The sequence below is a fragment of the Somniosus microcephalus genome, unplaced genomic scaffold (genome assembly GCF_052327205.1).
Source record: "Somniosus microcephalus isolate GS21.2 unplaced genomic scaffold, FLI_Smic_1.0 unresolved_chr6, whole genome shotgun sequence".
In the NCBI taxonomy this organism is placed as follows: domain Eukaryota; kingdom Metazoa; phylum Chordata; class Chondrichthyes; order Squaliformes; family Somniosidae; genus Somniosus; species Somniosus microcephalus.
This window is the reverse complement of record NW_028225184.1, coordinates 12147822-12219272: the sequence shown is the minus strand read 5'-3', so window position 1 is coordinate 12219272 and position 71451 is coordinate 12147822. Positions and strand designations below refer to the sequence as shown.

The 71451-nt window shown below is 50.9% G+C and overlaps 1 protein-coding gene across 1 annotated transcript; it reads left to right on the top strand.

Annotated features, from left to right (window-relative positions):
- The first annotated feature begins 31098 nt into the window (after positions 1-31098).
- Positions 31099-70733, top strand: igsf8 (immunoglobulin superfamily, member 8). The gene is made up of 6 exons (XM_085978190.1): positions 31099-31281; positions 52691-53065; positions 56103-56531; positions 66053-66448; positions 67677-67818; positions 67942-70733. Exons 1-5 carry the CDS (start codon positions 31227-31229, stop codon positions 67790-67792), a joined length of 1371 nt encoding a protein of 456 aa, XP_085834316.1. The 5' UTR covers positions 31099-31226; the 3' UTR covers positions 67793-67818; positions 67942-70733.
- The last annotated feature ends 718 nt before the right edge of the window (positions 70734-71451 follow it).

Sequence of the window (71451 nt, the reverse complement as noted above, 5' to 3'; positions counted from 1 at the left end):
CAGTACTCATGGAACACCGCAATGCCGGAGGGGCAGCACTGAGGGAGCGCTGCACGGTCGGAGGGGCAGTACTGAGGGAGTGATGCAATGTCGGAGGGTCAGGACTGAGGGAGCGCCACACTGTCGGAGAGGCAGTATTGAGGGAGCGCTGCGCTGTCGGAGAGGCAGTACTGAGGGAGTGCCGCACTGTCGGAGGGGCAGTACTGAGGGAGCGCTGCACTGTCGGAGGGGCAGTACTGAGGGAGTGCTGCACTGTCGGAGGGGCAGTACTGAGGGAGCGCCACACTGTCGGAGGGGCAGTACTGAGGGAGCGCCGCACTGTCGGAAGGGCAGTACTGAGGGAGCACCGCACTGTCGGAGGGGCAGTACTGAGGGAGTGCCACACTGTCGGAGGGGCAGTACTGAGGGAGCGCCGCACTGTCGGAGGGGCAGGACAGAGGGAACGCCGCACTGTTGGAGGGGCAGTACTGAGGGAGCGCCGCACTGTTGGAGGGACAGTACTGAGTGAGCGCTGCACTGACGGAGGGGCAGGACAGAGGGAGCGCCACACTGTCAGAGGAGCAGTACCGAGGGAGCGGTGCACTGTCGGAGGGGCAGTACTGAGGGAGCGCCGCACTGTCGGAGGGGCAGTACTGAGGGAGTGCTGCACTGTCACAGGAGCAGTACTGAGGGAGTGCTGCACTGTCGTAGGGGCAGTACTGAGTGAGCACCGCACTGTCGGAGGGGCATTAATGAGGGAGCGCTGCACTGTCGGAGGGGCAGTACTGAGGGAGCGCTGCACTGTCAGAGGGGCAGTACTGAGGGAGTGCTGCACTGTCGTAGGGGCAGTACTGAGGAAGCACCGCACTGTCGGAGGGGCAGTACTCAGGGAGCGCTGCACTGTCAGAGGGGCAGTACTGAAGGAGCGCCGCACTGTCGGAGGGGCAGTACTAAGGGAGCGCCGCACTGTCGGAGGGGCAGTACTGAGGGAGCGCTGCACTGTCAGAGGGGCAGTACTGAGGGAGCGCTGCACTGTCGTAGGGGCAGTACTGAGGAAGCACCGCACTGTCGGAGGGGCAGTACTCAGGGAGCGCTGCACTGTCAGAGGGGCAGTACTGAAGGAGCGCCGCACTGTCGGAGGGGCAGTACTAAGGGAGCGCCGCACTGTCGGAGGGGCAGTACTGAGGGAGCGCTGCACTGTCAGAGGGGCAGTACTGAGGGAGCGCTGCACTGTCGGAGGAGCAGTACTGAGGGAGTGCTGCACTGTCGGAGGGGCAGTACTCAGGGAGCGCTGCACTGTTGGAGGGGCAGTACTGAGGGACCGCCCCACTGTCGGAGGGGCAGTACTAAGCGAGAGCCGCACTGTCGGAGGGGCAGTACTAAGGGAGCTCCGCACTGTCGGAGGGGCAGCACTGAGGGAGCGCTGCACTGTCAGAGGGGCAGTACTGAGGGACCGCCGCACTGTCGGAGGGGCACTACTGAGGGAGCGCTGCACTCTGAGACGGGCAGTACTGAGGGAGCGCCACACTGTTGGTGGAGCAGTACTGAGGGAGCACCGCACTATCGGCCGGGCAGTACTGAGGGAGCGTTGCACTTTCAGGAGGGGCAGTACTGAAGGAGCGCTGCACTGTCGGAGGGGCAGTACTGAGGGAGCGCCGCACTGTCCGAGGGGCAGTACCGAGGGAGCGCCGCACTGTCGGAGGGGCAGTGCTGAGGGAGCGCTGCACTGTCGGAAGGGCAGTACTGAGGGAGCGCCGCACTGTCACAGGAGCAGTACTGAGGAAGTGCTGCACTGTCGTGGGGGCAGTACTGAGTGAGCACCGCACTGTCGGAGGGGCATTACTGAGGGAGCGCTGCACTGTCGGAGGGGCAGTACTGAGGGAGCGCTGCACTGTCAGAGGGGCAGTACTGAGGGAGCGCTACACTGTCGTAGGGGCAGTACTGAGGGAGCACTGCACTGTCAGAGGAGCAGTACTGAGGGAGTGCTGCACTGTCGTAGGGGCAGTACTGAGTGAGCACCGCACTGTCGGAGGGGCAGTGCTCAGGGAGCGCTGCAGTGTCGGAGGGGCAGTACTGAGGGAGCGCCGCACTGTCGGAGGGGCAGTACTAAGGGAGCGCCGCACTGTCGGAGGGGCAGTACTGAGGGAGCGCTGCACTGTCATAGAGGCGGTACTGAGGGAGCGCTGCACTGTCGGAGGAGCAGTACTGAGGGAGTGCTGCACTGTCGGAGGGGCAGTACTCAGGGAGCGCTGCACTGTTGGAGGGGCAGTACTGAGGGACCGCCCCACTGTCGGAGGGGCAGTACTAAGCGAGAGCCGCACTGTCGGAGGGGCAGTACTGAGGGAGCGCTGCACTGTCAGAGGGGCAGTACTGAGGGACCGCCGCACTGTCGGAGGGGCACTACTGAGGGAGCGCCGCACTCTGAGACGGGCAGTACTGAGGGAGCGCCACACTGTTGGAGGAGCAGTACTGAGGGAGCACCGCACTATCGGAGGGGCAGTACTGAGGGAGCGTTGCACTTTCAGGAGGGGCAGTACTGAAGGAGCGCTGCACTGTCGGAGGGGCAGTGCTGAGGGAGCGCCGCACTGTCGGATGGGCAGTACTGAGGGAGCGCAGCACTGTCGGATGGGCAGTAAACATAGAAACATAGAAGACAGGAGCAGAAGTAGGCCATTCGGCCCCTCGAGCCTGCTCCGCCATTCAATGAGATCATGGCTGATCATCCAAATTCAGTACCCTGTCCCTGCTTTCTCCCCATATCCCTTGATCACTTTAGCCTTAAGAAATATATCCAACTCCTTCTTGAATATATTTAATGAATTGGCCTCCACTGCCTTCTGTGGTAGAGAATTCCACAGGTTCACCACTCTCTGGGTGAAGAAATTCCTCCTCATCTCTGTCCTAAATGGCTTACCCCTTATCCTTAGACTGTGACCCCTGGTTCTGGACTCCCCGCCATCGGGAACATCCTTCCTGCATCTAGTCTGTCTAGTCCTGTTAGAATTTTATAAGTTTCGATGAGATCCCCTCATTCTTCTAAACTCCAGCGAGTACAAGCCCAATTGACCCAATCTCTCCTCATACGTCATTCCTGCCATCCCATGTATCAGCCTGGTGAATCTTCGCTGCACTCCTTCCATGGCAAGAACATCCTTCCTCAGATAAGGCGACCAAAACTGCACACAATACTCAAGGTGTGGTCTCACCAAGGACCTGTACAACTCAGAATCACAGAATCACAGAATCACAGAAACCCCACAGTGCAGATAGAGGCCATTTCGGCCCATCGAGCCTGCACCGACACATATCCCACCCGATCCCCGTAACCCCTACACCAACACATATCCCACCCTATCCCTGTAACCCCACGTATTTAATCCCCCTAACACTAAGGGTCAATTTATCATAGCCAATCAACCTAACCCGCACATCTTTGGACTGCAGCAAGACATCCTTGTTCCTGTACTCAAACCCTCTCGCTACGAATGCCAACATACCATTTGGCTTCTTAACCGCCTGCTGCACCTGCATGCTTACCTTCAGCGACTGGTGCACAAGGACACCCAGGTCTCTGCACTTCCCCTTCTCCCAATCTATTGTCGTTCAGATAATAATCTGCCTTCCTGTTTTTGCCACCGAAGTGGATAACCTCGCAATTATCCACGTTATATTGCTTCTGCCATGCTTCTGCCCAATCACCCAACCTGTCCAAATCATACTGGAGTTTCTCGGCATCCCCCTCACAGCACACACGCCCACCCAGCTTTGTGTCGTCTGTAAATTTGGAGATATTCCATCTAGTTCCCTCGTCCAGATCATTAATATATATTGTGAATAGCTGGGGCCCAAGGACCGATCCCTGCGGTACCCCACTAGTCACTGCCTGCCACTCGGAAAAAGAGCCATTTATTCCAACTCTTTGCTTTCAGTCTGCCAACCAGTTCTCTATCCAAGTCAATACCTTGCCCCCAATCCCATGTGCCTTAATTTTACACGGTAATCTGTTATGCGGGACCTTATCGAAAGCCTTTTGAAAATCCAAATACACCACATCCACTGGTTCTCCCTTATCTATTTTACCAGTTACATCCTCAAAAAATTCCAGTAGATTAGTCAAGCACGATTTACCTTTTGTAAATCCATGTTGACTTTGTCCGATCTGGTCACTTTTTTCCAAGTGCTCTGCTATTACATCCTTTATAATGGACTCTAGCCTTTTCCCCACTACCGATGTCAGGCTTACCGGTCTATAATTCCCCGTTTTTTCTCTACCACCTTTTTTGAACAGTGGGGTAACATTAGCTACCCGCCAATCCATGGGTACTGTTCCCGAGTTTATCGAATTTTGGAAGATGACCAGCAATGCATCTACTATTTCTAGGGCCACTTCCTTAAGTACCCTAGGATGTAGATTATCAGGCCCTGGGGATTTATCGGCCCTCAATCCCATCAATTTCCCTAACACCATTTCCCTACAAATACTGATTTCTATCAGTTCCTCCCTTTCATCAGACCCTATGTTCCCCGACATCTCTGGGAGGTTATTTGTGTCCTCCTTTGTGAAGACAGAACCAAAGTATGTATTTAATTGGTCTGCCATTTCTTTGTTCCCCATTATAAATTCCCCTGATTCTGACTGCAAGGGACCTACGCTTGACTTCACCAATCTTTTTCTCTTCACATATCTATAAAAGCTTTTACAGTCAGTTTTTATGTTCCCTGCAAGCTTACTCTCATACTCTATTTCCCCCCTCTTAATTAATCCCTTTGTCCTCCTTTGTTGGATCCTAAACTGCTCCCAATCCTCAGGTTTACTGCTTTTTCTGGCCAATTTATATGTCCTCTCCTTGGATCTTATGCTATCCCTAATTTCCCTTGTTAGCCACGGTTGAGTCACCTTTTTTGTTTTATTTTTATGCCAAATTGGGATGAACAAATTCTGTCGTTCATCCATTCGATCTTTGAATGTTTGCCATTGCCTATCCACCGTCAACCCTTTGAGTGACATTCCCCAATCAATCCTACCGAACTCGCGCCTCATACCATCGTAGTCTCCTTTATTTAAATTCAGGACCCTAGTCTCTGAGTCAACTATTTCACTCTCCATCTTAATGAAGAATTCTATCATATTATGATCGCTCCGCCCCAAGGGGCCTCGCACAATAAGATTGCTAATTAATCCTTTCTCATTACATAATACCCAGTCTAAGATGGCCCGATCTCTGGTTGGTTCCTCGACATATCGGTCCAGGAAACCATCCCGTATACACTCCAGGAATTCCTCCTCCACAGTATTGTTACTAATTTGGTTAGCCCAATCTATATGTAGATTAAAGTCACCCATGATGACTGCTGTGCCCTTATTGCACGCTTCTCTAATTTCCCGTTTAATGCCATCCCCGACCTCCGCATTACTGTTTGGAGGTCTATATACCACTCCCACTAACATTTTCTGCCCCTTGGTATTTCTCAGTTCTACCCATACAGATTCCACATCATCAGAGCTAATATCCTTCCTTTCAGTTGTGTTAATCCCCTCTTTAACCAGTAATGCTACCCCACCTCCTTTTCCTTTCTGCCTATCTTTCCTGAATATCGAATACCCCTGGATGTTGAGTTCCCAGCCTTGGCCATCCTTGAGCCATGTTTCCGTAATCCCAATCATATCATATTCGTTTACCTCTATTTGCACAGCTAATTCATCCACCTTATTACAAATGCTCCTCGCATTAAGACACAAAGCCTTCAAGCTTGTCTTTTTAACGCTCTTAGATCTTTTAGAATTATTATTTACAGTGGCCATGTTTGATTTAAACCCTGTTTCCCCGCTCTAAGTACTAAGGGAGTGCCGCACTGTCGGAGGGGCAGTATTGAGGGAGCGCCGCACTGTCGGAGGGGCAGTATTGAGGGAGTGCCGCACTGTCGGAGGGGCAGTACTGAGGGAGCGCCGCACTCTCGGAGGGGCAGTACAGAGGGAGGGCTGCACTATCGGAGGGGCAGTACTGAGGGAGGGCCGCATTTTCGGCGGGGCAGTACTGAGGGAGTGCTGCACTGTCAGAGGTGCAGCACTGAGGGAGCACTGCACTGTCAGGGGAGAAGTAGTGAGGGAGCGCTGTGCTGAGAATTTGAAGGGACAGTGTAGAGTGAGCTTTACTCTGTATCAAACCCCATGCTGTACCTGCCCTGGGAGTGTTTGATGGGACAGTGTAGAGGGAGCTTTACTCTGTATCTAACCCGTGCTGTACCTGCCCTGGGAGTGTTTGATGGGACAGTGTAGAGGGAGCTTTACTCTGTATCTAACCCCGTGCTGTACCTGCCCTGGGAGTGTTTGATGGGACAGTGTAGAGGGAGCTTTACTCTGTATCTAACCCCGTGCTGTACCTGCCCTGGGAGTGTTTGATGGGACAGTGTAGAGGGAGCTTTACTCTGTATCTAACCCCGTGCTGTACCTGCCCTGGGAGTGTTTGATGGGGCAGTGTAGAGGAAGCTCTACTCTGTATCTAACCCTGTGCTGTACCTGCCCTGGGAGTGTGTGATGGGACAGTGTAGAGGGAGCTTTACTCTGTATCTAACCCGTGCTGTACCTGCCCTGGGAGTGTTTGATGGGACAGTGTAGAGGGAGCTTTACTCTGTATCTAACCTGTGCTGTAGCTGCCCTGGGAGTGTTTGATGGGACAGTGTAGAGGGAGATTTACTCTATATCTAACCCGTGCTATACCTGCCCTAGGAGTATTTGATGGGACAGTGTAGAGGGAGCTTTACTCTGTATCTAACCCATGCTGTACCTGCACTGGGAGTTTTTGATGAAACAGTGTAGAGGGAGCTTTACTCTGTATCTAACCCCGTGCTGTACCTGCCCTGGGAGTGTTTGATGGGGCAGTGTAGAGGGAGCTTTACTCTGTATCTAACCCGTGCTGTAGCTGCCCTGGGAGTGTTTGATGGGGCAGTATAGAGGGAGCTTTACTCTGTATCTAACCCATGCTGTACCTGCACTGGGAGTGTTTGATGGGGCAGTGTAGAGGGAGCTTTACTCTGTATCTAACCCGTGCTGTACCTGCCCTGGGAGTGTTTGATGGGACAGTGTAGAGGGAGCTTTACTCTGTATCTAACCCGTGCTGTACCTGCCCTGGGTGTGTTTGATGGGCCTGTGTAGAGGGGGCTTTACTTTGTATCTAACCTGTGCTGTACCTGCCCTGGGAGTGTTTGATGGGACAGTGTAGAGGGAGCTTTACTCTGTGTCTAACCCGTGCTGTACCTGCCCTGGGAGTGTTTGATGGGACAGTGTAGAGGGAGCTTTACTCTGTATCTAACACGTGCTGTACCTGCCCTGGGAGTGTTTGATGGGACAGTGTAGAGGGAGATTTACTCTGTATCTAACCCGTGCTTTACCTGCCCTGGGAGTGTTTGATGGGACAGTGTAGAGGGAGCTTTACTCTGTATCTAACCCGTGATGTACCTGCCCTGGGAGTGTTTGATGGGACAGTGTAGAGGGAGCTTTACTCTGTATCTAACCCCGTGCTGTACCTGCCCTGGGAGTGTTTGATGGGACAGTGTAGAGGGAGCTTTACTCTGTATCTAACCCCGTGCTGTACCTACCCTGGGAGTGTTTGAAGATACAGTGTAGAGGGAGCTTTACTCTGTATCTAACCCTGTGCTGCACCTGCCCTGGGAGTGTTTGAAGATACAGTGTAGAGGGAGCTTTACTCTGTATCTAACCCGTGCTGTACCTGCTCTAGGAGTGTTTGATGGGACAGTGTAGAGGGAGCTTTACTCTGTATCTAACCCCGTGCTGTACCTGCCCTGGGAGTGTTTGATGGGACAGTGTAGAGGGAGCTTTACTCTGTATCTAACCCGTGCTGTACCTGCCCTGGGAGTGTTTGATGGGACAGTGTAGAGGGAGCTTTACTCTGTATCTAACCCCGTGCTGTACCTGCCGTGGGACTGTTTGATGGGACAGTGTAGACGGGAGTGAATCGTTCCCTTTTACCCGCTGTGTGTACTGTACATGTACAGGAGCTGACACTGAGACATCCACGGGCTGTACAGTCCCAGACGGTAGTGAATTGTTCCCTTTTACCCGCTGTGTGTACTGTACATGTACAGGAGCTGACACTGAGACACACACGGCCGTACAGTACCAGACGGGAGTGAATCGTTCCCTTTTACCCACTGTGTGTACTGTACATGTACAGGAGCTGACACTGAGGCACACACGGGCCGTACAATCCCAGACGGGAGTGAATCGTTCCCTTTTACCCGCTGTGTGTACTGTACATGTACAGGAGCTGACACTGAGGCACACACGGGCCATACAGTCCCAGACGGGACTGAATCGTTCCCTTTTACCCGCTGTGTAGAAGTTAGCAATTTTAAGACGTACCGTAATGTTTCAAAGTCTCAGAAAGGTTGAATCCTTCTCATTTTCTCTATCTAACCCCGTGCTGTACCTGCCCTGGGAGTGTTTGATGGGACAGTGTAGAGGGAGCTTTACTCTGTATCTCACCCATGCTGTACCTGCCCTGGGAGTGTTTGATGGGACAGTGTAGAGGGAGCTTTACTCTGTATCTTACCCGTGCTGTACCTGCCCTGGGAGTGTTTGATGGGACAGTGTAGAGGGAGCTTTACTCTGTATCTAACCCCGTGCTGTACCTGCCCTGGGAGTGTTTGATGGGACAGTGTAGAGGGAGCTTTACTCTGTATCTTACCCGTGCTGTACCTGCCCTGGGAGTGTTTGATGGGACAGTGCAGAGGGAGCTTTACTCTGTATCTAACCCGTGCTGTACCTGCCCTGGGAGTGTTTGATGGGACAGTGTAGAGGGAGCTTTACTCTGTATCTAACCCGTGCTGTACCTGCCCTGGGAGTGTTTGATGGGACAGTGTAGAGGGAGCTTTACTTTGTATCTAACCTGTGCTGTACCTGCCCTGGGAGTGTTTTATGGGACAGTGTAGAGGGAGCTTTAGTCTGTGTCTAACCCGTGCTGTACCTGCCCTGGGAGTGTTTGATGGGACAGTGTAGAGGGAGCTTTACTCTGTATCTAAACTGTGCTGTACCTGCCCTGGGAGTGTTTGATGGGACAGTGCAGAGGGAGCTTTACTCTGTATCTAACCTGTGCTGTACCTGCCCTGGGAGTGTTTGATGGGACAGTGTAGATGGAGCTTTACTCTGTATCTAACCCTGTGCTTTACCTGCCCTGGGAGTGTTTGATGGGACAGTGTAGAGGGAGCTTTACTCTGTATCTAACCCATGCTGTACCTGCACTGGGAGTTTTTGATGAAACAGTGTAGAGGGAGCTTTACTCTGTATCTAACCCCGTGCTCTACCTGCCCTGGGAGTGTTTGATGGGACAGTGTAGAGGGAGCTTTACTCTGTATCTAACCTGTGCTGTAGCTGCCCTGGGAGTGTTTGATGGGACAGTGTAGAGGGAGATTTACTCTATATCTAACCCGTGCTATACCTGCCCTAGGAGTATTTGATGGGACAGTGTAGAGGGAGCTTTACTCTGTATCTAACCCATGCTGTACCTGCACTGGGAGTTTTGATGAAACAGTGTAGAGGGAGCTTTACTCTGTATCTAACCCCGTGCTGTACCTGCCCTGGGAGTGTTTGATGGGGCAGTGTAGAGGGAGCTTTACTCTGTATCTAACCCGTGCTGTAGCTGCCCTGGGAGTGTTTGATGGGGCAGTATAGAGGGAGCTTTACTCTGTATCTAACCCATGCTGTACCTGCACTGGGAGTGTTTGATGGGGCAGTGTAGAGGGAGCTTTACTCTGTATCTAACCCGTGCTGTACCTGCCCTGGGAGTGTTTGATGGGACAGTGTAGAGGGAGCTTTACTCTGTATCTAACCCGTGCTGTACCTGCCCTGGGTGTGTTTGATGGGCCTGTGTAGAGGGGGCTTTACTCTGTATCTAACCTGTGCTGTACCTGCCCTGGGAGTGTTTGATGGGACAGTGTAGAGGGAGCTTTACTCTGTGTCTAACCCGTGCTGTACCTGCCCTGGGAGTGTTTGATGGGACAGTGTAGAGGGAGCTTTACTCTGTATCTAACACGTACTGTACCTGCCCTGGGAGTGTTTGATGGGACAGTGTAGAGGGAGATTTACTCTGTATCTAACCCGTGCTGTACCTGCCCTGGGAGTGTTTGATGGACAGTGTAGAGGGAGCTTTACTCTGTATCTAACCCGTGATGTACCTGCCCTGGGAGTGTTTGATGGGACAGTGTAGAGGGAGCTTTACTCTGTATCTAACCCCGTGCTGTACCTGCCCTGGGAGTGTTTGATGGGACAGTGTAGAGGGAGCTTTACTCTGTATCTAACCCCGTGCTGTACCTACCCTGGGAGTGTTTGAAGATACAGTGTAGAGGGAGCTTTACTCTGTATCTAACCCGTGCTGTACCTGCTCTGGGAGTGTTTGATGGGACAGTGTAGAGGGAGCTTTACTCTGTATCTAACCCCGTGCTGTACCTGCCCTGGGAGTGTTTGATGGGACAGTGTAGAGGGAGCTTTACTCTGTATCTAACCCGTGCTGTACCTGCCCTGGGAGTGTTTGATGGGACAGTGTAGAGGGAGCTTTACTCTGTATCTAACCCCGTGCTGTACCTGCCCTGGGAGTGTTTGATGGGACAGTGTAGACGGGAGTGAATCGTTCCCTTTTACCCGCTGTGTGTACTGTACATGTACAGGAGCTGACACTGAGACATCCACGGGCTGTACAGTCCCAGACGGTAGTGAATTGTTCCCTTTTACCCGCTGTGTGTACTGTACATGTACAGGAGCTGACACTGAGACACACACGACCGTACAGTACCAGACGGGAGTGAATCGTTCCCTTTTACCCACTGTGTGTACTGTACATGTACAGGAGCTGACACTGAGGCACACACGGGCCGTACAATCCCAGACGGGAGTGAATCGTTCCCTTTTACCCGCTGTGTGTACTGTACATGTACAGGAGCTGACACTGAGACACACACACGGGCCGTACAGTCCCAGACGGGAGTGAATCGTTCACTTTTACCCGCTGTGTACTGTACATGTACAGGAGCTGACACTGAGGCACACACGGGCCATACAGTCCCAGACGGGACTGAATCGTTCCCTTTTACCCGCTGTGTAGAAGTTAGCAATTTTAAGACGTACCGTAATGTTTCAAAGTCTCAGAAAGGTTGAATCCTTCTCATTTTCTCTATCTAACCCCGTGCTGTACCTGCCCTGGGAGTGTTTGATGGGACAGTGTAGAGGGAGCTTTACTCTGTATCTCACCCATGCTGTACCTGCCCTGGGAGTGTTTGATGGGACAGTGTAGAGGGAGCTTTACTCTGTATCTTACCCGTGCTGTACCTGCCCTGGAGTGTTTGATGGGACAGTGTAGAGGGAGCTTTACTCTGTATCTAACCCGTGCTGTACCTGCCCTGGGAGTGTTTGATGGGACAGTGTAGAGGGAGCTTTACTTTGTATCTAACCTGTGCTGTACCTGCCCTGGGAGTGTTTTATGGGACAGTGTAGAGGGAGCTTTAGTCTGTGTCTAACCCGTGCTGTACCTGCCCTGGGAGTGTTTGATGGGACAGTGTAGAGGGAGCTTTACTCTGTATCTAAACTGTGCTGTACCTGCCCTGGGAGTGTTTGATGGGACAGTGTAGAGGGAGCTTTACTCTGTATCTAACCTGTGCTGTACCTGCCCTGGGAGTGTTTGATGGGACAGTGTAGATGGAGCTTTACTCTGTATCTAACCCTGTGCTTTACCTGCCCTGGGAGTGTTTGATGGGACAGTGTAGAGGGAGCTTTACTCTGTATCTAACCCGTGCTGTACCTGCCCTGGGAGTGTTTGATGGGACAGTGTAGACGGGAGTGAATCGTTCCCTTTTACCCGCTGTGTGTACTGTACATGTACAGGAGCTGACACTGAGACACACACGGGCCGTACAGTACCACCAGACGGGGAGTGAATCGTTCCCTTTTACCCGCTGTGTGTACTGTACATGTACAGGAGCTGACACTGAGACACACACGGGCCGTACAGTACCAGACGGGAGTGAATCGTTCCCTTTTACCCGCTGTGTGTACTGTACATGTACAGGAGCGGACACTGAGACACACACAGGCTGTACAGTACCAGATGGGAGTGAATCGTTCCCTTTTACCCGCTGTGTGTACTGTACATGTACAGGAGCTGACACTGAGGCACACACGGGCTGTACAGTACCAGACTGGAGTGAATCGTTCCCTTTTACCCGCTGTGTGTACTGTACATGTACAGGAGCTGACACTGAGACACACACGGGCCGTACAGTACCAGACGGGAGTGAATCGTTCCCTTTTACCCGCTGTGTGTACTGTACATGTACAGGAGCTGACACTGAGACACACACGGGCTGTACAGTCCCAGACGGGACTGAATCGTTCCCTTTTATCCGCTGTGTGTACTGTACATGTACAGGAGCTGACACTGAGACACACACGGGCCGTACAGTACCAGATGGGAGTGAATCGTTCCCTTTTGCCCGCTGTGTGCGCTGTACATGTACAGGAGCTGACACTGAGGCACACACGGGCTGTACAGTCCCAGATGGGAGTGAATCATTCCCTTTTACCCGCTGTGTGTACTGTACATGTACAGGAGCTGACACTGAGACACAGACGGGCCGTACAGTCCCAGACGGGAGTGAATCGTTCCCTTTTACACGCTGTGTGTACTGTACATGTTCAGGAGCTGACACTGAGACACACACACGGCCGTACAGTCCCAGACGGGAGTGAATCGTTCCCTTTTGCCCGCTGTGTGCACTGTACATGTACAGGAGCTGACACTGAGACACACACATGGGCCGTACAGTCCCAGAGAGGAGTGAATCATTCCCTTTTACCCGCTGTGTGTGCTGTATATGTACAGGAGCTGACACTGAGACACACACGGGCCGTACAGTCCCAGACGGGAGTGAATTGTTCCCTTTTACCCGCTGTGTGTGCTGTACATGTACAGGAGCTGACACTGAGTCACACACGGGCTGTACAGTCCCAGACGGGAGTGAATCGTTCCCTTTTACCCGCTGTGTGTGCTGTACATGTACAGGAGCTGACACTGAGACACACACGGGCCGTACAGTCCCAGACGGGAGTGAATCGTTCCCTTTTACCCGCTGTGTGTACTGTACATGTACAGGAGCTGACACTGAGACACACACGGGCCGTACAGTGCCAGACGGGAGTGAATCGTTCCCTTTTACCCGCTGTGTGTACTGTACATGTACAGGAGCTGACACTGAGACACACACGGGCCGTACAGTCCCAGACGGGAGTGAATCGTTCCCTTTTACACGCTGTGTGTACTGTACATGTTCAGGAGCTGACACTGAGACACACACACGGGCCGTACAGTCCCAGACGGGACTGAATCGTTCCCTTTTACCCGCTGTGTGTACTGTACATGTACAGGAGCTGACACTGAGACACACACGGGCCATACAGTCCCAGACGGGAGTGAATCGTTCCCTTTTACCCGCTGTGTGTACTGTACATGTACAGGAGCTGACACTGAGACACACACGGGCCGTACAGTCCCAGACGGGAGTGAATCGTTCCCTTTTACCCGCTGTGTGTGCTGTACATGTACAGGAGCTGACACTGAGACACACACGGGCCGTACAGTCCCAGACGGGAGTGAATCGTTCCCTTTTACCCGCTGTGTGTACTGTACATGTACAGGAGCTGACACTGAGACACACACGGCCGTACAGTCCCAGATGGGAGTGAATCGTTCCCTTTTACCCGCTGTGTGTACTGTACATGTACAGGAGCTGACACTGAGACACACACGGGCCGTACAGTACCAGACGGGACTGAATCGTTCCCTTTCACCCGCTGTGTGTACTGTACATGTACAGGAGCTGACACTGAGACACACACGGGGCTGTACAGTCCCAGACGGGACTGAATTGTTCCCTTTCACCCGCTGTGTGTGCTGTACATGTACAGGAGCTGACACTGAGACACACACACGGGCTGTACAGTCCCAGACGGGAGTGAATCGTTCCCTTTTACCCGCTGTGTGTACTGTACATGTACAGGAGCTGACACTGAGACACACACACGGGCCGTACAGTCCCAGACGGGAGTGAATCGTTCCCTTTTACCCGCTGTGTGTGCTGTACATGTACAGGAGCTGACACTGAGACACACACGGGCCGTACAGTACCAGACAGGAGTGAATCGTTCCCTTTTACCCGCTGTGTGTACTGTACATGTACAGGAGCTGACACTGAGACACACACGGGCCGTACAGTCCCAGACGGGACTGAATCGTTCCCTTTTACCCGCTGTGTACTGTACATGTACAGGAGCTGACACTGAGACACACACGGGCCGTACAGTCCAGACGGGACTGAATCGTTCCCTTTTACCCGCTGTGTAGAAGTTAGCAATTTTAAGACGTACCGTAATGTTTGAGAGTTTCAGAAAGGTTGAATCCTTCTCATTCTCTCGGTGCCACGACTGACGCTTGTCGACTCTCTCTCTCTCTCTCTCTCTGCTCTCAGTAACTCCTGCTCCGGCTAAATGACAGACCAAATCTCTGCCTGGTCCCAACCAGCCTTCTTGGGCTTCGAAAGTTGTGACAGATTAAAGCTGAATCGAGTAGGAGGTCTCTTGGCAAGTAGTAGAGGGGTGGGGACAGAGAGAGGCATGGCTTTAAAGAGTTGGGCAGTGCCAACTGGGGACTGGAGAGTGAAGGAGATGTGGTAGAGGGCATCAGAGAGACAGAGAGAGAGAGAGATAGAGACAGAGAAAGAGAGAGAGCTAGAGACAGAGAGAGTCAGAGAGAGAGAGAGAGAGAGAGAGACAGAGAGATAGAGACAGAGAGAGTCAGAGAGAGAGAGAGAGAGAGAGAGAGAGAGAGAGAGACAGAGAGATAGAGACAGAGAGAGTCAGAGAGAGAGAGAGAGAGAGAGAGACAGAGAGAGAGAGACAGAGAGCGAGAGAGAGAGAGAGAGAGAGAGAGAGGCAGAGAGAGAGAGAGAGAGAGGAGCGAGATAGAGAGAGAGACAGAGAGAGACAGAGTGACAGAGACAGACAGAGAGCGAGAGAAGGAGAGAGAGAGAGACCGAGTGAGAGAGACAGAGAGAGGGAGACAGAGAGAGACAGAGAGAGAGAGAGATAGAGACAGAGAAAGAGAGAGAGATAGAGACAGAGAGAGTCAGAGAGGAGAGAGAGAGAGAGAGAGAGACAGAGAGATAGAGACAGAGAGAGTCTAGAGAGAGAGAGAGAGAGAGAGACAGAGAGAGAGAGACAGAGAGCGAGAGAGAGAGAGAGAGAGAGAGAGAGACAGAGAGAGAGGCAGAGAGAGAGAGAGAGACAGAGAGAGAGAGAGAGAGACAGAGAGAGAGAGAGAGAGAGAGAGAGACAGAGAGAGAGACAAGAGAGCGAGAGAGAGAGAGAGAGAGAGAGAGAGGCAGAGAGAGAGAGAGAGAGAGAGCGAGATAGAGAGAGAGACAGAGAGAGACAGAGTGACAGAGACAGACAGAGAGCGAGAGAAGGAGAGAGAGAGAGACCGAGTGAGAGAGACAGAGAGAGGGAGAGAGACAGTGAGAGAGAGAGAGAGAGAGAGAGAGGGAGACAGAGAGAGAGAGAGAAAGACAGAGAGAGAGAGAGAAAGACAGAGAGAGAGAGAGACAGAGAGAGGGACAGAGAGAGAGAGACAGAGAGAAAGAGAGACAGAGAGCGAGTGAGAGAGAGAGAGAAAGAGACAGAGAGAGAGACAGATAGAGACCGAGAGAGACAGGGAGAGAGAAACAGAGAGAGAGAGACAGACAGGGAGACAGAAAGAGAGAGGGAGACAGAGAGAGAGAGAGAGGGAGAGAGACAGGGAGAGAGAAAGAGACAGAGAGAGAGAAAAAAACAGAGACAGAAAGAAAGAGACACAGAAAGATGGAGAGAGAGACAGAGAGAGAGAGTGTGACAGAGCCTGATCTCACAAGTAAAATATCAAAATTTAAAGAAAACCCATACGAGATCACCAGAGATGGTGTAAACATGGCCATAGAGGATATAAATATGATCTTCCATGAGGCAGCTGTAAAAGCCGACCTTGTGAAACAGAAGAGGAAGCGTCACAAAAGACAAAATAAAAATAAGAATTGGTTTGACCACGAATGCAAAAATGCCAGAAAAGACCTGAGAAAAATATCAAACCAAAAGCATCGCCAACCAAACAATCCGGACCTACGTACTAGATACAATGAAACCCTCAAAAGATATAAACACACCATTAGGAACAAAACACAAAACTATACCCGCAAAATACTCGAAGAAATTGAAAACTCCACCAATCCAAAACAATTCTGGGAAATGTGGAATAACCTGAGTACAACACAATTGCAAGCATTACCAATCCAAGATGGCGACATCTGGAGAACACATTTTGAAAACCTCTACAAAGACATCCCAATAAACGAAACAAACCCAAGTCAACATCAGGTCACAGAAAAACTCCACACATTAGAAGCAACAATTAAAGACAACCAAAACCCTCTAGACTCCCCAATCACATGGAAAGAACTGGCCACAAAAACAAAATCTCTCCACCTAAAGAAAGCCTGTGGCCCAGACAACATCAAAAATGAAATGCTCAAGTTCAGCAATATGGAGATGCAGGGTGCGATACTCAAACTATTCAACATCATATTACGCTCAGGCTGTTTTCCCGATATCTGGTGCCAAGGACTAATCTCCCCCATATATAAAAGTGGAAACAAATCAGACCTAAATAACTACCGCGGCATCTGTGTCAACAGTTGTCTAGGGAAGTTATTCTGCAGTATTCTAAATAGTAGATTACTTGATTTTCTTAACAAACATAATATCCTCAGAAAAAACCAAATAGGCTTTCTTCCAAAACACCGCACCGCCGACCATATCTATACCCTTCACACCCTCATTGAAAAACATATACACCAAACAAAAAATGGGAAAATATTCGCCTGTTTCATCGACTTCAAGAAAGCCTTTGACTCTATATGGCACGAAGGGCTCTATTATAAACTTCTTCAGTGTGGAATAGGGGGCAAAGTCTATGACCTTATTAAATCAATGTATCTGAAAAACAAATGCGGGGTCAAAATTGGAGACAAACGCACCGATTTCTTCACCCAGAGAAGAGGCGTCCGGCAGGGCTGCAATTTGAGCCCGACCCTGTTCAACATATACATAAATGAATTAGCAGACATGCTGGAGCAAAGCGAGTCACCAGGTCTCCGTCTCCTGGATGGAGAAGTGAAATCCCTGTTCTATGCGGACGACCTGGTTCTGCTGTCTCCCACAGAACAGGGATTACAGCAACAACTAGACCTACTCGACAAATACTGCCAAAATTGGGCTCTAACAGTAAATCTAAAGAAAACCAACATCATGATTTTTCAAAAAAGGCCCAGATGTCAGGAAAACAAATACCAGTTTACCCTCAGTGATACCACTATAGGACACACTATGAGCTACACCTACCTTGGTCTAACTATTACAGCATCAGGGAGCTTCAGCATAGCAGTGAATGCACTAAAAGAAAAAGCCCGAAGAGCCCTATATGCAATAAAAAGAAAATTCTACAACATCCAAATCCCAATCAAAATCTGGCTCAAAATATTTGACAGCATAATCCTGCCCATTGCACTGTACGGTAGTGAAGTATGGGGCCCGCTAAATCACCAAAGCTACACTAAATGGGAAAAACACACAATAGAAGCCCTACATGCAGAATTCTGCTGAAGCATCCTTCGCATCCAAAGAAAAATGCCAACAAATGCATGCAGAGCCGAACTAGGCAGATACCCACTGATAATAAACATCCAAAAACGAGCACTAAACTTCCTAAATCACCTCAAATCTAGCTCCCCAGACACCCTTCATTTCAAAGCCTTTCAGACCCAAGAGCTAAACCCAGAAAAGAGTCCCCTGAGTCAGCTGCTACTGAAAATAAGTACTCAGCCGGACCCTGACCAGCCCCAGACCAACACAGCCGTCCAAACACCAATCCGAGTGAACCAAATCATTAAACAATGCAAAGAAACCTACCTGGAACATTGGAACAAAATAACCGAAAGCCAAAGCAGATTAGAATGTTACCGGGCCCTCAAAAGAGAATATAAACTGGCAGACTACCTCACGACCATCAGAGACACAAAACAGAGACAGACCCTCACCAGGTACAGACTAAGCGACCACCAACTGGAAATTGAAAAAGGCAGATACAAGAAATCCTGGCAGCCTAGAGAGAATAGAATATGCGATCAATGTCTGGCCGGCGAGGTTGAAACAGAAATGCATTTCCTCCTAAAATGCGAAAAATTCAACACATTAAGAAGCATATTATTCAACAAGCTAAGCCAAACAACCCCAGATTTCAAGGAATTGGATGACCTGTCAAAATTGAGATTAGTCCTGGGAGAAGGAGACAGACCATACCTTGGGGCCAAATATGTAACAACATGTCACAACCTGAGGACTGTTTAAAATTAAGACTGTTTAAAATTAATATTGAACGTACCAAATGAAGTACAAAGACTGTTTAAAATTAATATTGTTTAAAAGTAATATTGTATGTACCCAACAAATGTCAAATCGATTGACACCTACAGAATGTTGGAAAACTGTACCTTTTTGCTATGTAAGCTTTGGCAATATGGTTCTCTGTAAACTTTCATGCCAATAAAGCATTTGAATTGGAATTGGAATTGGACAGAGACACAGAGAGAGAGAGAGAGACAGAGAGAGAGACAGAGAGACCGAGAGAGAGACAGAGAGAGAGAGACAGAGAGAGAGACAGAGACACAGAGAGAGAGAGAGAGACAGAGAGAGAGAGAGAGACAGAGAGAGAGACAGAGAGAGAGAGAAGTAAATGGGTATGATGTAATTGCCATTACGGAGACATGGTTGCCGGGTAATCAAAGCTGGGAACTGAATGTTTCAGGGTGCTCAACATTTAGGAAGAAAAGACAAAAAGGAAAAGGAGGTGGCGTAGCGCTGTTACATAGAAACATAGAAACATAGAAGATAGGAGCAGGAGTAGGCCATTCGGCCCCTCGAGCCTGCTCCGCCATTCAATGCGATCATGGCTGATCATCCAAATTCATTACCCTGTCCCTGCCTTCTCCCCATATCCCTTGATCCCTTTAGCCTTAAGAAATATATCCAACTCCTTCTTGAATATATTTAATGAATTGGCCTCCACTGCCTTCTGTGGTAGAGAATTCCACAGGTTCACCACTCTCTGGGTGAAGAAATTCCTCCTCATCTCAGTCCTAAACGGCTTACCCCTTATCCTTAGACTGTGACCCCTGGTTCTGGACTCCCCGACCATCGGGAACATCCTTCCTGCATCTAGTCTGTCCAGTCCTGTTAGAATTTTATAAGTTTCAATGAGATCCCCTCTCATTCTTCTAAACTCCAGCGAGTATAAGCCCAATTGACTCAATCTCTCCTCATACGTCATTCCTGCCATCCCAGGTATCAGCCTGGTGAATCTTCGCTGCACTCCCTCCATGGCAAGAACATCCTTCCTCAGATAAGGCGACCAAAACTGCACACAATACTCAAGGTGTGGTCTCGCCAAGGCCCTGTACAACTGCAGCAAGACATCCTTGCTCCTGTACTCGAATCCTCTCGCTATGAAGGCCAACATAACATTTCACTTCTTAACCGCCTGCTGCACCTTCATGCTCACCTTCAGCGACTGGTGCACAAGGACACCCAGGTCTCGTTGCACTCCCCCTTTTCCCAATCTATTAATAAGGGATGAGATCGGTACGGTAGAGATAAAAGATCTTGGCTTGGCAGATGGTGATGTAGAACTGGAATCAGTTTGGGTGGAGTTTCTTCTTCTTCTTATCGTGTCCACGTGTAAGAATTCGCAATAATTTACAGTTCTGAAGATTAATTTTTTTGATTAAAGAATCCCTGGGCGTTGTGCTTTTAAATTTCCACTGATAAAAATGGCTGTCACCACATGGCCGGAGACAAAGGACAATGCTTTGTTTACAAAGCAATTGAATGCTATTAGCATTTGTTTGTATATCGAGTGGATACATCTAAACTGCAGAAGAGACTTTTGTACCTTGAATGGGAATCCGTTTAAGAATTGAATGGGTCTAAATCACCCAGCACTGGACAATAGGGCTGTTGCATTCTGTTTTGTTTCAGCCCAGGGAGCTCCGGAAGACACATTAACCCAGTCTAACCACTTTGAGTTAGCCAATCACAGCTTTCTCTTGTGTATTGGACCCTTTTGGGTGGGGAATTTTGCACACAGCCCTTGCAGGGCAGAACGGCAGGACCTGACCAGGTATAAAGATATCTCTCTCTCTTACTTCGCTGGACCACAGGTGAGCAGGGTGTTCTGACTCCACACAAGGCAACCTAGCAGGAGTTAAGGGGTGGTGATTTAAGGGTATTGCTAAGATTGTTTAAATAACATTGTAGCCATTGTATCCCTCGTTTTCGCCGTCTGCAACCACCTGTTATATAGTTTTACTGTGATTACTGTGTTCGTTTGATATTTTGATTATAGTTTCTTTTAGTTAATAAAACTTGATTTTTTTCTCTCATCCAAACTACGTGCCTGTTTTAATATCAATAATTATAAGCCCTGCAGTCAGAACTGGAAGGTGGGGTAGCGATTCGAAACCGCTGTTTTAAAATTGGTTTTATTGGAATTGTTATGTGTGCAGGCAAAGGCTGCAAGACCAGGAGAATTACTTTAAACCAGTTTAAAGAAGCCCCAGCCCTACACACGGACAGTCTATACATAGCCCAGCCAGAACTGGACACATTTTTGCGCCTTGTTGTTGGATTCGGCAAGAACTGCAACAGCGCAGGGTTCCTCTAACGATGGGCATTGCAGGAGATGTGGCTTAGTGGCAGGAGGCAGAGGGTGATGGTCGAAGGTTGTTTTTGTGACTGGAAGCCTGTGGCCAGTGGGGTACCACAGGGATCGGTGCTGGGTCCCTTGCTGTTTGTGGTCTACATTAACGACTTGGATATGAATGTAAAAGGTATGATCAGTAAGTTCGCGGATGATACAAAAATTGGTAGGGTGGTAAATAGCGAGGAGGGTAGCCTCGGTCTGCAGGACGATATCGATGGGTTGGTCAGATGGGCGGAACAGTGGCAAATGGAATTTAACCCGGAAAAGTGCGAGGTGATGCACTTTGGGGGGGACTAACAAGGCAAGGGAATACACAATGAATGGTAAGACCCTAGGCAAGACGGAGGGTCAGAGGGATCTGGGTGTGCAAGTACACAGATCCCTGAAGGTGGCGGAACAGGTGGATAAGGTGGTAAAAAAGGCATATGGGATCCTTGCCTTCATTAGCCGAGGCATTGAATATAAGAGCAAGGAGGTTATGATGGAACTGTATAAAACACTGGTTAGGCCACAGCTGGAATACTGTGTGCAGTTCTGGTCGCCACACTACAGGAAGGATGTGATCGCATTGGAGAGGGTGCAGAGGAGATTCACCAGGATGTTACCAGGGCTGCAGCGCTTCAGCTATGAAGAGAGACTGGGCAGATTGGGTTTGTTTTCCTTGGAGCAGAGGAGGCTGAGGGGGGACATGATTGAGGTGTACAAAATTATGAGGGGCCTAGATAGGATGGATACTGAGGAGCTTTTTCCCTTAGTAGAAGGGTCAATAACTAGGGGGCATAGATTCAAGGTAAAGGGCGGGAGGTTTAGAGGGGATTTGAGAAAGAACTTTTTCACCCAGAGGGTGGTTGGAGTCTGGAACTCACTGCCTGAAAGGGTTGTGGAGGCAGGAACCCTCACAACATTTAAGAAGCATTTGGATGAGCACTTGAAACGCCACAGCATACAAGGCTACGGACCAAATGCTGGAATATGGGATTAGATTAGACAGGGCTTGATGGCCGGCGCGGACACGATGGGCCGAAGGGCCTCTATCCGTGCTGTATAACTCTATGACTCTATGTTGCATAGTCTGTGCCTCAGTTCCACATTCACAAGTTGTCGGGCTGGTTGAATATCCCCATTTGCTTAGTGACACCTTTGAGCAACCTACACCGGTCCTAAGTCTGTTAAGGCACTTCCAGGTTGCCCAGTTGCAATTAGCTCCTGGGGGAAGGCTTTCATCAAGGTAAAATTTCCATCGCTGGGGGTTGTTCAAGACTGGCGAGCCGGTCTTTCCACAAGGCGATGCGGGCTTCAGATGAGGTTGATTGTTGTTCATGAAGCTCTTCCTTGACTTTAGGCGGCTGGGTGTAGGTGTATGACAATGCAGAGGGTGCCTCTCATCTGATGTTTGACGGAGTCAAACCCTGACCCTGAACACGGGGGCCCCACAAGGATGTGTGCCGAGCCCCCTCCTCTGCTCCCTCTTCACCCACGACTGTGTGGCTGTTCATGGTTCCAACACCATCATCAAGTTTGCGGATGACACCACGGTAGTAGGCCAGATCACCAACAACGACGAGTCAGCCTACAGGGAGGAGGTCCAGCATCTCGTGAAGTGGTGCGCCGACAACAACCTGGCCCTTAACATCAAGAAAACCAAAGAAATCATTGTGGACTTCAGGAAGTCTAAAGGCGGAAGTCACACCCCCATCCACATCCATGGGGCTGTGGTGGAAAGGGTGGACAGCTTTAAGTTCCTCGGAGTCCACATCACGGAAGACCTCTCCTGGTCCCTCAATACCTCCTCTCTGGTGAAGAAGGCCCAGCAGCGCCTATATTTCCTAAGGAGGCTGAAGGGATGTAACCTGTCACCCCTGATCCTCTCTAACTTTTACCGCTGCACTATAGAGAGCATCCTGACGAACTGTATCACAGTACGGTATGGCAGCTGTAGCTCCTATGACCGGAAAGCCCTGCAGCGGGTAGTCAAAACTGCCCAACGCATTACCGGCACCCGGCTACCGACCATAGAGCACATATACCAGAAACGCTGTCTGCGGAGGTCATGGACCATCATCAAAGACCCTACCCACCCCAGCCACAGTCTGTTCGCCCTCCTGCCATCTGGGAGACGCTACAGATGCATTCGCACCCGTACGACCAGATTTAGGAACAGCTTCTTTCCCAGGGCTGTCATCCTACTGAACTCCTCAAATAAACTCTAAAGCCTGCACATCTGCCAATGCACTTTATTATGGTTATGTTTATGTTAATGTATTACAAGCCAAATGTACGTTGAATGTTTAAATGTCTTAATCTAAATGTACACTCTCGGGAGCCACAAGCCTACATTTCGTTGTACTGCACTTGTGCACTAACAATGACAATAAAAGTTGATTTGATTTGATTTAGATTTGATTTGAGTCGTTCTTTCTTGCTGGCTACCATTCTTCTTATATCAGGGGGAGCGATACCCACCAGGATATATAGGCTGTTGTTGTTTGTTGGTTTTAAGCAACCTGTGATAAATCGGCAGCTTGCATTCAGAACGGCATCCATCTTCTTGGCATGAGTAGACCTTTCCCATGCAGGGCAGGCGTATTCGGCAGTGGAATATCAAAGAGCAAGTGCGCTGGTTCGCAATGTTTTCGGGCTTGCTCCCCATCTTGTGTTAGTGAGCTTATTCGGGATGTTGTTTCGTGCGCTCACTTTTGCCTTTGTCTTCTCGATGTGGTTCTTGAAGGTGAGGCGTCGGTGAAGGGTGACTCCTAAGCAGATAGGGTGCTGGCAATGCGTCAATGCGTCGGTGGAGCTAAGAAACAGCAAAGGGTGGAAAACATTGGTGGGAGTTGTCTATAGGCCACCAAACAGTAATGGTAACGTAGGGCACAGTATCAATCAAGAGATTAAGGCCTAGAAATTGGGTTGGTAGCGCCGGCGCTGAGCGCCTGAAGAGAACTAGAATTGGGGCGAAGCGCTATGTTGGGGCGGACGCTATGAAGATAGCGCCGACTCAGAAATTGACTATACATTTAGCGCCTGCGCTAAGTGTTTGCGCGCGCCCGCGAGCGCAAGCTGCTCATGACGTCATTTCAGTGTGCAACGCCTTTTAGGAGCGCCTGAGCGCATATTGGGTGGCGCCCGGAGCCTTAGCGCCCAGCGCTATTAGTGACAGTTCGAGGGAGGGCTAACAGGCCCTTCTCGGAGTAGGGGGGCGCTATTTAAAGGGGACAGCTCTACTGCAGAATCTTCTGCCACTTGGCCTGCTCATTGCGCTCGCTGCTAGAGAGAGTTGGCGAGCTAATGTGGAGCAGAGTTCTGGGATTTGAGCTTTACAGTACTTGGGACCTTCAACCCTGTCCGAAGCACTTGCACCACTACACTTAAAAGCCTTTTGACCAACTGGCATCGGAATGGGAGCTTGTTTGGAGGGCGACGGACCTCATCTGCACTCTGTGCAGCAGTCATGACGACCTGCCTTGCCCTGCGGGGAGACGGTGGCCGAACTTGCCTATCCCCCCTGCGTTGCTCCATGCCGCTTGGTCCGGCAACTGGTTCATCCTCAGAGCCACCCCCCCTCCCCTCGAGGGTACTACTATCCCCAGTCTGCAGATGTCTCCGCTCCCCGGATTCTGCAACGGCTGGTCCGGATTCCTCCTGGTCCTCGCCTCCGGTGACGCTGGCACTGGCAGCTTCAGCGCGTTGAGCCCGAGTTGGTGCTGCTTCACCTGAAAGTGGGAGGTGGAAGAGTGGCTTTAGCAAAAGGACAGGTTTGCTGAAAGGCGCGCCAGATTGCGGCAAGGCTCTGACATGGCTGCACCCTGAGGATGCATGCTGGCGGGGGGACCAAGTGGAAGGCAACAGGTGGAAAATGTGGGAGTCTTACCCTCGCTGTCGGTAATGGGGTCAGCAGATGCAGTGGTCACTAGACCAGACAGACGTCCTCCAAGTATCTGGTGCACTCTCTCCTCCAGATCCGTGAGAGTGACCACTTGTGCAGGTCCGCCACCGGTTCGACGCTGCTCCTTTCTAACCTGTGCCATCTTGGACTGCAGGGGAAAGAAGGGGATGTTCTGTTGCATGAGGCCTTGAGACCTCATCGCATGCCCCCCATGGTGCAAGAGCCCTTACATGAGGCCTTGAGACCTCATCGCATGCCCCCCATGGTGCAAGAGCCCTTACATGAGGCCTTGAGACCTCATCGCATGCCCCCCATGGTGCAAGAGCCCTTACATGAGGCCTTGAGACCTCATCGCATGCTCCCCATGGTGCAAGAGCCCTTACATGAGGCCTTGAGACATCTGTCCATGTGTGTGGCCAGAAAGGGCCATGGGTGCATACTGACAGATGGCCATTGGCGCATCATTGCAGCAGGGTGCCCGAAGCCAGCTGCAGATGGAGGGAAGCACAAGTTTGGTAAACCATCACTCACCCTAACGATCCGTGTGAGGTCGTTGAATTTCTTCCTGCACTGAACAGGGGTCCTGGTCGCCATGCTGCTGGAATTCACCCTCACAACAACCTCCCTCCAAGATCGTCGGTAAGCCTTCTGATTTGGCCTCTTGCCATTATCCGGATACAGGACCTCTCGACGGTGTTCAACTGCAGCCACCAAGTGGTCCAGAGCCTCAGTGCTGAAGCGCTCTGCTTTCTGCCTACCCTTCTCCATAATGCACAAGTTTCTAACGCCAGACAAGGGCGAGCGCCGAATCTGAGGCCTTCAGGGCGTTGGGTGTTGAAGCTCAGTCTGACTGACCCGCCCCTTTAAGAGCTGGCCGGCGCCTGGAGGTCTCGTGCTATCCCGTAATTGAGTTCACCTGCGCTGCGCCCGTCCGCGTCGATATTGAGTAGCGCCTGACCTTTTGCGCCTTAAGAGCACCGTGCAACGGCTGATTTAGCGCCTCAATCCCCTTTGGGGGGCGATGCAACCCAATATCGCGCCAGGCGGCGATAAGTTTCGTCTGGCTATAAACTTAGCGCATCGCCAGTTCTAGCGCCTCAAGCGGGGCTATACCCAATTTCTAGGCCTAGAAGTGCATGCAACAAGGGCAATATGGTAATCATGGGGGACTTTAATCTACATATTGACTGGGCAAATCAAATTACCACTAATGGCGTGGAGGACGAGTTCTTGGAATGCATGCGAGATGGTTTCGTCGATCAGTATGTGGAGGAACCAACCAGGGAACAGGCGATTCTGGATCTGGTACTGTGTAATGAGAAAGGGCTAATCAATAATCTTGTGGTAAAGGGACCTTTAGGGACAAGTGACTATAATATCTGGGCTGTTAAGTTTGAGAGTGATGTAGTCCAAACTGAAACTAAGGTCTTCAATCTAAACAGAGGAAACTACAAGGGTATGAGGGACAAGTTGGCCATGGTAGATCGGGAGACTGCACTGAAAGATATGAAGGTGGACATACAATGGGCTAACATTCAAGGAAATAATGCATGATTTGCAACAAACATATATTCCTCTAGGGCATAAAAACCCAAAAGGAAAAGTGATCCAACCATGGCTAACAAAAGAAATTAAAGCTAGTATTAAGTCAAAGGAGGAAGCTGATAAAGTTGCCAGAAAAAGCGGTCATCCCGAGGATTGGGATCTTTTTTAGAAATCAGCAAAGGGGGACCAAGAAATTGATAAAGAAAGGGAAAATGGAATATGAGCCCAAACTAGCGAAAAATATAAAAACGGATTGTAAAAGCTTCTATAGGTATGTGAAAAGGAAAAGACTGGCGAAGGTAAATGTAGGTCCTTTGCAGTCAGAGACGGGAGAATTTATAATGGGGAATGAGGAAATGGCTGAGAAATTAAATAAACGCTTTGTTTCTGTCTTCACGGAGGGAGACACAAAAACCCTCCCAGAAATACGAGAAAACCATGGGTGTGGCGAGAATGAGGAACTTAAAGAAATTATTATTAGTGAAAAAACAGTAACAGCAAAAGTAATGGGACTAAAAGTCGATAAATCCCAAGGACCGGATGACCTACATCCTAGGGTTTTGAAAGAGGTGGCCATTGGGATAGTGGACGCATTGGTTGTCGCCTTCCAAAATTCTATAGGTTCTGGAACGGTTCCTGCAGATTGGAACATAAGAACATAAGAAATAGGAGCAGGAGTAGGCCAATCGGCCCCTCGAGCCTGCTCCGCCATTCAATAAGATCATGGCTGATCTGATCCTAACCTCAAATCTTCTATCACTCTCCATCCCACCCGAACCCATGTGATCTCCCGGGAGAGGCGAAAAACCAGATAAAAAACCCAATGGCCAATTTGGGAGAAAAAATCTGGGAAATTCCTCTCCGACCCATCTAGGCGATCGAAACTCTTCCAGGAGATCACTCTGTCCCTGTATTTTCTACAGTACTTACCTTCTGTAAAGGCGATCTCCACCCCAGCCAGGAACAGGAATAAAACCATCTCCTGAAATCTAACACAGAATTAGAACACAGTAGGAGCAGAACAAGGCTACACGGCCCCTGGGCCCGCTCCACTACCCACAGGGCCATGACCATTCCGAACCTAGACTCATGTCCAATTTCCTGCCCGCTCCCCGTAACCCTTAATTCCCTTTACTTCTAGGAAACTATCTATTTCTGTTTTAAATTTATTTAATGATGTAGCTTCCACAGCTTTCTGGGGCAGCAAATGCCACAAACCTACCACCCTCTGAGTGAAGAAGTTTCTCCTCATCTCAGTTTTGAAAGAGCAGCCCCTTATTTTAAGCAAATGTAAACCCGCTATTTAAGAAAGGTGGGAGAGAGAAAATGGGGAACTACAGACCTGTTAGCCTCACATCAGTAGTTGGGAAAATGCTGGTATCTAGTATAAAGGATGCAATAACTGGGCACTTAGAAACTAATAGTAAGATTGGGCAGAGTCAGCATGGATTTATGAAAGGGAAATCCTGTTGGAGTTCTTTGAGGATGTAACTAGTGGAGTAGACAAAGGGGAACCAGTAGATGTGGTGTATTTAGATTTTCAGAAGGCCTTCGATAAGGTACCACACAAGAGGTTGGTGAACAAAATTAGGGCACATGGGCCTAGAAATTCAGTTGGGCGCGCCAGCCGTTAGCGCCTTAGGAGGAGTAGATCTCGAGCGCTAGGCGCTTAGCGCCCGGGCGCAGCGCGATCTGCGCCTCGCCCCAACTTCAGTACACATTTAGCGCCGGCGCAAAGTCTTAGCGCGCGCCCTGCTGCGCGCGCAGATCATGACGTCATTTCGTCGTGCAACGCCCTTTGTGCGCCCCGCACCGGAACTTCACTCGTGCCGGCCCATTGTGCGCCGGGCGGCCCTAACGACTGTGAAGTGGAACGGTACACAGCCGATGCGGGCCGCGGGGAGCGCTAATTAAAGGGCCCTCCTGTACTAGAAATGGTACGGCTGGCTGGGGAGGATGAGGAGGAGGATGAGGAGGATGAGGAGGAGGATGAGGATGAGGATGAGGAGGATGAGGATGAGGAGGAGGAGGAGGAGGAGGACACGATGACTGGTGTGCCGGGAACACATAACAAACTGATGGAGAGAAACCCTCCCCAAAACCACAAATACACCAGTGTCGGCCTTTCAAAAAAACAAATCCACCCTCCCCCTTTAAGAGCTCACCGGAGCCAGAGTGTCTGCCGTCAATCAGCAGCTCGCTGCACCTGCCCTGCGCCCAACTTCCGGTGTTAGCGCCCCGGCCCGCCGGCTTAGCGCCTAAAGAGAGGCGTGCAGCGCCAGTTTTAGCGCTCGAGCAAACTCTTAGGGCGAAGCTAATGAATATCGGAGAAGTGGCCTCGATTTGGCGGCGGGCGCAAACTTTAGCGGCAGCCCGACTTTACCGCCCCAAAAGTGGCTACAATGAATTTCTAGGCCATGGAATTGGGGGTAATATACTAGCATGGATTGAGAATTGGTTAACAGACAGAAAACAAAGAGTCGGGATAAACGGGTCTTTTTCAGGACGGGGCTGTGACTAGTGGGGTATCGCAAGGATCGGTGCTCGGACCCCAGTTATTCACAACCTATATCAATGATTTGGATGAGAGGACTAAATGCAACAGTTCCAAATTTGCTGATGACACACAGCTAGTTGGCAGTGTCAGTTGCGAAGAGGATGTGAAGAGGCTTCAAGGGGATCTCAACAGGCTCAGTGAGTGGGCGAGAACATGGCAGATGGATTATAATGTGGATAAATGTGAAGTTATCCACTTTGGTAGAAAAAACAGAAAGGCAGAGTATTTCCTAAATGGTAAAATATTGGAGAATGCAGATGCTCAAAGGGACCTGGGTGTCCTTGTACATGAGTCACTGAAAGTGAATGTGCAGATGCAGCAAGCCATTAGGAAGGCAAATGGTATGCTGGCCTTCATTACAAGAGGATTTGAGTACAGGAGTAAAGAAGTCTTACTCCAATTATACAGGGCCTTGGTGAGACCACACCTGGAGTACTGTGTACAATCTTGGTCTCCTTACCTAAGGAAGGATATACTTGCCATAGAGGGAGTGCAACGAAGGTTCACGAGATTGATTCCTGGGACGGCGGGACTGTTGTATGAGAAGAGATTGAGTAAACTAAGCCTGTATTCTCTTGAATTCAGAAGAATGAGAGGGGATCTCATTGAAGCCTACAAAATTATGACAGGGCTTGATAGGGTGGATGCTGGGAGAATGTTTCCCTTGGCTGGGGAGTCTAGAACCAGGGGCCACAGCCTCAGGATAAAGGGTCGGCCATTCAGGATTGAGATGAGAAGAAATTTCTTCACACAGAGGGTGGTGAATCTTTGGCACTCTCTACCCCAGAGGGCTGTGGAGGCTCAGTCATTGGGTATATTCAAAACAGAAGTCGATAGATTTCTGACTAGTAAAGGCATCAAGGGATATGGCGATAGGGACGGTGAATGGAGTTAAGGCAGATCAGCCATGGTCTCATTGAATGGCGGAGTAGGCTCGAAGGGCCGAAATGCCTACTCCTGCTCCTATTTCTTATATTCTTATGACAGAGACAGAGAGAGACAGTGACAGACAGACAGAGAGAGAGAGAGAAGGAGACAGAAAGAGACAGAGACAGGGAGAGGGAGAGAGAGAGAGAGAGACAGAGGGAGTGAGACAGAGGGAGAGGGACAGAGAGAGACAGACACAGAGAGAGATACAGAGAGAGACAGAGATAGAGACAGAGACAGGGAGAGGGAGAGAGAGAGAGAGACAGAGGGAGTGAGACAGAGGGAGAGGGACAGAGAGAGAGAGAGAGAGAGAGAGAGAAACGGGGAGAGAGACAGAGAGGGAGAGACAAAGAGAGAGACAGACACAGAGAGAGGCAGAGACAGAGATAGAGAGAGACAGAGATAGAGACAGAGAGGGGGAAAGAGGCAGAGAGAGACAGAGAGAGAGCAGTGACAGAGAGAGAGAGAGAGTCACAGAGAGACAGAGAGAGAGAGACCGAGAGAGAGCAGTGACAGAGAGAGAGAGAGAGAGAGACAGAGAGAGAGAGACCGAGAGAGACAGACACAGAGAGAGATACAGAGAGAGACAGAGATAGAGACAGAGAGAGGGAGAGACAGAGAGAGAAAGAGAAAAACAGAGAGAGAGAGAAAAATAGTGAGAGAGAACGAGAGACAGAGAGACAGAGAAAGAGACACAGACAGAAGGAGACAGAGAGAGACAGAAGGAGACAGAGAGAGAGACGGAGAGGGAGCAACAGAGAGAGAGAGAGACAGAGGGAGAGAGACAGAGAGAGAAAGAGAAAAACAGAGATAGGAAAAGAGTGAGAGAGAACGAGAGACAGAGAGAAGGAGACAGAGAGAGAGACAGAGGGAGAGAGACAGAGAGAGCAACACAGAGCGAGACAGAGAGAGAGAGAGAGCGAGACACACAGAGACAGAGAAAGAGACAGAGAGAGATGGAGAGAGAGAGAGGAAGGGAGAGTCAGAAAGAGACAAAGACAGAGGAGAGGGAGAGAGAGACAGAGCGAGAGAAAGAGAGTGTGAGAGAGAGTGTGAGAGAGAGAGAGTGTGAAAGTGAGAGAGAGTGTGTGAGAGAGAGTGTGTGAGAGAGTGTGAGAGAGAGAGTGTGTGAAAGTGAGAGAGAGTGTGAGAGAGAGAGTGTGTGAGAGAGAGAGAGAGATGTAGACGAGCAGTTTGCAGCCTGTCCCGGTGTCTGGAGCTGTTTCTTTCTGTAGCAGCGCCCACACCAGGTCCCTCCCACTCCTTCAATCTGTTGTTGTGCTCCGGCTCCTTGCTTCAGCCCAACACACGTCAGTCCCAGCGGGGAGGGGATGAGGGGAGAGCAGCGTTAATGCAGCTCGGATCCTGCTCTCACTGAATTGGAGCTGTGTCGTGCCGCTGGGCGACCTGCTGCACCGACCGGGCAGCCATGGAGAAGAGATCCAGAGAGATGGTCATCTTCCTGCTGGTTGCTGGGCTCATGGGTGAGTGCAGCTCAAGCATTCTGATCTTAAGGCGATCAATTGTACTGCGGAGGGGGAGAGAGGGGGACAGAGATAGAGAGAGACAGAGAGAGAGAGAGAGACAGAGACAGAGAGAGAGACAGAGAGAGAGAGAGAGACAGAGACAGAGAGAGAGAGAGAGAGAGGGTGAGAGACAGAGAGAGAGAGAGACAGAGAGACAGACAGAGAGAGACAGAGACAGAGAGAGAGAGACAGAGAGAGAGAGAGACAGAGAGACAGACAGAGAGAGACAGAGACAGAGTGAGAGAGAGACAGAGAGAGAGAGAGAGGGGGGAAAATGGAGGATGGCTATTTACAGATGACTCTGATCTCTCCCCTTGTGTGAGAGGGAATATGAAACAGAAACTGATCACATCGGGGTGCTCACAGCATCCCATAGGCCATCGACCACAACGCCCGACAGAGCTCGATTCTCCACCCAATGTCGCTCTCCCTCCCCTCCAATCCCCATCCCCTACAATCCCCTCCCCTCCAATCCCCCTCCCCTCCAATCCCATCCCCTCCAATCCCCCTCCCCTCCAATCCCCCTCTCCTCCAATCCCCTCCCCTCCAATCCCCTCCCTTTCAATCCCCTCCCCTCCAATCCCATCCCCTACAATCCCCTCCCCTCCAATCCCATCCCCTACAATCCCCTCCCCTCCAAACCCCCTCCCCTCCAATCCCCTCCCCTCAATCCCCCTCCCCTCCAATCCCATCCCCTCCAATCCCATCCCCTCCAATCCCCTCCCCTCCAATCCCCCTCCCCTCCAATCCCCCTCTCCTCCAATCCCCTCCCCTCCAATCCCCCTCCCCTCCAATCCCATCCCTCCAATCCCCTCCCCTCCAATCCCCCTCCCCTTCAATCCCCTCCCCTCCAATCCGATCTCCTCCAATCCCCCTCCCCTCCAATCCCATCCCCTACAATCCCCTCCCCTCAATCCCCCTCCCCCCCAATCCCCCTCCCCTCCAATCCCATCCCCTCCAATCCCCTCCCCTCCAATCCCCCTCCCCTCCAGCCCCCCTCCCCTCCAATCCCCCTCCCCTCCAATCCCCCTCCCCTCCAATCCCCCTCCAATCCCCCTCTCCTCCAATCCCCCTCCCCTCCAATCCCCCTCCCCTCCAATCCCCCTCCCCTCCAATCCCCCTCCCCTCCAATGCCCCTCCCCTCCAATCCCCCTCCCCTCCAATCCCCCTCCCCTCCAATCCCCTCCCCTCCAATCCCCTCCCCCTCCAATCCCCTCCTCTCCAATCCCCCTCCCCTCCAATCCCCCTCCCTTCCAATCCCCCTCCACTCCAATCCCTGCCCCCTCCAATCCCCCTGCCCTCCAATGCCCCTCCCCTCCAATCCCCCTCCCCTCCAATCCCCCTCCCCTCCAATCCCCCTCCCCTCCAATCTCCTCCCCTCCAATCCCCCTCCCCTCCAATCCCCCTCCCCTCCAATCCCCCTCCCCTCCAATCCCCCTCTCCTCCAATCCCCTCCCCTCCAATCCCCCTCCCCTCCAATCCCCCTCCCCTCCAATCCCCTCCCCTACAATCCCCTCCCCTACAATCTGTTTCTATTTTGAATTGTGTTTCCCGAGGGAGACAATATTATCAAAACAAATTTAACAGAAAATCTGCGAGGTTGAGAATGGCGCATCATCCTGATCACGTGAACCAGCACAGCATGAATTCAGGATCGATTATTGCAAGAGGGACCAATTGTATTGATTTTCAGATGGGTAGTTAGATGCAGAATAAAGCTCCCTCTACACTGTCCCATCAAAACACCCCAGGGCAGGTACAGCACGGGGTTAGATACAGAGTAAAGCTCCCTCTACACTGTCCCATCAAACACTCCCAGGGCAGGTACAGCACGGGGTTAGATACAGAGTAAAGCTCCCTCTACACTGTCCCATCAAACACTCCCAGGGCAGGTCCAGCATGGGGTTAGATACAGAGTAAAGCTCCCTCTACACTGTCCCATCAAACACTCCCAGGGCATGTACAGCACGGGTCAGATACAGAGTAAAGCTCCCTCTACACTGTCCCATCAAACACTCCCAGGGCAGGTACAGCATGGGGTTAGATACAGAGTAAAGCTCCCTCTACATTGTCCCATCAAACACTCCCAGGGCAGGTACAGCACGGGTTAGATACAGAGTAAAGCTCACTCTACACTGACCCGTCAAACACTCCCAGGGCAGGTACAGCATGGGTTAGATACAGAGTAAAGCTCCCTCTAAACAGTCCCATCAAAAACTCCCAGGGCAGGCACAGCACGGGGTTAGATACAGAGTAAAGCTCCCTCTACACTGTCCCATCAAACACTCCCAGGGCAGGTACAGCACAGGGTTAGATACAGAGTAAAGCTCCCTCTACACTGTCCCATCAAACACTCCCAGGGCAGGTACAACACGGGGTAGATACAGAGTAAAGCTCCCTCTTACACTGCCCATCAAACACTCCCGGGGCAGGTACAGCACGGGTTAGATACAGAGTAAAGCTCCCTCTACACTGTCCCATCAAACACTCCCAGGGTAGGTACAGCACGGGTTAGATACAGAGTAAAGCTCCCTCTACACTGTCCCATCAAACACTCCCAGGGCAGGTACAGCACGGGGTTAGATACAGAGTAAAGCTCCCTCTACACTGTCCCATCAAACACTCCCAGGGCAGGTACAGCACAGGGTTAGATACAGAGTAACGATCCCTCGACACTGTCCCATCAAACACTCCCAGGGCAGGTACCGCACGGGTTAGATACAGAGTAAAGCTCCCTCTGCACTGTCCCATCAAACACTCCCAGGGGCAGGTACAGCATGGGGTTAGTTACAGAGTAAAGCTCCCTCTACACTGTCCCATCAAACATTCCCAGGGCAGGTACAGCACGGGGTTAGATACAGAGTAAAGCTCCCTCTACACTGTCCCATCAAACATTCCCAGGGCAGGTACAGCACGGGTTAGATACAAAGTAAAGCTCCCTCTACCCTGTCCCATCAAACACTCCCAGGGCAGGTACAGCACGGGGTTAGATGCAGAATAAAGCTCCCTCTACACTGTCCCATCAATCACTCCCAGGGCAGGTACAGCACGGGGCTAGATACAGAGTAAAGCTCGCTCTACACTGTCCCATCGAACACTCCCAGGGCAGGTACAGCACGGGTTAGATACAGAGTAAAGCTCCCTCTACACTGTCCCATCAAACACTCCCAGGGCAGGTACAGCACGGGTTAGATACAGAGTAAAGCTCCCTCTACACTGTCCCATCAAACACTCCCAGGGCAGGTACAGCATGGGGTTAGATACAGAGTAAAGCTCCCTCTACACTGTCCCATCAAACACTCCCAGGGCAGGTACAGCACGGGTTAGATACAGAGTAAAGCTCACTCTACACTGACCCGTCAAACACTCCCAGGGCAGGTACAGCATGGGTTAGATACAGAGTAAAGCTCCCTCTACACAGTCCCATCAAAAACTCCCAGGGCAGGCACAGCACGGGGTGAGATACAGAGTGATGCTCCCTCTACACTGTCCCATCAAACACTCCCAGGGCAGGTACAGCACAGGGTTAGATACAGGGTAAAGCTCCCTCGACACTGTCCCATCAAACACTCCCAGGGCAGGGACAGCACAGGTGAGATACAGAGTAAAGCTCCCTCTACACTGTCCCATCAAACACTCCCAGGGCAGGTACAGCACGGGGTTAGATACAGAGTAAAGCTCCCTCTACACTGTCCCATCAAACACTCCCAGGGCAGGTACAGCACGGGGTTAGATACAGAGTAACGCTCCCTCTACACTGTCCCATCAAACACTCCCAGGGCAGGTACCGCACGGGTTAGATACAGAGTAAAGCTCCCTCTGCACTGTCCCATCAAACACTCCCAGGGCAGGTACAGCATGGGGTTAGTTACAGAGTAAAGCTCCCTCTACACTGTCCCATCAAACATTCCCAGGGCAGGTACAGCACGGGGTTAGATACAGAGTAAAGCTCGCTCGACACTGTCCCATCAAACATTCCCAGGGCAGGTACAGCACGGGTTAGATACAAAGTAAAGCTCCCTCTACCCTGTCCCATCAAACACTCCCAGGGCAGGTACAGCACGGGGTTAGATGCAGAATAAAGCTCCCTCTACACTGTCCCATCAATCACTCCCAGGGCAGGTACAGCACGGGGCTAGATACAGAGTAAAGCTCGCTCTACACTGTCCCATTGAACACTCCCAGGGCAGGTACAGCACGGGTTAGATACAGAGTAAAGCTCCCTCTACACTGTCCCCATCAAACACTCCCAGGGCAGGTACAGCACGGGTTAGATACAGAGTAAAGCTCCCTCTACACTGTCCCATCAAACACTCCCAGGGCAGGTACAGCATGGGGTTAGATACAGAGTAAAGCTCCCTCTACACTGTCCCATCAAACACTCCCAGGGCAGGTACAGCACGGGTTAGATACAGAGTAAAGCTCACTCTACACTGACCCCGTCAAACACTCCCAGGGCAGGTACAGCATGGGTTAGATACAGAGTAAAGCTCCCTCTACACAGTCCCATCAAAAACTCCCAGGGCAGGCACAGCACGGGGTTAGATACAGAGTGATGCTCCCTCTACACTGTCCCATCAAACACTCCCAGGGCAGGTACAGCACAGGGTTAGATACAGGGTAAAGCTCCCTCTACACTGTCCCATCAAACACTCCCAGGGCAGGGACAGCACAGGTGAGATACAGAGTAAAGCTCCCTCTACACTGCCCATCAAACACTCCCAGGGCAGGTACAGCACGGGTTAGATACAGAGTAAAGCTCCCTCTGCACTGTCCCATCAAACACTCCCAGGGCAGGTACAGCATGGGGTTAGATACAGAGTAAAGCTCCCTCTACACTGTCCCATCAAACACTCCCAGGGCAGCTACAGCACGGGGTTAGATACAGAGTAAAGCTCCCTCTACACTGTCCCATCAAACACTCCCAGGGCAGGTACAGCACGGGTTAGATACAGAGTAAAGCTCCCTCTACACTGTCCCTTCAAACACTCGCAGGGCAGTACAGCACGGGTTAGATACAGAGTGAAGCTCCCTCTACACTGTCCCATCAAATACTCCCAGGGCAGGTACAACACGGGGTTAGATACAGAGTAAAGCTCCCTCTACACTGTCCCATCAAACATTCCCAGGGCAGGTACAGCACGGGTTTAGATACAAAGTAAAGCTCCCTCTACCCTGTCCCATCAAACACTCCCAGGGCAGGTACAGCACGGGGTTAGATGCAGAATAAAGCTCCCTCTACACTGTCCCATCAAACACTCCCAGGGCAGGTACAGCACGGGTTAGATACAGAGTAAAGCTCCCTCTACACTGTCCCATCAATCACTCCCAGGGCAGGTACAGCACGGGGCTAGATCCAGAGTAAAACTCGCTCAACACTGTCCCATCGAACACTCCCAGGGCAGGTACAGCACGGGTTAGATACAGAGTAAAGCTCCCTCTACACTGTCCCATCAAACACTCCCAGGGCAGGTACAGCACGGGTTAGACACAGAGTAAAGCTCCCTCTACACTGTCCCATCAAACACTCCCAGGGCAGGTACAGCACGGGGTTAGATACAGAGTAAAGCTCCCTGTACACTGTCCCATCAAACACTCCCAGGGCAGGTACAGCACGGGTTAGATACAGAGTAAAGCTCCCTCTGCACTGTCGCATCAAACACTCCCACGGCAGGTGCAGCATGGGGTTAGATACAGAGTAAAGCTCCCTCTACACTGTCCCATCAAACACTCCCAGGGCAGGTACAGCACGGGTTAGATACAGAGTAAAGCTCCCTCTACACTGTCCCATCAAACACTCCCAGGGCAGGTACAGCATGGGTCAGATACAGAGTAAAGCTCCCTCTACACTGTCCCATCAAACACTCCCAGGGCAGGTACAGCACGGGTTAGATACAGAGTAAAGCTCCCTCTACACTGTCCCATCAAACACTCCCAGGGCAGGTACAGCACGGGGTTAGATACAGAGTAAAGCTCCCTCTACACTGTCGCATCAAACACTCCCGGGGCAGGTACAGCACGGGTTAGATACAGGGTAAACTCCCTCTACACTGTCCCATCAAACACTCCCAGGGCAGGGACAGCATGGGTTAGATACAGAGTAAAGCTCCCTCTACACTGTCCCATCAAACACTCCCAGGGCAGGTACAGCACCTGGTTAGATACAGAGTAAAGCTCGCTCTACACTGTCCCATCAAACACTCCCAGGGCAGGTACAGCACGGGTTAGATACAGAGTAAAGCTCCCTCTACACTGTCCCATCAAACACTCCCAGGGCAGGTACAGCACGGGTTAGATACAGAGTAAAGCTCCCTCTACACTGTCCCATCAAATACTCCCAGGGCAGGTACAGCACGGGTTAGATACAGAGTAAAGCTCCCTCTACACTGTCCCATCAAACACTCCCACGGCAGGTGCCGCACGGGTTAGATACAGAGTAAAGCTCCCTCTACACTGTCCCATCAAACACTCCCAGGGCAGGTACAGCACGGGTGAGATACAGAGTAAAGCTCCCTCTACACTGTCCCATCAAACACTCCCAGGGCAGGTACAGCACGGGTTAGATACAGAGTAAAGCTCCCTCTACACTGTCCCATCAAACACTCCCAGGGCAGGTACAGCACGGGGTTAGATACAGAGTAAAGCTCCCTCTACACTGTCCCATCAAACACTCCCAGGGCAGGTACAGCATGGGTTAGTTACAGAGTAAAGCTCCCTCTACACTGTCCCATCAAACACTCCCAGGGCAGGTACAGCATGGGGTTAGATACAGAGTAAAGCTCCCTCTACTCTGTCCCATCAAATACTCCCAGGGCAGGTACAGCACGGGGTTAGATACAGAGTAAAGCTCCCTCTACACTGTCCCATCAAACATTCCCAGGGCAGGTACAGCACGGGGTTAGATACAGAGTAAAGCTCCCCCTACACTGTCCCATCAAACACTCCCAGGGCAGGTACAGCACGGGGTTAGATACAGAGTAAAGCTCCCTCTACCCTGTCCCATGAAACACTCCCAGGGCAGGTACAGCACGGGGTTAGATGCAGAATAAAGCTCCCTCTACACTGTCCCATCAATCACTGCCAGGGGAGGTACAGCACGGGCTAGATACAGAGTAAAGCTCGCTCTACACTGTCCCATCAAACACTCCCAGGGCAGGTATAGCACGGGTTAGATACAGAGTAAAGCTCCCTCTACACTGTCCCATCAAACACTCCCAGGGCAGGTACAGCACGGGTTAGATACAGAGTAAAGCTCCCTCTACACTGTCCCATCAAACACTCCCAGGGCAGGTACAGCATGGGGTTAGATACAGAGTAAAGCTCCCTCTACACTGTCGCCTCAAACACTCCCGGGGCAGGTACAGCACGGGTTAGATACAGGGTAAACTCCCTCTACACTGTCCCATCAAACACTCCCAGGGCAGGTACAGCATGGGTTAGATACAGAGTAAAGCTCCCTCTGCACTGTCCCATCAAACACTCCCAGGGCAGGTACAGCACATGGTTAGATACAGAGTAAAGCTCCCTCTGCACTGTCCCATCAAACACTCCCAGGGCAGGTACAGCACGGGGTTAGATACAGGGTAAAGCTCCCTCTACACTGTCCCATCAAACACTCCCAGGGCAGGTACAGCACGGGTTAGATACAGAGTAAAGCTCCCTCTACACTGTCCCATCAAACACTCCCAGGGCAGGTACAGCACGGGTTAGATCCAGAGTAAAGCTCCCTCTACACTGTCCCATCAAACATTCCCAGGGCTGGTACAGCACGGGTTAGATACAAAGTAAAGCTCCCTCTACAGTGTCCCATCAAACACTCCCAGGGCAGGCACAGCATGGGTTAGATACAGAGTAAAACTGAAATTCTCATCCTTGTTTTGAAATCTCTGCATGGCCCTTTCACCCTCCCTATCTCTGTAACCTCCTCCAGCCCCTACACCCCTCCCTATCTCTGTAACCTCCTCCAGCCCCTAGAACCCTCCCTATCTCTGTAACCTCCTCCAGCCCTACACCCCTGCCTATCTCTGTAACCTCCTCCAGCCCCTACAACCCTCCCTATCTCTGTTATCTCCTCCAGCCCCTACACCCCTCCCTGTCTCTGTAACCTCCTCCAGCCCCCTACAACCCTCCCTATATCTGTAACCTCCTCCAGCCCCTACACCCCTCCCTATCTCTGTAACCTCCTCCAGCCCCTACAACCCTCCCTATCTCTGTACCCTCCTCCAGCCCCCTACAACCCACCGAGATCTCCGCGCTCCTCCAATTCTGGCTTCTTGAACATCCCCCGATTTCCATCGCTCCACCATTGGCGGCCGTGCCTTCAGCTGCCTGGGGCCTGAGCTCTGGAATTCCCTCCCTAAACCTCTCCGCCTCTCTCTCCTCCTTTAAGACGCTCCTTAAAACCGACCTCTTTGACCAAGCTTTTGGTTACCTATCCTAAGATCATTTCTGGAGGGATAGAACTGAAAGGTACTGATGTTATGCTAAACTTGTATCAAACCTTGGTTAGACCATACTTGGAGCACTGTGCACCGTTCTGGTCAACATATACCTTGGTTAGACCGCACTTGGAGCACTGCGCACAGTTCTGGTCTCCATATACCTTGGTTAGACTGCACTTGGAGCACTGTGCACAGTTCTGGTCTCCATATACCTTGGTTAGGCCACACTTGGAGCACTGTGCACCGTTCTGGTCTCCATATACCTTGGTTAGACCACTCTTGGAGCACTGTGCACAGTTCTGGTCTCCATATACCTTGGTTAGACCACACTTCGAGCACTGTGCACAGTTCTGGTCTCCATATACCTTGGTTAGACCACACTTGGAGCACTGTGCAGAGTTCTGGTCTCCATATACCTTGGTTAGACCACACTTGGAGCACTGTGCACAGTTCTGGTCTCCATATACCTTGGTTAGACCACACTTGGAGCACTGTGCACAGTTCTGGTCTCCATATACCTGGGTTAGACCACACTTGGAGCACTGTACACAGTTCTGGTCTCCATATATCTTGGTTAGACCGCACTTGGAGCACTGTGCACAGTTCTGGTCTCCATATACCTTGGTTAGACCACACTTGGAGCACTGTGCACAGTTCTGGTCTCCATATACCTGGGTTAGACCACACTTGGAGCACTGTACACAGTTCTGGTCTCCATATATCTTGGTTAGACCGCACTTGGAGCACTGTGCACAGTTCTGGTCTCCATATACCTTGGTTAGACCACACTTGGAGCACTGTGCACAGTTCTGGTCACCATATACCTTGGTTAGACCACACTTGGAGCACTGTGCACAGTCCTGGTCTCCATATACCTTGGTTAGACCGCACTTGGAGCACTCTGCACAGTTCTGGTCCCCATATACCTTGGTTAGACCACACTTGGAGCACTGTGCACAGTTCTGGCCTCCATATGCCTTGGTTAGACCACACTTGGAGCACTGTGCACAGTTCTGGTCTCCACATACCTTGGTTAGACCACACTTGGAGCACTGTGCACAGTTCTGGTCCCCATATACCTTGGTTCGACCACACTTGGAACACTGTGCACAGTTCTGGTCTCCATATACCTTGGTTAGACCACACTTGGAGTACTGTGCACAGTTCTGGTCTCCATATACCTTGGTTAGACCTCACTTGGAGCACTGTGCACAGTTCTGGTCTCCGTATACCTTGGTTAGACCTCACTTGGAGCACCGTGCACAGTTCTGGTCTCCATATATCTTGGTTAGACCACACTTGGAGCACTGTGCACAGTTCTGGTGTCCATATACCTTGGTTAGCACACACTTGGAGCGCTGTGCACAGTTCTGGTCTCCGTATACCTTGGTTAGACCTCACTTGGAGCACCGTGCACAGTTCTGGTCTCCGTATACCTTGGTTAGACCTCACTTGGAGCACTGTGCACAGTTCTGGTCTCCATATACCTTGGTTAGACCTCACTTGGAGCACCGTGCACAGTTCTGCTCTCCGTATACCTTGGTTAGACCTCACTTGGAGCACCGTGCACAGTTCTGGTCTCCGTATACCTTGGTTAGACCTCACTTGGAGCACTGTGCACAGTTCTGGTCTCCGTATACCTTGGTTAGACCTCACTTGGAGTACTGCGCACAGTTCTGGTCTCCGTATACCTTGATTAGACCACACTTGGAGTACTGTGCACAGTTCTGGTCTCCATATACCTTGGTTAGACCACACTTGGAGCACTGTGCACAGTTCTGGTCTCCATATACCTTGGTTAGACCACACTTGGAGCACTGTGCACAGTTCTGGTCTCCATATACCTTGGTTAGACCACACTTGGAGCACTGTGCACAGTTCTGGTCTCCATATACCTTGGTTAGACCACACTTGGAGCACTGTGCACAGTTCTGGTCTCCATATACCTTGGTTGGACCTCAGTTGGAGCACTGTGCACAGTTCTGGTCTCCATATACCTTGGTTAGACCACACTTGGAGCACTGTGCACAGTTCTGGTCTCCATATACCTTGGTTAGGCCACACCTGGAGCATTGTGCACAGTTCTGGTCTCCGTATACCTTGGTTAGACCACACTTGGAGCACTGTGCACAGTTCTGGTCTCCATATACCTGGGTTAGACCACGCTTGGAGCACTGTGCACAGTTCTGGTCTCCGTATACCTTGGTTAGACCTCACTTGGAGCACTGTGCACAGTTCTGGTCTCCATATACCTTGGTTAGACCACACTTGGAGCACTGTGCACAGTTCTGGTCTCCATATACCTTGGTTAGACCTCACTTGGAGTACTGCGCACATTTCTGGTCACCAAATTATAAAAAGGGTATAGAGGAACTGGAGAGGGTGCAGAGATTTACAAGGATGATCCCAGAAGCCTGTCAGGAAAGGATTAACAGGCTGGATCTCTTTTCTCTTGAAAGGAGGAGGGGTGACTTGATCGAGGTATTTAAAATTATGAAACATTTTGATAGAGTGGATACAGAGAGAATGTTTCCACTTGTGGGGAAGAGCATAACTAGAGGCCATCAATATAAGATAGTCACCAAGAAATCCAATCGGGAATTCAGGAGAAACTTCTTTACCCAGAGAGTGGTGAGAATGTGGAACTCGCTACCACAGGGAGTGGTCGAGGGGAGGTTGGACAAGCATACGAGGAAGAAGGGAATAGCAACATAGGAACAGGAGGAGGCCATTCAGCCCCTTGAGCATGTTCTGCACTTCAATGAGATTATGGCTCATCTGCGACCAAACTCCATCCACCCGCCTTTGCCCCATATCCCTTAATACAAGTAACGTTCGCGCCACACAAGTGCCAGGCAATGACTATCTCCAACAAGTGAGAGTCTAACCACCTCCCCATGACATTCACCGACATTACCATCGCTGAATCCCCCACCATCAACATCCTGGAGGGTCACCATTGACCAGAAACTGAACTGGACCAGCCACATAAATACTGTGGCTACAAGAGCGGGTCAGAGGCTGGGTATTCTGCAGCGAGTGTCTCACCTCCTGACTCCCCAAAGCCTTTCCACCATCTACAAGGCACAAGTCAGGAGTGTGATGGAATACTCTCCACTTGCCTGGATGAGTGCAGCTCCAACAACACTCAAGAAGCTCGACACCATTCAGGATAAAGCAGCCCGCTTGATCGGCACCCCATCCACCACCTTAAACATTCACTCCCTCCACCACCGGCGCACCGTGGCTGCAGTGTGTACCATCTACAAGATGCACTGCAGCAACTCGCCAAGGCTTCTTCGGCAGCACCTCCCAAACCCGCGACCTCTTCCACCTAGAAGGACAAGGGGCAGCAGGCGCGCGGGAACACCGCCACCTCCAAGTTCCTCTCCGAGTCACACACACCATCCCGACTTGGAAATATATCGGCCGATCCTTCATCGTCGCTGGGTCAAAATCCTGGAACTCCCTCCCTAACAGCGCTGTGGGAGCACCTTCACCACACGGGACTGCAGCGGTTCAAGAAGGCGGCTCACCACCACCTTCTCAAGGGGCATTTAGGGATGGGCAATAAATGCTGGCCTTGCCAGCGACGCCCACATCTCAGGAACAAATAAATAAAATACCTTTGGTTAACAGAAATCTATCAATCTCCGATTTAACATTAACAATCGATCCCCAGCACCAATTGCCCTTTGCGGAAGAGAGTTCCAAACTTCGACCACCCTTTGTGTGTAGAAGTGTTTCCTAACATCACTCCTGAAAGGCCTGGCACTCATTTTTAGACCGTGCCCCCTAGCCCTAGAATCCCCAACCAGCAGAAATAGTTTCTCTCTGTCTCCCCAATCAGTTCCCCTTAATATTTCAATTAAATTCAATTCAATTCAATTCAATTCAAATCGCTTTATTGGCATGACAAGGTACATCTTATGTTGCCAAAGCATCGAAAAACATTCATGTTTGTTCACAAAACTACAGATCTATCCATACAGTGTATAAACAGATATATCCCTGAGTGTATAAATATACATTCATATAATTTATATATACTCTATTCTTATATTTAGTGGTTGTCCCTCTGTTTATGGCAAGCTGTAACATAGTGTGCCGCTAGTGTTATGCAATTTCTCTCTTCCCCTAGTAGGTATGGGAGTTTTTGGTCGTCATTCAAATTTCTGAATTCCGGGCATATTTTTGTGAATTTTGGGTAGAAATTCTCCCTTATGCCCTGATATTTTCTACAAGCTGTGAGGAAGTGCATCTCTGTCTCCACCACTCCCTGACTGCAGTGAGAGCATATCCTGTCCTCTCTTGGTAGCCGGGTCTGTCTGTGTCTGCCTTTTTCGATCGCCAGGTTATGTTCACTAAGTCTGTACATTGTCAAGGTTTTTCTCAGTTTGCTATCCTTTACCATGCTCAGGTAATCAGCCATGTTGTATTGTCTGTTTAGGGCCAAGTAGCAATTGAGTTTGCTTTGGGTTTTTGTTGTTTCTGCCCAATATGACAGATATTTTTCCTTTTGCTTAGCGACGATTGTGTTGGGTCGAATTCTTTGTGTTACGCTGTCACTGTCCTGGGGCTGGTTATTGTTAGTAGTGTTAGTAGTTACTTCACTGAGTCCCAGGACTAGTTGACTGAGGGTATTCTTCTTTATGGTCTAGAAAACTTCCATCGGATCACCCCTTAACCTTCTAAATTCCAGGGAATTCAACCCTAGTTTGAGTGATCTCTCCGTGTAACTTATCCCTCGAAGTCCGGGTATCATTCTGGTCAACCTACGCGGCACTGCCCCCCAAGGGCAATATATCCTTCCTAAGGTGTGGTACCCAGGGCTGCTCACAGTGCTCCAGGTGTGGTCTAACCAGGGCTCTGTACAGCTGCAGCATAACGGGGCAGTAATTCCTCCCCAAACGCGGGAGTACGGTCGGGGTACTCACGCGTCTGGCCGGAGGAAATGCCGGTTTTCAGCATGCACAGCGCATGCGCTGAAAACCGGCATTTCCTCTCCTCCAACCCAAGAGGTGAAGAGGCTAGCGCGTGCGCTGTAGGGGGCAGCGCGTGCGTCTTGGATTTCCTCGGTTTTGGGGGATTTGCGCATGTCTAAAGGCCTCCGGTCTTTACGCTTGTAAAAAGCACACAGAATCACAGAAACCCCACAGTGCAGATAGAGGCCATTTCGGCCCATCGAGCCTGCACCGACACATATCCCACCCGATCCCCGTAACCCCTACACCAACACATATCCCACCCTATCCCCGTAACCCCACGTATTTAATCCCCCTAACACTAAGGGTCAATTTATCATAGCCAATCAACCTAACCCGCACATCTTTGGACTGTGGGAGGAAACCGGCGCACCAGGAGAAAGTATTTATTTTTACAGGTAAGTGGTGTTTTAGTGTAATTTAGAATTTTTTTTCCACAGGTTTATTATTTTAAAGAATCTACAATAAGGTAAGTTTAGTTTTAGACCCTTTTTATTAAAAAAAAAATTTAAAAATTGTTTAAATTATTTTTTTAACTTATTTATACTTAATTTAATGATTGGGATGTTTTTTAAATTTTTATTTAAAGTTTAAATAGTGTTTTGGGCCCCCCGTAGTTTTCATGAGTTTGACAGCTATTACTCTCAAACTCATGAATGAACCTTCCCCTCCCCTGATTGGTTGTACAGTGCTCACCTGATCCCAGCCGGCACATCGCACTAACTACGCCGCTGGATCAGGTGAGCACTGCGCGCTGACATCTGAACCGGGCCTGTGACAGGAAATGCAAGCAGGCCCGGGCTTCAGATGCCAGCGCGCAGGGTGAGTGCACGTCGGGGGCTTGCACGCGCGGCAAGCCCCCGACACCAAGTTCTGGGCCAACTTCTACCCCCTTGTATTCTAGTCCACCAGATATAAAGGCCAGGAGTCCATTTGCCATTTTGATTATTTTCTGTACCTGTTTATTTAACAGGAAACACAGAGTTGGGATAAATGGTTCGTTCTCGGGCTGGCAATCAGTAACTAGTGATGTTCCACAGGGGTCAGTGCTGGGACCCCAACTCTTTACAATCTATATTAACGATTTGGAGGAAGGGACTGAGTGCAACATATCCAAGTTTGCCGACGATATAAAGATGGGAGGGAAAGCAGTGAGTGAGGAGGACATAAAAAACCTGCAAAAGGACATAGACAGGCTAAGTGAGTGGGCAGAGATTTGGCAGATGCAATATAATGTGGGAAAGTGTGAGGTTATGCACTTTGGCAGAAAATATCAAAGAGCAAGTTATTATCTAAATGGAGAGAAACTGCAAAGTGCTACAGTACAAAGGGATCTGGGGGCCCTGGTGCATGAAACACAGAAGGTTAGTATGCAGGTGCAGCAGGTGATCAGGAAGGCCAATGGAATCTTGGCTTTTATTGCAAGGGGGATGGAGTATAAAAACAGGGAAGTCTTGCTTCAGTTATACAGGGTATTGGTAAGGCCACACCTGGAATACTGCGTACAGTTTTGGTTTCCATATTTAAGAAAAGATATACTTGCTCTCGAGGCGGTTCAGAGAAGGTTCACTCGGTTGATTCCAGAGATGAGGGGGTTGACGTTATGAGGAAAGGTTGAATAGGTTGGGACTCTACTCATTGGAGTTCAGAAGAATGAGAGGCGATCTTATCGAAACATATAAGATTGTGAGGGGGCTTGATCGGGTGGATGCGGTGAGGATGTTTCCACTGATGGGTGAGACTAGAACTAGGGGGCATAATCTTAGAATAAGGGGCTGCCCTTTCAAAACTGAGATGAGGAGAAACTTCTTCACTCAGAGGGTAGTAAATCTATGGAATTTGCTACCCCAGAGAGCTGTGGAAGCTGCGACATTAAATAAATTTAAAATGGAGATAGACATTGTCCTAGCAGATAAGGGAATTAGGGGTTACGGGGCGAGGGCAGGGAAGTGGACGTGAGTCTAGATTCAGATCAGCCATGATCCTATTGAATGGCGGAGCAGGCCCGAGGGGCCGTATGGCCTACTCCTGCTCCTATTTCTTATGTTCTTATGTTCTTATTTCTGCATCTACCAAGCCAAAGATGTGCAGGTTAGGTTGATTGGCTATGATAAATTGACCCTTAGTGTTAGGGGGATTAAATACAGTGGGTTACGGGGATGGGGTGGGATATGTGTTGGTGTAGGGGTTACGGGGATCGGGTGGGATATGTGTCGGTGCAGGCTCGATGGGCCGAAATGGCCTCTATCTGCACTGTGGGGTTTCTGTGATTTCTTCTGTGATTCTGAAGTGTACAGGGCATTGGTGAGACCACACCTGGAGTGCTGCGTACAGTTTTGGTCACCTTATTTAAGGAGGGATATACTTGCATTGGAGGCAGTTCAGAGTGTGTGGATGAGGGTAGTGCAGTTGATGTGGTCTACATGGACTTCAGTAAGGCTTTTGACAAAGTCTCACATGGGAGACTGGTCAAGATTCAGATTCAGATCAGATTCAGTTTAGATTTATTTGCCATATGTAACAAGTACAATGGAGTCCATTATTAAGGAGACAGTAACAGGACATTTGGATAATCATAATTTAATAAGACAAAGTCAGCATGGTTTTATGAAGGGGACGTCATGTTTGACAAATTTGCTGGAGTTCTTTGAGGAAGTAACATATAGGGTGGATAAAGGGGAACCAGTGGACGTAGTGTATTTAGACTTCCAAAAGGCATTTGACAAGGTGCCACACGGAAGATTATTGCTTAAGATAAAAAATCACGGGATTGGGGGTAATATTCTGGCATGGATAGAGGATTGGCTATCTAACAGAAGGCAGAGAGTTGGGATAAATGGTTCATTCTCAGACTGGCAATCAGTAACTGGTGGTGTTCCGCAGGGGTCAGTGCTGGGTCCCCAACTCTTTACAATCTATATTAACGATTTGGAGGAGGGGACCGAGTGTAACATATCAAAGTTTGCAGATGGTACTAAGATGGGAGGGAAAGTAGTGAGTGAGGAGGACATAAAAAACCTGCAAGGGGACATAGACAGGCTAAGTAAGTGGGCAGAGATTTGGCAGATGGAATACAATACTGGAAAGTGTGAGGTTATGCACTTTGGCAGGAAAAATCGTCGAGCAAGTTATTATCTTAATGGCAAGAAACTGGAAAGTACTGAAGTACAAAGGGATCTGGGGGTCCTGGTGCACGAAACTCAAAAGGTTAGTATGCAGGTGCAGCAAGTGATTAAGAAGGCCAATGGAATGTTGGCTTTCATTGCTAGGGGGATAGAATATAAAAATAGGGAGGTATTGCTTCAGTTGTACAAGGTATTGGTGAGACCGCACCTGGAATACTGCGTACAGTTTTGGTGTCCATACTTAAGAAAGGACATACTTGCTCTCGAGTCAGTACAAAGAAGGTTCACTCGGTTAATCCCGGGGATGAGGGGATGGACATATGAGGAGAGGTTGAGTAGATTGGGACTCTACTCATTGGAGTTCAGAAGAATGAGAGGCGATCTTATTGAAACATAGAAGATTGTGAAGGGGTTGGATCGGGTGGATGCAGGGAAGATGTTCCCGATGATGGGTGAAACTAGAACTAGGGGGCATAGTCTTAGAATAAGGGGCTGCTCTTTCAAAACTGAGATGAGGAGGAACTACTTCACTCAGAGGGTGGTAGGTCCATGGAATATGCTGCCCCAAAAAGCTGTAGAAGCTCCATCATTACATAAATTTAAAACAGAAATAGACAGTTTCCTAGAAGTAAAGGGAATAAAGGGTTACGGGGAGCGGGCAGGAATTTGGACATGAGTCTAGGTTCGGATCGGTCATGGCCCTGTGGGTAGCGGAGCGGGCCCAGGGGCCGTGTAGCCTGATCCTGCTCCTATTTCGTGTGTCTAATTCTGTTAGATTCAGGAGATGGTTCTGTGATAGTGGATTGGCGGTTAGGATCAGATCAGCCATGATCTTATTGAATGGCGGAGCAGGCTCGAGGGGCCGAATGGCCGACTCCTGCTCCTATTTCTTATGTTCTTATGTTCTTATACATACAGCGCCGCGTTCAGAGTCAATACAATGGCTTCCCTCCGCTCCGGCCACCATGCCCGGCTCCCCTCCTCCCATCCGGACTGCGAGTCACCCGAAATGGAGCTGCCGGCCGACGTGCTCCAGCGGGTCGGCTTGGCTCCTGCTGCTGCTCACCGCGCTGCCTCTGCCCGACTCGCCGAGCACCTCGCTCCGGTTGCGGGAGCGAGCGGCGAGAGCTGGCCGCCCGAAACAGGGAGAGCGATCTCAGCACCGGACCGTCACGGCCGCCATCTTGACTCGGTAAGAGCCCATGGGATCCAGGGCAATTTGGCACATTGGATCCAAAATTGGCTTAGTGGCAGGAGGCAGAGGGTGACGGTCGAAGGTTGTTTTTGTGACTGGAAGCCTGTGTCCAGTGGTGTACCGCAGGGATCGGTGCTGGTTCCCTTTGCTGTTTGTAGTGTACATTAATGATTTAGATATGGATGTCGGAGTAAGTTCGCAGATGACACGAAAATTGGTGGGGTGGTAAATAGCGAGGAGGGAAGCCTCAGGCTACAGGACGATATAGACGGGGTTGGTCAGATGGGCAGAACAGTGGCAAATGGAATTTAACCCTGAAAAGTGTGAGGTGATGCATTTTGGGAGGACTAACAAGGCAAGGGAATACACAATGAATGGTGGGACCCTAGGAAGGACAGAGGATCAGAGGGACCTTGGTGTGCATGTACATAGATCCCTGACGGCAGCAGGACAGGTAGATAAGGTGGTTAAAAAGGCATATGGGATACTTGCCTTCATTAGCCGAGGCATAGAATATAAGAGCAGGGAGGTTATGATGGAGCTGTACAAAACGCTAGTTAGGCCACAGCTGGAATACTGTGTGCAGTTCTGGTCGCCACACTATAGGAAGAATGTGATTGCATTGGAGAGGGTGCAGAGGAGATTCACCAGGATGTTACCTGGGCTGGAGCGCTTCAGCTATAAAGAGAGACTGGACAGGCTGGGGTTGTTTTCCTTTAGAGCAGAGAAGGCTGAGGGGGGACCTGATTGAGGTGTACAAAATGATGAGGGGCATAGATAGAGTAGATAGTGGGGAACTTTTCCCCATAGTAGAGGGGTCAATAACCAGGGGGCATAGTTTCAAGGTAAGGGGCAGGAGGTTCAGAGGGGATTTGAGGAAAAACTTTTTCACCCAGAGGGTGATTGGAATCAAGGATGTTCTTGCCATGGAAGGATTTCAGCGAAGATTCACCAGGCTGATACCTGGGATGGCAGGAATGACGTATGAGGAGAGATTGAGTCGATTGGGCTTATACTCGCTGGAGTTTAGAAGAATGAGAGGGGATCTCATTGAAACTTATAAAATTCTGACAGGACTGGACAGACTAGATGCAGGAAAGATGTTCCCGATGGTCGGGGAGTCCGGAACCAGGGGTCACAGTCTAAGGATAAGGGGTAAGCCATTTAGGACAGAAATGAGGAGGAGTTTCTTCACCCAGAGAGTGGTGAACCTGTGGAATTCTCTACCACAGAAGGCAGTAGAGGCCAATTCATTAAATATATTCAAGAAGGAGTTGGATATATTTCTTAAGGCTAAAGGGATCAAGGGATATGGGGAGAAAGCAGGGACCGGGTACTGAATTTGGATGATCAGCCATGATCACATTGAATGGCGGAGCAGTCTCGAGGGGCCGAATGGCCTACTCCATAGAAACATAGAAACATAGAAGATAGGAGCAGGAGTAGGCCATTCGGCCCTTCGAGCCTGCTCCGCCATTCAATGAGATCATGGCTGATCATCCAAATTCAGTACCCTGTCCCTGCCTTCTCCCCATATCCCTTGATCCCTTTAGCCTCAAGAAATATATCCAACTCTTTCTTGAATATATTTAATGAACTGGCCTCCACCGCCCTCTGTGGCAGAGAATTCCACAGGTTCACCACTCTCTGGGTGAAGAAGTTCCTCCTCATTTCAGTCCTAAATGGCTTACCCCTTATACTTAGACTATGACCCCTGGTTCTGGACTCCCCGGCCATCCGAAACATCCTTCCTGCATCTAGTCTGTCCAGACCTGACAGAATTTTATAGGTTTCGACGAGATCCCCTCTCAATCTTCTAAACTCCAGTGAGTATAAGCCCAATTGACCCAACCTCTCCTCATACGTCATTCCTACCATCCCAGGTATCAGCCTGGTGAATCTTCGCTGCACTCCTTCCATGGAAAGAACGTCCTTCCTCAGGTAAGTTGACCAAAACTGCATACAATACTCAAGGTGCAGTCTCACCAAGGCCCTGTACAACTGTAGCAAGACATCCTTGTTCCTGTACTCGAACCCTCTCGCTACGAAGGCCAACATACCATTTGCCTTCTTAACCGCCTGCTGCACCTGCATGCTTACCTTCAGCGACTGGTGCACAATCCTATCTTGCTCTTATACCCTCCTGCTCCTATCGTCTATGTTTCTATGGAACTCAATGCCTGAAAGGGTGGTAGAGGAAGGAACCCTCAACATTCAAGAAGCACGTAGATGAACACTTGAAACGCCATAGCATGCATCACCAACAACGATGAGTCAGCCTACAGGGAGGAGGTCCAGCATCTTGTGAAGTGGTGCGCCGATAACAACCTGGCCCTTAACATCAAGAAAACCAAAGAAATCATTGTGGACTTCAGGAAGTCTAAAGGCAGAAGTCACACCCCGATCCACATCCATGGGGCTGTGGTGGAAAGGGTGGACAGCTTTAAGTTCCTCAGAGTCCACATCACGGAAGACCTCTCCTGGTCCCTCAATACCTCCTCTCTGGTGAAGAAGGCCCAGCAGTGCCTATATTTCCTGAGGAGGCTGAAGGGATGTAACGGTGGCATAGTGGTTAGCACTGTTGCCTCACAGCGCCAGGGACCCGGGTTCGAATCCGGCCTCGGGTGACTGTCTGTGTGGAGTTTGCACATTCTCCCCGTGTTTGCGTGGGTTTCCTCCGGGTGCTCCGGTTTCCTCCCACAGTCCAAAGATGTGCGGGTTAGGTTGATTGGCTATGATAAATTGACCCTTAGTGTTAGGGGGATTAAATACGTGGGGTTACGGGGATAGGGTGGGATATGTGTTGGTGTAGGGGTTACGGGGATCGGGTGGGATATGTGTCGGTGCAGGCTCGATGGGCCGAAGTGGCCTCTATCTGCACTGTGGGGTTTCTGTGATTCTGTGAAGCTGTCACCCCTGATCCTCTCTAACTTTTACCGCTGCACTATAGAGAGCATCCTGACGAACTGTATCACAGTGTGGTATGGCAGCTGTAGCTACTATGACCGGAAAGCCCTGCAGCGGGTAGTCAAAACTGCCCAACGCATTACCGGCACCCGGCTACCGAGCATAGAGCACATCTACCAGAAACGCTGTTTACGGAGGTCACGGACCATCATCAAAGACCCTCCCCACCCCAGCCACAGTCTGTTCGCCCCCCCTGCCATCTGGGAGACGCTACAGATGCATTCGCACCCGAACGACCAGATTTAGGAACAGCTTCTTTCCCGGGGCTGTCATCCTACTGAACTCCACAAATAAACTCTAAAGCCTGCACATCTGTCAATGCACTTTATTCTGGTTATGTTTATGTTAATGTATTACAAACCAAATGAATGTTGAATGTTTAAATGTCTTAATCTAAATGTACACTCTCGGGAGCCGCAAGCCTAACAATGACAATAAAGTTGATTATTATTAAGGCTATGGACCAACTCCTGGGATATGGGATTGGAATATACCGGCACAGACACGAGGGGCCGAAGGGCCTCTTTCCGTGCTCTATGACACTATGAGCATTATGCTGGTAGAGTGACATGAGGAAGGACGGGAGGAAGCTCATGTGAGGCATAGCTGGTTGTGCTGTACATGCAGTGTAATTCGATTCGTCGAATTTTACAGATTTGACAATCTCACGGACGGTCCATCTCACTCGAGGGCCTCTGTACAGAGTGGAAGGAACTCACACCAGCATCTCCTGTAACGTGACGGGCTATGAAGGCAACGGCCCGCAGGACTTCGAGTGGACCATGGTGAAATCCCAGGGGTCCACCGTGCCGGTCGGAGTGGTGAGCACGAGAAACCCGGCGTTCCCGAAATTAGACTATGTAGCGCGTGTGCGGGCGGGAGATGTCTACATCCATCGGGTCTCCCCTGACTCCGCGGAGCTGCACATGAGGGTCCTTCAGAGTGACGACGATGGCGAGTATGAGTGTTACACACCGTCCACAGACCGGAGGCACCTGGGCACGTACAGTGCTAGCCTACACCTGAAAGGTGGGTGTGGAATTGATGGGAAGGGGTTGGGTCCCATTGGGATTGTGTACAGTGGGAGTGAATGGGAAGGGGTTTGGGTCCATTGGGATTGTGTACAGTGGGAGTGAATGGTAAGGGGTTTGGGCCCATTGGGATTGTGTACAGTGGGAGTGAATGGGAAGGGGTTTGGGTCCCATTGGGATTGTGTACAGTGGGAGTGAATGGGAAGGGGTTTGGGTCCATTGGGATTGTGTACAGTGGGAGTGAATGGTAAGGGGTTTGGGCCCATTGGGATTGTGTACAGTGGGAGTGAATGGGAAGGGGTTTGGGTCCATTGGGATTGTGTACAGTGGGAGTGAATGGGAAGGGGTTTGGGTCCATTGGGATTGTGTACAGTGGGAGTGAATGGGAAGGGGGTTGGGTCCATTGGGATTGTGTACAGTGGGAGTGAATGGGAAGGGGTTTGGCCCCATTGGGATTGTGTACAGTGGGAGTGAATGGGAAGGGGTTTGGGCCCATTGGGATTGTGTACAGTGGGAGTGAATGGGAAGGGGTTTGGGTCCATTGGGATTGTGTACAGTGGGAGTGAATGGGAAAGGGTTGGGTACATTGGGATTGTGTACAGTGGGAGTGAATGGGAAGGGGTTTGGGTCCATTGGGATTGTGTACAGTGGGAGTGAATGGGAAGGGGTTTGAATCCTTTGGGATTGTGTGCAGTGGGAGTGAATGGGAAGAGGTTTGGGTCCCATTGGGATTGTGTACAGTGGGAGTGAATGGGAAGGGATTTGGGTCCATTGGGATTGTGTACAATGGGAGTGAATGGGAAGGGGTTTGGGTCCATTGGGATTGTGTACAGTGGGAGTGAATGGGAAGAGGTTTGGGTCCCGTTGGGATTGTGTACAGTGGGAGTGAATGGGAAGGGGTTTGGGTCCATTGGGACTGTGTACAGTGGGAGTGAATGGGAAGGGGTTTGGGTCCATTGGGATTGTGTACAGTGGGAGTGAATGGGAAGGGGTTTGGGTCCATTGGGATTGAGTACAGTGGGAGTGAATGGGAAGGGGTTTGGGGTCCATTGGGATTGTGTACAGTGGGAGTGAATGGGAAGGGGTTTGGGTCCATTGGGATTGTGTACAGTGGGAGTGAATGGGAAGGGGTTTGGGCCCATTGGGATTGTGTACAGTGGGTGTGAATGGGAAGGGGGTTTGGGTCCATTGGGATTGTGTACAGTGGGAGTGAATGGGAAGGGGTTTGGGTCCATTGGGATTGTGTACAGTGGGAGTGAATGGGAAGGGGTTTGGGTCCATTGGGATTGTGTACAGTGGGAGTGAATGGGAAGGGGTTTGGGTCCATTGGGATTGTGTACAGTGGGAGTGAACGGGAAGGGGTTTGGGTCCATTGGGATTGTGTACAGTGGGAGTGAATGGGAAGGGGTTTGGGTCCATTGGGATTGTGTACAGTGGGAGTGAATGAGAAGGGGTTTGGGTCCATTGGGATTGTGTATAGTGGGAGTGAATGGGAAGGGGTTTGGGTCTGTTGGGATTGTGTACAGTGGGAGTGAATGGGAAGGGGATTGGGCCCATTGGGATTGAGTACAGTGGGAGTGAATGGGAAGGGGTTTGGGTCCATTGGGATTGTGTACAGTGGGAGTGAATGGGAAGGGGTTTGGGTCCATTGGGATTGTGTACAGTGGGAGTGAATGGGAAGGGGTTTGGGTCCATTGGGATTGTGTACAGTGGGAGTGAATGGGAAGGGGTTGTGTACAGTGGGAGTGATGGGAAGGGGTTTGGGTCCATTGGGATTGTGTACAGTGGGAGTGAATGGGAAGGGGTTTGGGTCCATTGGATTGTGTACAGTGGGAGTGAATGGGAAGTGGTTTGGGTCCATTGGGATTGTGTACAGTGGGAGTGAATGGGAAGGGGTTTGGGTCCATTGGATTGTGTACAGTGGGAATGAATGGGAAGGGGTTTGGGTCCATTGGGATTGTGTACAGTGGGAGTGAATGGGAAGGGGTTTGGGTCCATCGGGGACTGTGTACAGTGGGAGTGAATGGGAAGGGGTTTTGGGTCCATCGGGATTGTGTACAGTGGGAGTGAATGGGAAGGGGTTTGGGTCCATCGGGACTGTGTACAGTGGAGTGAATGGGAAGGGGTTTGGGTCCATCGGGATTGTGTACAGTGGGAGTGGATGGGAAGAGGTTTGGGTCCATTGGAATTTTATGTAATGATATCTTAATCATGCTATTTTTCTCTCTCTCTCTCTCTCTCACTCTCGCTGTCTCTCTCTGTCTCTCTCTGTCTCTCTCTGTCTCTCTCTCTCTCTGTCACTCTCTCTCTGTCTCTCTGTCCCTCTCTGTCTCTCTCTCTCTCTTTCTCTCCCTCTGTCTGTCTGTCTCTTTCTGACCCTCTCTCTCTCTATCTCTCTGTCTGGCTGTCTCTCTCTCTCTGTCTCTCTCTCTGTCTCTCTCTCTCTCTCTTTCGCTCTCTGTCTCTCTCTCTCTCTCTCCCTGTCTCTCTCTCTCTCTCTCTCTGTCTCTCTCTTTCTCTCTCTCTCTATCTCTGTCTCTCTCTCCCTGTCTCTCTATCTCTGTCTCTCTCTTTCTCTCTCTCTCTATCTCTCTGTCTCTCTCTCCCTGTCTCTCTATCTCTGTCTCTCTCTTTCTCTCTTTCTCTATCTCTCTCTCTTCTCTCTCTCTCTCGTCTCTCTCTGTCTCTCTCTCTGTCTCTCTCTCTCTCTCTTCGCTCTCTGTCTCTCTCTCTCTCTCTCTCTGCTCTCTCTCTCTCTTCTTTCTCTCTCTGTCTCTCTCTCTCTCTCTCTCTCTGTCTCTCTCTCTCTCTCTCTCTCTGCCTCTCTCTCTCTGTCTCTCTCTTTCTCTCTCTCTCTATCTCTCTGTCTCTCTCTCCCTGTCTCTCTATCTCGCTGTCTCTCTCTCTCTCTCTGTCTCTCTCTCTGTCGCTCTCTCTATCTCTGTCTGTCTCTCTCTCTCTCTCCCTGTCACTCCCTCTGTCTCTCTCTCTCTGTCTCTCTCTCTGTCTCTCTCTCTGTCCCTCCCTCCTCCCAGTCCTCCCGGACACCCTGAAGCTCACCGGTCCCTCCGCTGCCCGCTCTCGCCTCAGCGCGCGCGAGGGCGAGGGCCTGGCGGTCCTGTGTCGCGCTGCGGCCCATTCTCCGCTGCACACCCACCTCTCCGTCAGCTTCAGCCACGAAGGGACCGGTGGCGGGGGCCGTCAGAAGGTGATCGGGCTGGGCCGAGACCTAACCGTGGAGACGGACGGCCAGGGGCCTTACTGGACTCGCTACGCGCAGGGCGAGATCGGCGTGGAGAAGTTCGAAGGCGACTCGTACCTCCTGAAAGTTGACCACCTGAAGGCCGAGGACTCGGGAAGCTATGATTGCACAGCGTCGGAGTGGATCCAGGACCCCGACAGAACCTGGCAGAAGATTCTAGAAAGGACCGTCCCCTTGGTGAACCTCTCGGTGGTACCCAATGGTGAGAGAAACTCCTGCACTGTCCCATCAAACACTCCCGGAGCAGGTACAGCACGGGGTTAGATACAGAGTAAAGCTCCCTCTACACTGTCCCATCAAACACTCCCAGGGCAGGTACAGCACGGGTTAGATACAGAGTAAAGCTCCCTCTACACTGTCCCATCAAACACTCCCAGGGCAGGTACAGCACGGGTTAGATACAGAGTAAAGCTCCCTCTACACTGTCCCATCAAACACTCCCAGGACAGGTACAGCACGGGGATAGATACAGAGTAAAGCTCCCTCTACACTGTCCCATCAAACACAACCAGGGCAGGTACAGCACAGGGTTAGACACAGAGTAAAGCTCCCTCTACACTGTCCCATCAAACACTCCCAGGGCAGGTACAGCACGGGTTAGATACAGAGTAAAGGTCCCTCTACACTGTCCCATCAAACACTCCCAGGGCAGGTACAGCACGGGTTAGACACAGAGTAAAGCTCCCTCTGCACTGTCCCATCAAGCACTCCCAGGGCAGGTACAGCATGGGGTTAGATACAGAGTAAAGCTCCCTCTACACTGTCCCATCAAACACTCCCGGAGCAGGTACAGCACGGGGTTAGACACAGAGTAAAGCTCCCTCTACACTGTCCCATCAAACACTCCCAGGGCAGGTACAGCACGGGGTTCGATACAGAGTAAAGCTCCCTCTACACTGTCCCATCAAACACTCCCAGGGCAGGTACAGCACGGGGTTAGATACAGAGTAAAGCTCCCTCTGCACTGTCCCATCAAACACTCCCAGGACAGGTACAGCACGGGGTTAGATACAGAGTAAAGCTCACTCTACACTGTCCCATCAAACACTCCCAGGGCAGGTACAGCACGGGGTTAGATACAGAGTAAAGCTCCCTCTACACTGTCCCATCAAACACTCCCAGGGCAGGTACAGCACGGGGTTAGATACAGAGTAAAGCTCCCACTACACTGTCCCATCAAACACTCCCAGGGCAGGTACAGCACGGGGTTCGATACAGAGTAAAGCTCCCTCTACACTGTCCCGTCAAACACTCCCAGGGCAGGTACAGCACGGGGTTAGATACAGAGTAAAGCTCCCTCTACACTGTCCCATCAAATACTCCCAGGGCAGGTACAGCACGGGTTAGATACAGAGTAAAGCTCCCTCTACACTGTCCCATCAAACACTCCCAGGGCAGGTACAGCACGGGTTAGATACAGAGTAAAGCTCCCTCTACGCTGTCCCATCAAACACTCCCAGGGCAGGTACAGCACGGGTTAGATACAGAGTAAAGCTCCCTCTACACTGTCCCATCAAACACTCCCAGGGCAGGTACAGCACGGGTTAGATACAGAGTAAATCTCCCTCTACACTGTCCCATCAAACACTCCCAGGGCAGGTACAGCACGGGTTAGATGCAGAGTAAAGCTCCCTCTACACTGTCCCATTTAACACTCCCAGCGCAAGTACAGCACGGGTTAGATACAAAGTAAAGCTCCCTCTACACTGTCCCATCAAACACTCCCGGGGCAGGTACAGCACGGGGTTAGATACAGAGTAAAGCTCCCTCTACACTGTCCCATCAAACACTCCCAGGGCAGGTACAGCACGGGTTAGATACAGAGTAAACTCCCTCTACACTGTCCCATCAAACACTCCCAGGGCAAGTACAGCACGAGGTTAGATACAGAGTAAAGCTCCCTCTACACTGTCCCATCAAACACTCCCAGGGCAGGTACAGCACGGGTTAGATACTGAGTAAAGCTCCCTCTACACTGTCCCATCAAACACTCCCAGGGCAGGTACAGCACGGGTTAGATACAGAGTAAAGCTCCCTCTACACTGTCCCATCAAACACTCCCAGGGCAGGTACAGCACGGGTTAGATACAGAGTAAAGCTCCCTCTACACTGTCCCATCAAACACTCCCGGGGCAGGTACAGCACGGGGTTAGATACAGAGTAAAGCTCCCTCTACACTGTCCCATCAAACACTCCCGGGGCAGGTACAGCACGGGGTTAGATACAGAGTAAAGCTCCCTCTACACTGTCCCATCAAACACTCCCAGGGCAGGTACAGCACGGGGTTAGATACAGAGTAAAGCTTCCTCTACACTGTCCCATCAAACACTCCCGGGGCAGGTACAGCACGGGGTTAGATACAGAGTAAAGCTCCCTCTACACTGTCCCATCAAACACTCCCAGGGCAGGTACAGCACGGGGTTAGATACAGAGTAAAGCTCCCTCTACCTTGGTCTCCAGGGTATTTAGCGGATATTATTGTGGGTGGTGGGGGTAGGTTTCCCTGATTGGCCCTGTTCTCGAGGTTTCTTACAAAATTTAGAATGGGGCCCAGGTCTCCCGCAGTTGTTACAATGTCCTTCGGATCGACATGTGCAGCGGGAATGCAGTGGGCATAACTGGCCCTTCTACCACCCCTAACAGGTTTATCTACCACACTGAGAGGTTTTTTTTGGTCTGCACTCATCCCTTGCAAAAGTCCATGCCCGATTGGTGGGCTGGAGTAGTTCAGGCCACTCGGTCACAGGTGAGACCGTGTGTCCGCGAGCAGGCCTCAATGAGCTTTGCAAGCCGTTCAAGAAGGACGTCCTTGCCATGGAGGGAGTGCAGCGAAGATTCACCAGGCTGATACCTGGGATGGCAGGAATGACGTATGAGGAGAGATTGGGTCTGTTAAGTATGTGTATTGTATTGATCAATTAACACAAAGACTTAAACGTATAACTCAAACAGGTCTTTACTGGTTGGAGGTAGGGACTATACATAGGTCTTTACTTCATGCCCACAGGCGGGAACTGAGGGGGATCAGTACCCACAGTACTATTTATACCCCTATGGCCAGGAGTGGTACTGCGTATCACTACGCCCAACAAGTAGTGCAGTCCTGTCCATAGGTTCAAAGTAGCACACATATTACATACACAACATTCCTCCCTTCCTAGCTTTACAGTCATCTCCCCATTTAACATAACGTAATAACATATATACATATATAACTTCAGGTTTACATAACAGAATAACATAGATACATAGATAACTTCATGTCAAAACAGATCACAGATTCAGTCTCTGCGGAAAACAGTTCACAGATTCAATCTCTGTGGTGTAGTCGGTTCACGTTGCTGGAGTGACTCCTTCCATGGATTTAACAGTTTGAACTTCCGAACTGAATTGGCTCCGTTCGGAGGGACCACGTGTGTGATCTGGTAGAGGTGATAATGGTTCAGATGGGTCATCTTCTGTTTTTACTTTTCCTTTTCTGCTTCTTGGAGACTCTCTGGGCTCCATTGTCAGCTGCCACAGCTGCCAGCTGCATGCGCAGTTCCTCCTTCTCTTCCTCCTGTTTCCATCGTAGAGCCAGCTTCTCCCGATGTTCCGTAGACTTTTGGTGCTCCTCCATGATTTCTGCACTTTGGGAGTCGAAGTTACAAGCTGGGCAGGACAGGACATCGTAATATTCGGTGTCGTCCTGAGCTAGACCAGTGAGAGGGTCGTCTATTTCCTCCATACCCAGCTGGACGTTAGCCAGCTCTTGTTCCAAATCCAGACATCTTTCCTGAAGAGACTTCTTCATGTGTACCTCTGCATCCAGCTTTTTCTGGGCTTTCAGCAAGTCGTTTACTAGTGACCTCATTTGTGATTTTAATACTTCAACTTCCTTTGGAGGTTGATTGATCGGACTATGCAATCCCTCTACCGGAGCAGCTGTTTCAGCGGTCTGTTGTTCTACGTTGACGTGAGTCAGCGTACTTTTGGCATCCAAGGGCTGCTCTGTTGCAGTCATCTCAGTCTGTGTTGCCACCTCAGCTCTTCCAATAACCTTTGAGAGCTCCGAACCCCTTTCGTTTGAATATTGAAGTTCATGTTCAAGTTTTTCCCATTTCAGAGTCCTGTCCTTCAGCATATGCAGGAGTTGGCTGACCGTTAACTCCTCTGACATCAGACGTTTTGTGTGCTCCTGCTCCATTTTCTCCATCAGCTGCTTCTGTTGTCTTTCCAGATTCTCCAACTCTATATCAAAGAACTCTTTCGTTGCATTCAACTCTTGCTCAAAACGGCGAAGCATTTGTTCTAATTGCTGTTGTAGTTTGAAATGGAGTTGAGTTCGAGCCCGGTGTCCCTCAGAAATGGGCACATCAGTAGACTTGCCAGACTCAGAATCCACAGTTAAACTATGTTGTTGTTGCTCAGTGGAATTCTGTGCTGAAACTTTGTCTTTTGCACCTGAGTTGGGCTTACCATCATCCGTTCCAGAGTCTGGGCCGACTATCTTCACCGAGTTCTCACTCGTTATTGTTTGTAGGAAATGCCAGTCCATATTCATTTTCCTAATCCACTCCCGTCCTAGTAGTGGAGGACCTCCTTCAGATATCACATATAAGTCCATTATTTGACTGTCTTCGCCCTTGTGGACCACTGCAACCTCTATTTTCCCGATGGGGTACACTCTTTGCCCCGTGTATGTTTTCAATATAATCCCCGTATCCTGTAGGGGAATATGTTGGAATAACTTTCCGTAATCTTTCTTATTTATGACCGTCAATGCCGATCCAGTGTCCAATTCCAGTTTTACTTGGACTCCTTCTATCTGAAGAGTGACCCAAATTGTCTGGAGGTCTGCACCCTTACCAGCGTTGAGTACTCTTAAGCTAGCCAGTTCATTACAGCTTAAGCTAGCCAGTTCATTACTGCTAGCGTCTGAATCGGACTCCTGTTCGGTCACCTTGTGTACCTTTGCGTATTTTCCTTGCGGTGACTTCTTGTTGCTGGTCTTCTTCCCTGACCTGCATACTCTAGCTATATGTCCAAGCCTACCACAAGTTCTACATTCTTGGTTTTTAAACCAACACTGGTTCTGATCATGCGTTGTCTTTCCACAACGATAACATTTGCCAGAACTCACACCCAATTTGTGTGCACTGAGCTCCGGTGACCGTAGCTGCATTACTGCCGTGCCTCTCGCTGCGGCTTCGTGTGCTGCTGCCATAGTGACCGCCTTCTCAAGCGTCAGCTCATTCTCCTCGAGCAGTCGCTTTTGTGTATCCTGTTTAAATAAACCACACACAAATTTGTCTCGAAGTGCCTCTGTCAGTCCCGTTCCAAACTGGCAATATTTCGCTAATTTACGCAATTCCAGCAAATAATCAGCATTGCTTTCATGCTGTAGCTGCCTTCTGTCATAAAATTTAAATCGTTCCGCTAGCATCAGCGGCGTGGGGTTTAGATGATCTTTCAGGACAGTAACAATCTCATCGAACGTCTTATCCGCCGGTTCATCTGGTGATAACAGGTGTTTCAATTGCCCGTATGTCTTCGCACCCATTAAATTTAATAATGTTAGTGCTTTATCAGCCTCACGAATTTTATTGGCCTTACAATAATTTTTAACTCGTTCAACATATATGGCCCAATCTTCGATGTCACTATCAAAGTTGCTAATATTCCCGTGTTTAGGCATTGTAGTACTTTATCAGATTTGCAATTTCTCAGATTTTTTTTTTACTGTTATCCAAGATGGTGGCTTCCCGCTCTTGCCGTCATCCTCCGCCCACAAAATGGCGGTTTTCCCGCTTCTGCCTTCTTCCCCAGCGGTTTTCCCGCGAAAAATGGCGGCTTTCCCGCGCTTCTCGCTCTCCCCGCCCACTTCAATGGCGGTTTTCCCGCGCTTCTCGTCGCTGACTTTCAGCCCGACTGCGGCTCTTATCTCCTGTGCGATCGCTGGTGCGCCGCCCGCCCGAAACGGTTCTCAGCCCTTATCACCGGTGCGATCGCTGGCCCGCTAAGCGCCTCCCGCTTGAAGCGGCTCCCGGCCTCTGGCTCACCCGCTCGGCGGCTCTTGCTCGCTCCCTCCCGAGCTCTGGCTTACCCGCTCGCGCCCTCCCGGGCTCTGGCTTACCCACGAGGTTATGGAGGCTTCAGGGTCCTAATGCCTGTCGCTTCCAGTCGCTGGAAGCTGTCAGGATTTCTGCTGCCCTTCAGTTTTCAGTGGGGTGTTGAGGATTGGAACCTCTCTTCAACGTCCTGTCTTTGGACGAAGCCGCTGTGGAATAACTGCCGCAGGGTTCGAACCGACTCGTCGCCAGTGTTAAGTATGTGTATTGTATTGAACAATTAACACAAAGACTTAAACGTATAACTCAAACAGGTCTTTACTGGTTGGAGGTAGGGACTATACATAGGTCTTTACTTCATGCCCACAGGCGGGAACTGAGGGGGATCAGTACCCACAGCACTATTTATACCCCTATGGCCAGGAGTGGTACTGCGTATCACTACACCCAACAAGTAGTGCAGTCCTGTCCATAGGTTCAAAGTAGCACACATATTACATACACAACAGGGTCGATTGGGCATATACTCACTGGAGTTCAGAAGATTGAGAGGGGATCTCATTGAAACGTATAACATTCTGACAGGACTGCCATTTAATGAGATAAAACACAGAAACATAGAAGATAGGAGCAGGAGTCGGCCATTCGGCCCCTCGAGCCTGCTCCGCCATTCAATGCGATCATGGCTGATCATCCAAACTCAGTACCCTGTCCCTGCCTTCTCCCCATGTCCCTTGATCCCCTTAACCTTAAGAAATATATCCAACTCCTTCTTGAATATATTTAATGAATTGGCCTCTACTGCCTTCTGTGGTAGAGAATTCCACAGGTTCACCACTCTCTGGGTGAAGAAATTCCTCCTCATCTCAGTCCTAAATGGCTTTCCCCTTATCCTTAGACTGTGACCCCTGGTTCTGGACTCCCCCGCCATCGGGAACATCCTTCCTGCATCTAGTCTGTCCAGTCCTGTTAGAATTTTATAAGTTTCAATGAGATCCCCTCTCATTCTTCTAAACTCCAACGAGTATAAGCCCAATCGACCCAATCTCTCCTCATACGTCATTCCTGCCATCCCAGGTATCAGTCTGGTGAATCTTCGCTGCACTCCCTCCATGGCAAGAACATCCTTCCTCAGATAAGGCGACCAAAACTGCACACAATACTCAAGGTGTGGTCTCACCAAGGCCCTGTACAACTGCAGCAAGACATCCTTGTTCCTGTACTCGAATCCTCTCGCTACGAAGGCCAACATACCATTTGCCTTCTTAACCTCCTGCTGCACCTGCATGCTTACCTTCAGCGACTGGTGCACAAGGACACCCAGGTCTCGTTGCACTTCCCCTTCTCCCAATCTATTGCCATTCAGATAATAATCTGCCTTCCTGTTTTTGCCACCGAAGTGGAACATGACCTAGGTAACAAAGCTGGTAAAGACAGTTGAAATGCTGGATATCCTGTCTCCACTGAATTGCTTTTTTTGCTTCAAAGGTCAGCTATCTTGACCGCACCTTTATAGATGTCGCCTTTCATGTTAGCCCCTGTCGTTCTTACACCTTTCGGTTAAACTGCCAGCGATGTCATGTTCCCAACTGCAATGGGTAATATTATTATATCAGCCTTTCGTACACTAGTAAAGGCATCAAGGGTTATGGCCTTAGGGCCGGTGATTTGAGCTAAGGCAGAACATCAGCCATGATCTCATTGAATGGCGGAGCAGGCTCGAAGGGCCGAATGGCCTCCTCCTGCTCTTATTTCTTATGTTCTTATGACTGGGTGGGATATTAAAGGTTGCGGGGAGTGAGGGGGAGAGTGGGATTAGACTGGGTGGGATATTAAAGGTTGCGGGGAGTGAGGGTGAGAGTGGGATTAGACTGGGTGGGGTATTAAAGGGTGCGGGGAGTGAGGGTGAGAGTGGGATTAGACTGGGTGGGATATTAAAGGGTGCGGGGAGTGAGGGGGGAGAGTGGGATTAGACTGGGTGGGATATTAAAGGGTGCGGGGAGTGAGGAGGGGAGTGGGATTAGACTGGGTGGGATATTAAAGGGTACGGGGAGTGAGGGGGAGAGTAGGATTAGACTGGGTGGGATATTAAAGGGTGTGGGGAGTGAGGGGGAGAGTGGGATTAGACTGGGTGGGATATTAAAGGGTGTGGGGAGTGAGGGGGAGAGTGGGATTAGACTGGGTGGGGTATTAAAGGGTGCGAGGAGTGAGGGGGAGAGTGGGATTAGACTGGGTGGGATATTAAAGGGTGTGGGGAATGAGGGGAGAGTGGGATTAGACTGGGTGGGATATTAAAGGGTACGAGGAGTGAGGGGGAGAGTGGGATTAGACTGGGTGGGATATTAAAGGGTACGGGGAGTGAGGGGGAGAGTGGGATTAGACTGGGTGGGATATTAAAGGGTGTGGGGAGTGAGGGGGAGAGTGGGATTAGACTGGGTGGGATATTAAAGGGTGCGGGGAGTGAGGGGAGAGTGGGATTAGACTGGGTGGGATATTAAAGGGTGTGGGGAGTGAGGGGAGAGTGGGATTAGACTGGGTGGGATATTAAAGGGTACGGGGAGTGAGGGGGAGCGTGGGATTAGACTGGGTGGGATATTAAAGGGTGTGGGGAGTGAGGGGGAGATTGGGATTAGACTGGGTGGGATATTAAAGGGTGCGGGGAGTGAGGGGGGAGAGTGGGATTGGACTGGGTGGGATATTAAAGGGTGCGGGGAGTGAGGGGGAGAGTGGGATTAGACTGGGTGGGATATTAAAGGGTGTGGGGAGTGAGGGGAGAGTGGGATTAGACTGGGTGGGATATTAAAGGGTACGGGGAGTGAGGGGGAGAGTGGGATTAGACTGGGTGGGATATTAAAGGGTGCGGGGAGTGAGGGGGAGAGTGGGATTAGACTGGGTGGGATATTAAAGGGTATGGGGAGTGAGGGGGAGAGTGGGATTAGACTGGGTGGGATATTAAAGGGTGCGGGGAGTGAGGGGGAGAGTGGGGATTAGACTGGGTGGGATATTAAAGGGTGCGGGGAGTGAGGGGGAGAGTGGGATTAGACTGGGTGGGATATTAAAGGGTGCGGGGAGTGAGGGGGAGAGTGGGATTAGACTGGGTGGGATATTAAAGGGTGCGGGGAGTGAGGGGAGAGTGGGATTAGACTGGGTGGGATATTAAAGGGTGCGGGGAGTGAGGGGGGAGAGTAGGATTAGACTGGGTGGGATATTAAAGGGTACGGGGAGTGAGGGGGAGAGTAGGATTAGACTGGGTGGGATATTAAAGGGTGCGGGGAGTGAGGGGGAGAGTGGGATTAGACTGGGTGGGATATTAAAGGGTGTGGGGAGTGAGGGGGAGAGTGGGATTAGACTGGGTGGGATATTAAAGGGTGCGAGGAGTGAGGGGGAGAGTGGGATTAGACTGGGTGGGATATTAAAGGGTGTGGGGAATGAGGGGAGAGTGGGATTAGACTGGGTGGGATATTAAAGGGTACGAGGAGTGAGGGGGAGAGTGGGATTAGACTGGGTGGGATATTAAAGGGTGCGGGGAGTGAGGGGGAGAGTGGGATTAGACTGGGTGGGATATTAAAGGGTGCGGGGAGTGAGGGGGAGAGTGGGGATTAGACCATAGACTGAGGCAGTATTGCGATGGGATCTTTCTTTACCTTACACCTCTCTCCCCGTCTCCCTCCAGAACTGACGCTGGGCGCGAAGGTGTCCATCGCTCCTTTCATGTTCTACCGCGGAGACACGGTGGACCTTCACTGCAACGTGAGCCTGGGGAGATGGGAGGAGGACGTGGAACTTGCAGTCGGCTGGTGGGCTGAAGGGGAAGATCCCGTGGTCGTGGTGGACAGGCGGGGGGTGAGCCTCCACACCGCCCTGCAGGGCAAGACCGTGGCGGGCAGTGAGCTAAGCGCCGACAAGGCGGCTCCTCTCTGCTTCCGCCTGCGACTGCACAGAGCCGGCAAGCAGGACCAAGGCCGCTACCGCTGCGAGGTGACTGCTTGGGCGCAGAACTCCAACAAAGACTGGTACAAGGTGGCGCGCGCGCGTTCCGAGCCCGTCACTCTCTACCTCTACCTCTCACGTGAGTACCACACGGCCCTCTCGGAGCGAGGCAGTTTGGGGGGTGAGGTGCACCCATAGTTTGGGGGGGGTGAGGAGATCACAGTTTGGGAGGTGAGGAGATCACAGTTTGGGAGGTGCGGAGATCACAGTTTGGGGAGGTGAGGAGATCACAGTTTGGGGGGTGAGGAGATCACAGGTTGGGAGGCGAGGAGATCACAGTTTGGGGGGGTGAGGAGATCACAGGTTGGGAGGTGAGGAGATCACAGTTTGGGGGGTGAGGAGATCACAGTTTGGGGGGTGAGGAGATCACAGTTTGGGGAGGTGAGGAGATCACAGTTTGGGGGGTGAGGAGTTCACAGTTTGGGGGGTGAGGAGATCACAGTTTGGGGGGTGAGGAGATCACAGTTTGGGGAGGTGAGGAGATCACAGTTTGGGGGGTGAGGAGATCACAGTTTGGGAGGTGCGGAGATCACAGTTTGGGGAGGTGAGGAGATCACAGTTTGGGGGGTGAGGAGATCACAGTTTGGGGGGTGAGGAGATCACAGTTTGGGGGGTGAGGAGATCACAGTTTGGGAGGTGAGGAGATCACAGTTTGGGGGGTGAAGAGATCACAGTTTGGGAGGTGAGGAGATCACAGTTTTGGGAGGTGAGGAGATCACAGTTTGGGGGGTGAGGAGATCACAGTTTGGGGAGGTGAGGAGATCACAGTTTGGGGGGTGAGGAGATCACAGTTTGGGGGGTGAGGAGATCACAGTTTGGGGGGTGAGGAGATCACAGTTTGGGGAGTGAGGAGATCACAGTTTGGGGAGGTGAGGAGATCACAGTTTGGGGGGTGAGGAGATCACAGTTTGGGGGGTGAGGAGATCACAGTTTGGGGAGGTGAGGAGATCACAGTTTGGGGGGTGAGGAGATCACAGTTTGGGGAGGTGAGGAGATCACAGTTTGGGGAGTGAGGAGATCGCAGTTTGGGGGGTGAGGAGATCACAGTTTGCGGGGTGAGGAGATCACAGTTTGGGGGGTGAGGAGATCACAGTTTGGGGGGTGAGGAGACCACAGTTTGGGGAGTGAGGAGATCACAGTTTGCGGAGTGAGGAGATCACAGTTTGCGGGGTGAGGAGATCACAGTTTGGGGGGTGAGGAGATCACAGTTTGGGGGGCGAGGAGATCACAGTTTGGGTGGCGAGGAGTCCCGGGTAAAAACTCCCAAATGTTCCCCTGCTGAAACGACCGACATTGCTGTCTTGCAGCTTACGATACCCTCCTGGTTCCCATGGTGATTGGCGTGACGACCTCCCTGATTGTGACGATCACCATCATCGCCGCGGTGACCTGTTGCTTCCTGAGACGGCTCGCCAAGAAATGACGAGATGTCGTCGCCGGAACTCGGAGGTAAGGACATCGGAACTGGCGCAACGACACCTCGCATGGGCCTGAGCCCCAACAGGCACAGCAGGATCCCAGATTCACAGCCAACCTCTTTACGCTCATCTCTCTGTTTCTTTTTCTCCACAGGGCCGCTCGTTGCATCAGGACTGAAAACCGGGGGGGACATGAAGAGATCTGAGCGGGAGAACTGACACCATCATTGACCCCTGAACCCCAACACTGCCCCCTGACCCCCAACACTGACCCCTGACCCCCAACACCGCCCCCCTGACCCCCAACACTGCCCCCTGACCCCCAACACTGACTCCTGACCCCCAAAACTGACCCCTGACCCCCAATGCCGCCCCCTGTCCCCCAACACCGCCCCCTGACCCCCAACACTGACTTCTGACCCCCAACACTGACCCATGACCCCCAACACTGCCCCTGACCCCCAACACTGCCCCCGACCCCCAACACTGCCCCCAACCCCAAAACTGAACCCCACACTGATCCCAGCACTGATCCCTGACCTCAAACTGACCCCTGAGCCCAACACTGACTCCCACACTGACCCCTGACCCCAGCACTGACCCCTGACCCCACCACTGAACCTGACCCCCCAACACTGACTCCATCACTGATCCCAACAGTGACCCCTGACCGCCAACACTGCCCCCTACCCCAACACTGAATTCAAACACTGACCCCTGACCCCACACTGACCACTGACCCCCACACTGACCCCTGTACCCTACACAGACCCAGTACTGACCCCTGATCCCAACAATGACCCTCACACTGACCCCGACATCAACACTGACCCCGACCCCCACACTGATCCCGACACTGACCCCAGCACTGACCCCTGAACCCCACACTGATCCCAGCACTGACCCCTGACCCTAACACTGAACCCTGACCCCCAACGCTACAACACTGGCATCTCTCCGACAATGTGGAAAACTGCCCAGGTATGTCCTGTCCACAAAAAGCAGGACAAATCCAACCCGGCCAATTACCGCCCCATCAGTCTACTCTCAACCATCAGCAAAGTGATGGAAGGTGTCGTCGACAGTGCTATCAAGCGGCACTTACTCACCAATAACCTGCTAACTGACGCCCAGTTTGGGTTCCGCCAAGACCACTCGGCTCCAGACCTCATTACAGCCTTGGTCCAAACATGGACAAAGGAGCTGAATTCCAGAGGTGAGAGTGACTGCCCTTGACATCAAGGCAGCATTTGACCAAGTGTGGTATCAAGGAGCCCTAGTAAAACTGAAGTCAATGGGAATCAGGGGGAAAACGCTCCACTGGCTGGAGTCAGACCTAGCACAAAGGAAGATGGTTGTGGAGGTTGGAGGTCAATCATCACAGCCCCAGGACATCGCTGCAGGAGTTCCTCAGGGCAGTGTCCTAGGCCCAACCATCTTCAGCTGCTTCATCAATGACCTTCCCTCCAACATAAGGTCAGAAATGGGGATGTTCGCTGATGACTGCACAGTGTTCAGGGCCATTCACAACTCCTCAGATAATGAAGCAGTCCATGCCCGCATGCAACAAGACCTGGACGACGTTCAGGCTTGTGCTGATAAGTGGCAGGTAATATTCGAGCCACACAAGTGCCAGGCAATGACTGTCTCCAACAAGCGAGAGTCTGACCACCGCCCCTTGACATTCAACGGCATTACAGCGGTTCAAGAAGGCGGCTCACCACCACCTTCTCAAGGGGCGACTAGGGATGGACAATAAATGCCGTGCCTTGCCAACGATGCCCACATCTCATAAGTGAATTTAAAAAAAACACTGACCCCAACACTGGCCCCTAACCTCCAACCCTGACCCCAACACTGATCTCTGACCCCAAAACTGACCCCAACACTGAACCCTGACCTCCAACACTGACTCCTGACCCAACACTGACCCCTCACCACCAAATGCTGGCCCCCACCAATGACCCATGACCCCATCATGGACCCCGAACACTGTCTGCCTTGCTTCTCTGTCTCTGTCTCTCTCTCTGTCTCTCTCTCTCTGTCTCTCTCTCTCTGTCTCTCTCTGTCTCTGTCTCTCTCTCTGTCTCTCTCTCTGTCTCTCTCTCTCTGTCTCTCTCTCTCTCTCTCTCTCTCTCTCTGTCTCTCTCTCTCTCTGTCTCTCTCTCTCTGTCTCTCTCTCTGTCTCTCTCTCTCTCTCTCTCGCTCCCTCTCTCTCTCTCTCTTTCTCTCTCTCTGTCTCTCTCTCTCTCACCCTCTCTCTCTCTCTCTCTCTCTGTCTGTCTCTCTCTCTGTCTCTGTCTCTCTCTCTGTCTGTCTCTCTCTCTCTGTGTCTCTCTCTCTGTCTCTCTCTGTCTCTCTCTCTCTCTCACCCTCTCTCTCTCTGTCTCTCTCTCTCTATCTCTGTCTCTCTCTCTCTCTTTGACCCATGACTCTGCCCTTATCCTTGGCTCACCGCCTCCCCCCAGCCTATCTGAGATCAGGCCCTCGCGGTGCCGAGAGGACAGGGATACTGTCAGGGTAGTGCCCTCCAACAGTCACCAGCGATTCCTCAGCTAGTTAATCACTGGCTAACTGTTGGTAACACATCACGCATGGCTCCAATGCTTGAGTGAGATGTGTTAGTGACTGGTTAAGGGCCGCACGTCACTGATTCCTGCTTAACAGCAACCAGTTAATTATTAGCAATGACTGGCTGATGGACAACAACCATTGCAATGGTTAACCGATTCTGGTTCAGTGGATTGCACTGATTCCCTGTCACTAGTTAACAATCGTTTGAGCGGATGACCAGCCAATGGATGAGGTCCGCTCGGAGGCCATGAGGTGGTTGGCCGGTCGCTGGTTATCCATTGACTAGAGATTGCGGGATCGGTTAACCGAGTCCGCTCCCTCGCTGGTATTTATTGATCTTTTCAAGTGAATAAATCTATTTATTGAACGAAACCAACTGGAGTTATCTGATTCTTGGCAACCTGTTACATCGCACTGGCACCGCGGACACAGTCCATTCGGCCCATCGCACGGCCATCTTTTAATGATGTCAGCGCACGGGGGGCGGCCATGTTTTAATGATGTCAGCACACGGGGGGCGCCCATGTTTTAATGATGTCATTGCACGGGGGGGCGGCCATGTTTTAATGATGTCAGCGCACGGGGGCGGCCATCTTTTAATGATGTCACCGCACGGGGGTGGCCATTTTTTAATGATGTCACCGCATGGGGGGCGCCCATGTTTTAATGACGTCACTGCACGGGGGTGGCCATGTTTTAATGATGTCACCAACCAGTGGCGGCCATGTTTTAATCATGTCACCACACGGGGCGGCCATGTTTTAATGATGTCACCACCCGTGGTCGACAATGTTCTAATGATGTCACCATCTGGTGCGGCCATGTTTTAATGATGTCACCACAAGGGGGGGAGCCATGCTTTAATGATGTCACCGCCCGGTGGATAAGAACATAAGAAATAGGAACAGGTGGAGGCCAATCGGACCCTTGCGCCTATCTCTGTAACCTCCTCCATGGCCCTCGCCCCCTCCCTATCTCTGTAACCTCCTCCAGCCCCTACAACCCTCCCTATCTTTGTAACCTCTTCCAGCCCCTACAACCCTCCCTATCTCTGTAACCTCCTCCAGCCCCTACACCCCTCCCTATATCT

What these genes read in the sequence shown, in the direction of transcription:
- igsf8 (XM_085978190.1), top strand. Translation starts at nt 31,227, where the DNA reads ATGGAGAAGAGATCCAGAGAGATGGTCATCTTCCTGCTGGTTGCTGGG. An exon ending in GCTGGTTGCTGGGCTCATGG is followed by an intron (nt 31,282 to 52,690) that starts GTGAGTGCAGCT and finishes CGAATTTTACAG; the next exon opens with ATTTGACAATCTCACGGACG. An exon ending in TGCTAGCCTACACCTGAAAG is followed by an intron (nt 53,066 to 56,102) that starts GTGGGTGTGGAA and finishes CCCTCCTCCCAG; the next exon opens with TCCTCCCGGACACCCTGAAG.